This window comes from Stenella coeruleoalba (assembly GCF_951394435.1).
Source record: "Stenella coeruleoalba genome assembly, chromosome: 1".
Taxonomy (NCBI): domain Eukaryota; kingdom Metazoa; phylum Chordata; class Mammalia; order Artiodactyla; family Delphinidae; genus Stenella; species Stenella coeruleoalba.
In genome coordinates this window covers 112,857,993-112,909,121 of record NC_137169.1, presented here as the reverse complement: position 1 = coordinate 112,909,121, position 51,129 = coordinate 112,857,993, and the positions used below count along the sequence as shown (strand labels likewise).

At 52.8% G+C, this 51,129-nt stretch overlaps 5 protein-coding genes across 8 annotated transcripts in view; 4 read left to right on the top strand and 1 right to left on the bottom strand.

Moving 5' to 3' along the window:
• The first annotated feature begins 6,089 nt into the window (after window positions 1-6,089).
• Window positions 6,090-16,136, top strand: HDGF (heparin binding growth factor). Its single transcript, XM_079922969.1, has 6 exons — window positions 6,090-6,466; window positions 12,733-12,809; window positions 12,953-13,091; window positions 13,769-13,948; window positions 14,224-14,447; window positions 14,643-16,136. The coding sequence occupies exons 1-6, from the start codon at window positions 6,380-6,382 to the stop codon at window positions 14,647-14,649; spliced, it is 714 nt and encodes a 237-aa protein (XP_079779095.1). The 5' UTR covers window positions 6,090-6,379; the 3' UTR covers window positions 14,650-16,136.
• Window positions 16,137-17,065: 929 nt separating this feature from the next.
• MRPL24 (mitochondrial ribosomal protein L24) lies at window positions 17,066-20,756 on the top strand. The gene is made up of 6 exons (XM_079938049.1): window positions 17,066-17,239; window positions 19,313-19,556; window positions 19,637-19,732; window positions 19,940-20,043; window positions 20,305-20,435; window positions 20,537-20,756. The coding sequence occupies exons 2-6, from the start codon at window positions 19,374-19,376 to the stop codon at window positions 20,671-20,673; spliced, it is 651 nt and encodes a 216-aa protein (XP_079794175.1). The 5' UTR covers window positions 17,066-17,239; window positions 19,313-19,373; the 3' UTR covers window positions 20,674-20,756.
• Window positions 20,757-21,168: 412 nt separating this feature from the next.
• Window positions 21,169-27,436, bottom strand: METTL25B (methyltransferase like 25B). 2 transcript variants are annotated; one of them, XM_079936811.1, is made up of 8 exons: window positions 27,037-27,436; window positions 24,491-24,615; window positions 24,145-24,337; window positions 23,619-23,681; window positions 23,241-23,384; window positions 22,308-22,789; window positions 21,704-21,888; window positions 21,169-21,442 (listed from the first exon to the last, which is right to left on the bottom strand). In XM_079936811.1, the coding sequence occupies exons 1-8, from the start codon at window positions 27,145-27,147 to the stop codon at window positions 21,321-21,323; spliced, it is 1,425 nt and encodes a 474-aa protein (XP_079792937.1). In that variant the 5' UTR covers window positions 27,148-27,436; the 3' UTR covers window positions 21,169-21,320. The 2 variants fall into 2 exon arrangements, with proteins under 2 accessions (XP_079792937.1, XP_079792938.1); XM_079936812.1 differs by having other exon boundaries at window positions 24,145-24,252; window positions 27,037-27,168.
• A 133-nt stretch (window positions 27,437-27,569) lies between these two features.
• ISG20L2 (interferon stimulated exonuclease gene 20 like 2) lies at window positions 27,570-34,799 on the top strand. Of its 2 annotated transcripts, XM_079931640.1 has the most exons (4): window positions 27,570-27,875; window positions 28,497-29,342; window positions 31,438-31,638; window positions 32,350-34,799. In XM_079931640.1, the coding sequence occupies exons 2-4, from the start codon at window positions 28,611-28,613 to the stop codon at window positions 32,461-32,463; spliced, it is 1,047 nt and encodes a 348-aa protein (XP_079787766.1). In that variant the 5' UTR covers window positions 27,570-27,875; window positions 28,497-28,610; the 3' UTR covers window positions 32,464-34,799. The 2 variants fall into 2 exon arrangements, with proteins under 2 accessions (XP_079787766.1, XP_079787765.1); XM_079931639.1 differs by having other exon boundaries at window positions 27,570-29,342.
• A 12,856-nt stretch (window positions 34,800-47,655) lies between these two features.
• Window positions 47,656-51,129, top strand: part of CRABP2 (cellular retinoic acid binding protein 2) — a gene marked incomplete at both ends in the record, with an annotated part of 4,546 nt that continues 1,072 nt past the window's right edge. For both annotated transcript variants that reach the window (XM_079936787.1, XM_079936786.1), the window contains one exon: window positions 47,656-47,725. In XM_079936787.1, coding sequence (XP_079792913.1) covers window positions 47,656-47,725 — 70 coding nt within the window. The remainder of the gene's footprint in view (window positions 47,726-51,129) is intronic.

Sequence of the window (51,129 nt, the reverse complement as noted above, 5' to 3'; positions counted from 1 at the left end):
TGCCATCTGTGCCCACAGAAGCCATAATCAGCTTCCTCCAGCAGAGCCAAAACTGCTGCTCTCTCTCCCTCGGTGGTGGGGAGGTGGGGAGAGGGGCAGAGAACCCACTAGGGCTCAATCTTATCATTCCAGAAAAGGGCCCTCGGCCCCTCCTCACCCAGGCACCTCCCAGGCTCCTCTCCTCCCTAGGCCTCTGTCCCTGGTGTCTCAGAGCAGTGCCCTTGGTGGGAGAGGGCTGAAAAGTGTGGTCAGACACGATCAGAGCCACAGCAATTCTGTCAGCCTGACTCTGGTCCCAGACCTCATTCCTTTAAGTCTCAGGGACCAAGGGGAAAGCAGACAGACCTGGGGTTTGTGGCTGTACACAATGGAGGCTTCTCATTCAACCTTAGATGCCCCTGTCTATAATTAGCAAGGTTACTTCCAGCACTACTTGTCAGCAAACTCCTGCAAATAATGTTGCTGTGAATGACCTTTTTCATCTTGCAAATGGGAGAGAAAAATGGTGAGGATCCTCACCCGTGAAAGAGATGAAATGGCACAGTTTTATTCACTACAGCATTATTGGTATTATCAAAAGAAAGGACAAAACCTGAACATCCATCTACAGGGGGCTGATTATATCATTTATGACACAGAAATGTTGTGAACTATTATGCAATCATTAAAATGAATGGGGCCAATCCTTGTGTACTGAAATGGAAGGAGTCCCAAGATATATTGTTAAGTAAAAGGTAGTAAAGTACAGAACGGTGAAAATGAGATGCTACAATTTGTGTAAAGGAAATAGATAGCTCTGCATTTGCTTGAAAATTATATAGAGAGAATATTACTAGAAAAATACATACAAATTGGTAAATTTTTGCCTCTAAGAAGAAAATTGGGGTGGCAAGGGATAGGGAGGGGTAACATGAGATGACTTTACGCTAAATTATCTTCTTGACTTTCTAAATTTTGCATCATATACACATATTCATTACATATACAAAAATTAAGCTGAATTTTTTTTTTTTTTTTTTGCGGTACGCAGTCCCCTCAGTGTTGTGGCCTCTCCCGTTGCGGAGCACAGGCTCCAGACGCGCAGGCTCAGCGGCCATGGCTCACGGGCCCAGCCGCTCCGCAGCATGTGGGATCTTCCCGGATCGGGGCACGAACCCATGTGCCCTGCATCGGCAGGCGGACTCTCAACCACTGCGCCACCAGGGAAGCCCTAAGCTGAAGTTTTTTAAATGGCATCTACAACTCATGGGGATCTTGAGATGCTCCTGACTCTTTCCTGGTCTACGAAGGCTGAAGTTCTCTCCCCTGAGGGCTGAGGAGCCAAGGAGCCATTGCCACCATAATTCTTGGAAGAGCGGAGAAGAGAACCCAGAAATACAGCTCCCCGGGAGCGTTCATAGCCCCTTCCACATGTGAGGTCACACGTCCCTCAGCAGAGACCACCGCTGTACCCTCTCCATGACCTGGCAACTCCAAGCCACTCCACACCCGTGCTGCCTCCAAATGAATCTTCTAGAAGTTCACGTCTGCTCTTGCCTAAACACTTTAACAGCTTCCACTGTCAACCAATTAAATCTAAACTCTGGGGAGTCTGGCCCAGGCAGTAGTATTTTACAATTCTTCAAGTGACTCTAATGTACAGCTCAAATGGAAAGCCATGGCCTTGGAACACTGCTGTCCAATAGAACTTTCTGAGCTAATGGAAATGTTCTGTATCTGCTCTGTCCAATACAGTAGCCAATAGCCACATGAGACCACTGAATACTTAAAGAGTGGCTCATGTGACTGAAGAAGGGAATATTTAGTTTTAATTAACTTACATTTAAATAGATATGTTAAAAGAATAGCTTTAGAGAATGAATCCAATGATTCTCACTTTTTAAAAAACAGAATCCAGGAGTTCCCTGGTGTCCTAGTGGTTAGGATTCCGGGCTTTCACTGCTGTGGCCCAGGTTCAGTCCCTGGTTGGGGAACTGAGATCCTGCAAGCTGCATGGTGGCCAAAAAAATATATAAATAAAATAAATAAATAATAAATAAAATAAAATAAATAATAAATAAAAATAGAATCCTCTTCAAAAAAATATATTTTTCTTATACAGGATATTATACATACAGAAGAGTTATAAAACATAAGCGTTTTTAAGAAAACTAGCTAAGGGAATTCCCTGGTGGTCCACTGGTTAGGACACCTCATTCTCACCGCCAACGGCCTGGGTTCAATCCCTGGTCCAGGAACTAAGATCCCACAAGTCTGTTCTAAGCCTGTTCTCAACATCCCCCTTTACAGATGGAAAACTGAGGCACAGAAAGGTTGAGTAACTTGTGGCTGGTCACACAGTTGGTAAGTGGTGGAGTGGGACTCAAACGCAGGTAAATAGGTTCCCAAGCCCATGTGAACACCCACATTCATTGTAGTAGTGCCAGCTTTACCAGCGCATAAGGCTAGTACCTAGAAGCTCACTGCAAGGTAACCCATTTTCTTGAACTATTACTCAATCGAATCTGATAAATACAGTGATCACTGATTTTATCAAGCATTTACCATGTTCCTGGCTCTATTCAAAGCACTTTAAAATACATTAAATTCATTCAATCCTCATCACAACCCTTTTTACAGACATGGAAACTGAAACTCACCCATTTCACAGACATGCAAACTGAGACTGGGAGCAGTGAAGTAGGTTTCCTAAAGCAATACAGTGTGTCACAGTGGTGGAGCAGGTACTTAGACCCTGTTATCTCTGACTCCTTGTAAAATGCATAAAACCATGAATGCTTTTTTTTTTTTTTTTTTTTGCGGTACGCGGGCCTCTCACTGTTGTGGCCTCTGCCGTTGCGGAGCACAGGCTCCAGACGCGCAGGCTCAGTGGCCATGGCTCACGGGCCCAGCCGCTCCGCGGCATGTGGGATCTTCCCAGACCGGGGCACGAACCCGTGTCCCCTGCATCGGCAGGCGGACTCTCAACCACTGGGCCACCAGGGAAGCCCATGAATGCTTTTTTATTTGGGGAGGCACCAGTGGGAGGGGCCAATGGAGGCGGTTTTGAAAACCACTGTTCTAAACTTCCCATCCTTCTCTCCTCCATTTTCCAGAAGGGGTAACCGGGCCCAAGAAGTAGTAATGGGAGCAGGTCACACAGCGTTGAGGGCTGGGACCGGAGCCAAACCCCTCGACTCTCTCTTAGGAGTTAAAGGGAAGGAACCTCCTTTGAAACTAATGAGCAGGTAAGTTTTTCACTCAGATGATCTCCTTTTCACTTTACAACCACACCATAAGGGTGGCTATTTGTATTAGTACTTTTGCAGTGGAAGAAAATTTTGTTTAGAAATTCTAGTTAAGTCATTTGCTAAAAGCAAGTTTCAAACAAACACAGATTGTTTCCACTAGACTACATTGCCCCTTCCTCTAGTACTCTAAATTCCACAACCCTACTGCTGTGCCAGTTCCTCCTTCCTGACATGGAAAGAAGAAGTCCGCCACCATCTTCCCTGACCTAGCTCCTCCAGACTCGCTTCAGAACCCTAGAGCCAGATCTGCACCCTCAAGCCTTCTCTGCTCTAGGACCCCAAGTCCACTGTCTGTCTTGACCTCCCCCCCACACAAATGTAGACTCAGGCACCAGCATCAAAGGAATCATCTCACTGAGACATCTGTGAATTGGTTCCAAGCTGGACTAGCAGCCGGGGGCCTGTGGCCGAGTGTTTTAGACGTTACTAATCAACAGAGGTCCAAAGCAGCAGCACCTTGGGTGATGAAATAGAAATGTGGGCACCCCACACCTACTGAGTTAGAATCTGCTTTTTAAGAGGATCCCCAGGTGATTCATTTGCACATTAAAGTCTGCAAAGCGCTCAATTAGACCTGAATCCCAGGGGAAGCAGGTTTATGCCCGCCCCTGTAACTGACCCTCTGTGGCTCTTGGCTTGGTTGGTAGGGGCAGCTGTGAATTGGTTGATGATGTTATTGTAAGGAGAACTTGGATATTAAATTGCAACCAAGGCCTGGGAGATTATTGCAACAAAGGGAACCCTGGTTGTTTTATTGCAACCAGCATCTGCATGGCAGACTGAATGACAGGCCCAAGAGATTTGTTGCAAAAAGAATTGAAGAAGCCTTATTGCCATCTCCATACAACAAAGTGGAGAAATGGATAGGAGTCTTTGGTTTAAACTAAATTGGGGTGTGCTAAATTGGAAAATAGTTTAAAAAACATGTTTGTTGCACTGAAATGGCATATTTATAATACTGGCCTGAACACTAAATAAAAGGAAACCAATTGTGACACTGGATTTACTGAAACATTTCTAAGAACTTGTGACAAGATTCTCTCCTAACAACAATAAGAACAACAAAGAAGGGTATTAGCCTGACAGAATCTGGACTATCACACTGACTGCATTTCAAACTGGAATGCATGGTAGAGTAAACACCAACTGGATCTAGCTGCTCTGTTGCAACAAGTTTGGATTTGCTATTGAAACAAATCGACAGGTCTGTGGCTGAGGGCATGCATGAGGACCTTGCAGAGTGCCCCGCTGTGCCAGCAGCCTGGGGCCTGGAGTGCCTGTGGACAGGGCCAGCCACCTCCTATCACAAGGTGGGATTATGCTGAGAGGCCACATTTGACAAAGGCAACAATTGTGAAATGCATTGCCATGGACATAAGGACAACCAACTGATACGAAGGCCTGCAGGGAGCAAGGTCAGGCCTCAGCTAATGATAAGCAGCCCTTCCATGTCTGTGATGTTGGCAGGAAAGTAATGTGATCCCATCTCACAGTTGAAGAAACTGAGGCTCAGGGAGAAGTTCAGGGGGTAGCCCAAGTTCTCATGACTAGTGAACAGCAGGGTAGGATGTGGATCTGGGCCTTTTGGCTTCATCCTGCGCTTCTTTTTCAGGGAGACTTTGCACATGCTTTGAAGTAGGATCAGGAAACTTGTGGGAAGAAAAACACACATATTTTCTCTCTTCAAACCTAGAATATTTTGTTGCAAAATTTTAAGGATCTGGACATACTATAACATAAGATCCAAATAGCTTATTTCTAAGTTACCATAGGTGTCTGGAATTTCGGCAAATCCAAGATCAACAGAGTGACAGCAAATCAAAGATGTAATTACGGCAAAGTCTTGTTTGGCTTAATGGTAAGCGACGTGAATTCAAGTTTTGGCTCTATCAGTTCTTAACATATAACCTAGTCTAAAATGTTGTCTCTGGAATCCGGCAAGCTCACATTCGTCCTTTAAGGCCCAACTCAAAAGTCACCACTTTGTGAAGCCTTCCCAGATTTTTCCCCACTCTCACCGCCCCGAGAAAGCTAGTGACTTCACGTTTTATCGATGGTTTGGGATTTACTGGCATTCTACTGTCTCTTCCCACTAGAACAGAGCTCATCTTTGAGGGCTTAACTGGTGGTAAAGCCCAGATCTCTTTTGCCAGGAAGTAGCAGAGAACCGAGACCTGTCTAATGCACATGGAACGTGGCCACTTTGTGCCACAACCCCTCCGAAGCTTCCTCGATACCGAATTCCACAAAGGCCGTCGTAGGGCGCAATCCCCGACGTTTCAGGAGCCGCCCCACAGACTGTAAGCACGTCGAGGTCCAGGCCAAACCTCTGTGCGCTCAGGGGCGCGGTGCCCAGCTCTCGCCCCGGCGCCCAGCACGCTGCCATGCACTGGGTGCCCAGCAAACATTCGTGGATGGGGATGGAGCCGAGGGCAGGTAGACACTGCGCCTAGACGTCGACAGTTGGCAGCGCCGAAGCCGCAGTTGGGAGCGACCCGAGGGGCCGGGGGAGGGGCGCCAGGCCGCTCCGTCCTGCCGGGCGCCAGCTCCTCCCGGGCGGGCGGGCACCCACCGACAGCGGGCACACAAAGCCTACTCGGCTTGCTCGGCAATCGGCTCCTCACGCCTGTGTCGCCGCGCACCGCCAGGCGGCTCCAGGTTGGGCGTCGGGCAGTGGCAGGCACAGGGCGTCAAGAAGCCGCACTCATCAAACCGCCGCGGGAGGGAGCGCGGAGGAGGGAGGAGGAGGAGGAGTGAGAAAGGGAGGAGGGAGGAGGAGGAGTGGGGACCGGGAGGGGGGTGGAGGAAGAGGCCTCGCGCAGCGGAGGGAGCAATTGAATTTCAAACACAAACAACTGCACGAGCGCGCACCCATCGCGCCGGAGCGTTGCCCCCGATCCGCGCCCGCCCCGTCCGTGCGGCGCGCGGGCGGAGACGCCGTGGCCGCGCAGGAGCCTGGGCCGGGGGCCACCATCGAGGCGGGGGCCGCGCGAGGGCCGGAGCGGAGCGGCGCCGCCACCGCCGCACGCGCAAACTTGGGCTCGCGCTTTCCGGCCCGGCGCGGAGCCCGGGGCGCCCGGAGCCCCGCCATGTCGCGATCCAACCGGCAGAAGGAGTACAAATGCGGGGACCTGGTGTTCGCCAAGATGAAGGGCTACCCACACTGGCCGGCCCGGGTGAGCAGGGCGGCCCGCCGCCCCCTATCCACCTCCAGACTTGGGTTGCATAACACCCGAGAGGGCAAGAGCGCTCCGCGCGGAGGGGGTGGGGGTGGGGGGCGTCTGAGTCCCCGAATCTTTCCCGAGCGACTCAAGCCCACCCGCCGGTTATATAATGGTGGAGGCGGGGTGGTGGGGGTGGTGGTGGCGGCAGCGGCGAACACCTGGCCACACGGCGTCCGCGCGTGGTGGCGTGTGCGCGGCGTGGGGATCTGAGGGCGCCGGTCACTTCCCGGCCCCCGGCTCCGCGTGCTCAGTTCCGCCCCCAGCCCCCATACTCCCAGCGGTTTCGGGCGCGCTGCCTGGGTTTGGGCCAGCAGTGTAACTCCTCCCACCACCACCCCCAGGCGCCACCGCTACCCCCTTCAGGGACCCCCTTAGAGACCCCCAGTTTCTTCACTGATTGTTACCCCCAGTTCAAACTCTCCTCTTCCTACATTAGATGGTTAAGAAGGATCTCAGCCCTGAAAGGCTAGATGGAGGCGGAGTTCGCTTCTAGAAAACTTTGGTTTGGGGCATCCGTAAGAGGTCTGAAGTTGGGAAGGTCGAGGAATCGTTGGGGGGGCGGCAGAAGAGGGGATCCGTCTAGCTTGGAAATCACCGGCTAGTACCCTTCACTCCTCAGCTCCACAAAAATATTTCTCCGTATGCTGCCGACTCAGATTGGGGGCTGAAGGTGGCAGAGCCCTTGTTGGGATTGGGAAGTCCAGTCCAGACTGCCCTGCCTCTTAGTGGAGGTGGGGGGAACCCGAGTTGCTTCTCCTCCCCATTTCTGAGCCTCTCCCGCCAGAACGGCCCAGTCTGCCATGTGGTTGATTAAGCCCGCCAATGTGAGGCGCCCACCCTCCCCCCACCCCAGCACCTGGCCAGGTGGGAGGGTGGGGCCCAAATGCCCAGCCTGGCGCATTCATCATGTTTCCCCTAAGAACTGAGACAGGTGAAGTAAGGAGTAAGGGAGGTTGCCAGAGGGTGCTGGAGGAGGTTGGGGGTGTCACAGGGCACAGTGTCTCTGGCACCTTATTTCAACGTTGGTGTAGAGAGAGGCCTTTGGTATCGGCCCTAGAGTATAGGACTCCTGTAGAGTGTAATCCAAGGGCAGAGAGGAGTAGAGGGAGGGAGTCTTCTGGGCAAGGGGACCAAGTGCAGAACTGCCTTATGGCTGTGGGTTGCTCTTTTCCACATGAGTCTGTGTCTTCATCTGGGCCAGACCCTGCTCTGAGCTTGGGAAGTTGCCCCAGGCTCCCTTGGGTCCTGTTCAGTGTCCAGACCAACTTTGGGGCCACTCCGAGAAAATCCAGGAGACCCTTCCTCACTCACTACCCTCTCCTGAGGAATATACCTAATCCCATATGCCTTGAGCTCCTTGTTCCCTGCAACTTCTAGATGTCTGGCCTCCGGAATGGGAGTGAAGTACAGAGTGAAGCAGGGCTCTCCAAGCCTCCAGGGCCTTCTAGGGGACTTGGGTTTGGGGGGTGGGGGGCAGTGTGAGGAAGCAGCCACAGACAGCCTTGTGTGTGCATGTATGTGTGTGGTGTGTGAACACTCATGTACTTTACCCTGCACCTTTGATCCATCTGGCTTCTTGGTCCAGATGCCAAGGTCCTGGTGGGCAGGGCAAGAACTGAACACAGGTCTCTACTGCTTCTACCTCCTGGGGGTGGGACAAAGTCCAGAGACTGAGGAGGGGGCTCAGCTGGAATGGGGGTTGTAGGGAACCCCTTCAGGCTGCAGGGAAGAGAGAAAGGGGGGCCCATGCAGACCCACATTGGCCCCTGTGAAGAAAGCCTTCAGGTTTCTGGTAGCCTTTGGAGTGAGGGCAGCGCCTGGGACTGGGGATGCTGTCCATTTCCTCTGTTCACCCTAGGCCTCCAGGACAGAAGGGCAGGACAGGGAGGCAGTCTCTTGCTCTGTTGAGGCCTGGGCCCTTTAGATAAAGTTCGGGTTGGGGGAGGGAGATCAGACTGGATCCCAAAGAGATAGGACCCCACCCTTTGCCTGTGCTCCAGGTCTTGATTCTGAAAATTGGAGAGAGTGGTACACCCAAGGTTGTTATCTTCCGAATACCTCACCATCCTTGGGTGCTGTCTTAGTCTTGTGAGTGGCAGAGCCTGAAGGGGGGCCTGGCTCCTCCTGAGATGGAGGAGGAGTAGGGGGGCCTCGCTGACTGCTCCATCTAATAGGCAACCAGAGTCCTCAGCCATGGTGAAGGCCACTGTGTGGGCTTTCCTTCCTCAGCCCCTGCTTCTGGGGAGGATGGCTGACTCTGGGTGAGACTGGAACAGCCCAGTGCTTGGAGAGTTCAGCCAGAGGGACCACGTGGTAGGCAAGACCTGCCTGGAAGGATGGTGTGACTCCATCTTAACCTTCTCCTTTCCTCTTCCTCCTGCCAGACTTCCTGGGGGATCTCCAAGCACTTAACAGTTAACCTCCAAGACTCAGGGATTTTCCCCCTGAGGTTCCTTCCTCCTTTCTCCACTTCCTGTTTCACAGTCCCAGGAAACCTGAGCAGCCAGAGGGCCTCGCCCATCTGTCTGCCCTCTGCCCTTCCCCCACATCCAGGCACCACCTTCTCTTTTCTGCCTCTTGGGCTTGCCACACTTTCCTGACCCCAACTGTCTCCTGCCCCACATTTTACGGTTCATGGGTCAGGTTGGGCCTGGGCCTTGGGTGTGGTGGTCAGAACCCTGGCTGGCAGTCAGGGTGGGCTTAGCCTTCTCTGCTGCCTTTCTATGTGCTCAGCTGGCGCCCCTGGGCCTGGATTTGGTATGAGGCTGGGGGAGAGGTGTTCAGTCCTCTCTCCCCACTCCTCACCTGGGTACTTCAGGCCTTAGAAGGTGCCCTGGGCTCTGGGAGGATGGGACTTGTGCTCAGGCCTGTGTGATGGAATGAGGCACGTGCAGAGGGCAGAGGGTGGGGGGTGGGGTGGGGGTGGGAGTGGATGAGCCCCAGCCGGGGTGGGGGTGGGGGAAAGTAACTTGCCAGGATTCCTGGAATGGCTGAGAAGTAGCAGAGCCCCCTCCCCTGTTGGCCAGTGGAGGAGGTGCAGTGGGGTACCCAGCACTCATCTGGCCCCACCCTGACCCACTTAGCTTTGACTCACTTGTTCTGAGTCACAACCTGGATATAAAGGCACCGCCTGGGAGACACATGTCTGTATTGGGAGTACAGGCCTCCCCTGAGACTTCATATCCTCTATGTCTTCGACGGAGAACCTCCCTTCACTTCCAAATGCAGAAGGACATTTCCTTTGTGGCTTGAAGGATGAAGGGTCCACTAGAGAAGGAATGTCTCCCCTTTTTGGGGTGAGGGGTTGGGAATTCCATTAAGTTAAAGGAGCACGCCTCTCCTGGCCCTTCCCCCACGGTTGCCTACACTCGAGGTGAGGTGGGATTGGGGTGGTTTTATGCTTTGGGGGTAGATGCCCATCTGCCCAGGCCCCTGGCCTCCCTCTTTCCTCTTTCCTCTCGACCTATCCTTTATCTGGCTAGAAGTCAGCAGGGCGGGTATATCTGGTGTGTCCCGTTCTGTCTATTTTTAATTCCCATCCATTCTTTGGTTTCTCCCCCGCCCCTGAGGCTGGGCAGCTGGTGGCCTCCTGGATCCCCTGTCACAGCGTTCAGCTACCTCTCTTTGAGTTCGCTTCCCACGGGAAAGAGACTGACGGGCAGAGCGCTGCTTTGCCTGGTCTGAGCTCCTTGAGAGGACCTCATGTCTCCTGTTTCTGACCCCTTCACTCACCATCCCCCCTTTCCTGAGCCTCAGTTTCTCCCTTTTCATCACATGTTTCCTACAAGCCTGTTAACGTCCTGGCTCAAGTGTGGCACTGAAAATGCAGAGCCCAAAGTAGTTCCCAGCTGGGACCCTTAGATATTCCACCCCCCCGCCCCCCCCCCCCCCCCCCCCCCGTCCTCTTTCCTGGTGCTCGATGATCCACCAACAAGAGGCCTAGGAAAGAGCTTTTGCTATTATTGTCCTCTGCCTGTCTCCTGGGATCTCTAAGCCCTGGAGGCCCTCATTTTATTTTTTGCTTCCCCCTCTGAGAGGAGGGTGGGGAGCTAGCAACAGGACCCAGGTATCCTAGCAGAGGACTGGCTCCTCCTTTGCCCACACCCCAGCTCTGCCTTCCTGAGAAGGGCCCGCAGCCCTCAGCCCTAGCTGTGGTTTCAGGCACAGCCAGGGACCCAGGTGCCAGACTCCAGGCTTGGGGGTGGGGTGTGTGTTAGTGTCCCCTCCTCCCCAATCTGGAGAGAGGGCCTGGGGGGGGAGGGGCAGTCACATTCCTGGTTGCTGAGTGGCCCCGGGGGCGGGGTTGGGTTGTCATGGCGATGGGGATTGAGCTGGGGTGGGGGACAGCGTGCCTTTCCACCCCCAGCTCTCACACCCCAGTGTCTTCCCGATTGTGGGGAGGGCCCAGTTTGTGCTGAGCCTTCCTGGGGGGGAGGGGCTGGACCTCTGTCCCCAGAGGCCACAGGGCAAGGGGGGAGGTGCTCAGGAGCTTGAAGACTCCATGTCTGGAGCAAGATGCCCCTCAGATTCTTGCTCAGGTTCCACCCCATCTCCTGGGTGTGTCTCAGCTTATTTCCATCCACCTAGCCTCCCTGTCTCCCCAGGCCCCCAGTCAGGCACTCTGTCCTAGTCTCTGTGTGTTTAATCACTGCCTTGGCCTGTCTGTCTCTTTCCTATCTGCACCCCGGGCCCCAGCCAACATGGCCACCTGGCCTCTGTCCGGTGGGAAGCCCGGCCGCTAGAGCTGCTGCAAGTGTTGCTGGGAGTTGTAGTCCTCTTCCCCCGTCCCCCACACCCCCTCCCCCCCCCAGCTCAGCTTGGCCTGGGCTTCTAGGGCCTGATCTGGGAGAGGCTATCTGGGCAACTGTCTCTCACCATTTCCCTGACCTCAGACCTCTGCACCTTCTCCACCACAGCATCCCTTATGCCCCCAGGACATTTGAGTTAGAGGATCAAGTCAGGAGCTCTAGTTCTGAAATCTGGCCCTCACTAACTTGTCCTGTCATCTTGGGCAAATCACTTGTCTTTTCTGGGCCTCAGTTTCCTTGTCTGTAAAATAAGAGAGTCTGACTACATGACATGACTTTCAGAGAGTTTCCCAGAAGTCTTTTGGAGCTGCTACTGATGGGGGATATTGAATAGGCAGCCCTTGGCCTCACCTCTCCACTTCAGTCAGAGCAGGCTGCTTCTGTCTGTTTCATAGAGTCATTCAGCATATCTTCACTGTGCACTCACTGGGTGCTAGGCACTGTGTTGGACTTACAAACAGACCTCTCTGTTCTCGGGGCAGGTATAGTCCACGTAGACATTAAGCAAACGGTAACGTGAAGAACTGTAAAACTAGAATTGTGAAAAGCACTGTGAAGGAGAGGTGCTGAGAGTTTTATCTGGGAAGCCAACCAGGTTGGGAGAGGTGGGGAAGCTTTCTGGAGGAAGTGATGATGGGGCTGAGGTTGGAAGGCTGATCAGGAGTGACTATAGGAGACTGAAAGGTCAGTGTGGCTGGAGCAGAGAGCAGAGGGGCAGCGTACTGGGGAGAGGATGATGATAGCGAGCACATATGCGGGCCGTACTACATTATGGTCTTTTAATCCTTACAACGCTATGGCTTAAGTACTGTGACCATCTCCATTTTACAGTTGAGAAAATTGAGGTTCTGTCAGTTGCCCAAGCTCATACAAATACTGTTGGCAGCATTGGAATTCAGACCTTGACATTAGGGACAATGGTGAACAGGTGGGCCCTAGAGTCCTGAAAAGCCACCGGAAGGTTTCTAGCAGGGGGACTGAAATGCTCAGACCCGCACTTGGAAAGGCCCCCTCTGGCTGCAGTGTGGAGAATGAGTTGTAGTGGGGCAAGAATGGAGACTGAGAGAAGAGAGGGAGGCTGTGGTTTCAGTCCAGTCAAGAGGGGACAGTGGTTGGACCAGGGTGATGGCAAAGACGTGGAGCTTATGGGCAGGATCTGTTTATGGACGCTGTTTGGTTTGTGAAAAAGAGAGGCGGGGATTCTGCTGGGCTTTTATGCCTGACTTCTTTTGAACAAAGTCACACTGCTAAAAATGGTTCAGAAACCCCTTTGGTGAACTCCTGGGTCCCTCTCAGTCTGATTTTTCACAGATGTGCCTTAGAGATCAGCCCCTTAACCCCTACCCTCCGGCCCCAAATTCGTGACCTCAAGACTCCAGCTCACGCTCACTTTACTCATCTTGCTCTCAGATTGACGAGATGCCTGAGGCTGCCGTGAAATCCACAGCCAACAAATACCAAGTCTTTTTTTTCGGGACCCACGAGACGTGAGTGAGGGGGCAGAGGTGGGGAGGGCCACGGGGGGACCACTTTGGGGAACGAGCAGTGGTGACGGCACGCCTTCCCTATGGGGCTGCGCAGCTCAGATGCGGTGAGGGACTCGAGAGCACAGTCTCCCATCTCTCACCAGGGCATTCCTGGGCCCCAAAGACCTCTTCCCTTACGAGGAGTCCAAGGAGAAGTTTGGCAAGCCCAACAAACGGAAAGGGTTCAGCGAGGGGCTGTGGGAGATCGAGAACAACCCTACCGTCAAGGCTTCTGGCTACCAGGTGAGCTGCCATCCGCCCCAGAGACCTCCTGGAAAGCGGGTGTGGCCATAGGTGCCGGGAGCCCCTGGGCCCACGTGTGCTGCTTCAGGAACAGGGGGCTCAGACACCAACACCAGGGCTTTCAGAGTAGGAGCTCGTGGGGTGGGGGGTTGGGGGAGGCTTCTTGCAGAGGGGAAGGGGTTCCGGGTGTGTGATGTAGCTGTGGTCAGGGGCCACCTGTTAGACAGCACCTGGGGGGGCAGGAACAGGATGGAGGCGGTAAGTGGGGACAGGCCTTTGGCAGGCCCAGTGTGAGTATAGGATGTGGCCTTAACTCTTTCCACAAAGGCTTCCAGGAGGAGGTGCTCGTGAGCCGGGCAGGATGAGGCGGGAGGGTGGGGGGCGGGGGTTGGCGGGGAAAGGGTCCCAGCTCCCTCTGGGAGAAGTTGACCCGAGGTTTTGCCTCCTGCTCCAGCCCTCCCCCCTCCTGCACAGAGCCCTGCCTGCCCGGCCAGTGGGTTTACCCCGGGGCTAATCCGACAGAGGTGGGTCTCAAATCACTTGTGAGACTGGGCACCTGGGTGGGGGCGGGGGAGAGGTGGGAGAAGGAAGGAGTGAGTGGCCGAGGGAGGGGTCTGGGGAGGGGGCCCAGCGTGGCAGTCGCTGGTGCCACTCAGCCTTTGCTGTCTCCGCCGCAGTCCTCCCAGAAAAAGAGCTGTGTGGAAGAGCCCGAGCCCGAAGCCACCGAGGGTGATGGCGATAAGAAGGGGAATGCCGAAGGCAGCAGTGATGAGGAAGGGAAGCTGGTCATTGATGAGCCGACCAAGGAGAAGAATGAGAAGGGGGCGCTGAAGAGGAGAGCGGGAGACCTGCTGGAGGTAACTGCCCCCTACCTGGGGCCCTGGAGCAAGGCTCCTAGTCTGAGGAGGGACGTTACGACGTTTTCAGGGAGTGCCCGTCTGAGAGACAGACTCAGCCCCTAGTTTTGGGGAGTCCCTTGCTGAGAAGATGGGACACAGGAGACCTCTCAGCTAGCAGAGGGTTGGAGGACTGTGGGTCTGCCTAGGAAGGAGAGCCTCTGGGGAAAGGAGGGGGAGGCTGGTGTCCTCCCTCTCTAGCCTCAACCCACCTCATCTCTGCTAACCCTGCCCAGGACTCCCCCAAACGTCCCAAGGAGACAGAAGACCCCGAAGGGGAGGAGAAGGAAGGGGCCACCTTGGAGGGTGAGAGGCCCGTTCCAGTGGAGGTGGAGAAGAACAGCACCCCCTCGGAGCCGGGCTCTGGCCGGGGGCCTCCTCAGGAGGAAGAAGAGGAGGAAGAAGAGGAAGAGGCTGCCAAGGAAGATGCTGAGGCCCCGGGCATCAGAGACCATGAGAGGTGAGTGAGCCCCCTGCCCCTAGGCAGCTGGGCTGGGAGGGCCCAGCCCCCTGCTGAGAGGAGGAGGAGGAGGGCCTGTAGCAGTCAGCCTCCAGGGAGACAGGGTGGGCTCTCCCAGGAGGCCGGCACTGGCTGGGGCCCGGCCAGGCCAAGGCCACACCATTAACCCTTCTCCCCTCCAACCCTCCCCCGCAGCCTGTAGCCACCAATGTTTCAAGAGGAGCCCCCGCCCCGTTCCTGCTGCTGTCTGGGTGCTACTGGGGAAACTGGCCATGGCCTGCAAACTGGGAACCCCTTCCCCACCCCAACCCACTCTCCTCTTCCACTCACTCTCCCCCTTCTGAGCTCAGACCCTGGAGATTGACCCGGATGGGGCAGGCCACCTGGCCCTCACCTCCATGTCCCCACACCCCTGTGACCTGAGTCAGGTCCATGTCTTCTGCTCTGTGGGATGAGATGAGGCCACTGTGTCCCTCCCTGCCTGGAGCTGTTTCCCAGTGTATTTGTTAGGGCCTGGACTGGCTATTTACATCTTCTGACACCCCTCTCGCCCTTCCCCGGGCATTCTAGACCTCTGGGTTGGTTGGGATCAGGGCTATGAGTGGAAGGGATGGAGTGTAAGTAGCACAGTGGGCTTCTGGGGCCTGGGAGGGGCAATCTTCAAGTTGGGGTGGGGGAGTGGGCAAGAGGATGGCATCTTGTCCCTTCCTCCCGCACCTGTTCTCCCAGCTACCTGGATTCAGGGAAAGTGGGACAGCTTGTGGGAGAGGGGCTCCCTTCAATAAATCCTTGATGGTTGACAATGCCCATTCTCTTACGCCAACCCTAGGTGTTATGGGAGTTACAGTTTATCATCAAAAGATTTGGGGTCTTCCAAGTTCTTTGGGTCAAGGACCTGAGATCTGAAGGGTTAACTTCACCCAGCTCCTATGGGAGTGTTGAGGAGTATCCATCCACCTTTAGACCTCAGGCCAGAGATGGGATGCCCTGGGGAGACCCTTAGCTGCCCTTTTCCCTCTCCCCACAGTGCTCAAGGCCAGCCTACAGTCACATACGTCACCCAGACATAAAGGAAAAGACACATTTTTTAGGAAATGTTTTTAATAAAAGAAAATTACAAAAAAAAAAATTTTAAAGACCCCCCCCATCCCTTTGTGTGCCCCCCACTCTGCTCCTTTCTTCCCCACTGTTGCCCCCGTTTCTGAGGTGCACTTGGAGGCTCCCCTTCTGTTTGGGGCTTGATGACTTTTCTTGTTGTAGTTGGGGCTTTGGTGTTCCTTCTGGTGTCATTTCCCATCCACATACCCTCACCTGGTCCCCTCAGTGTTGTCACCAGATCCAATTTGTAACCCACTGAGAGGCCAGAGGGAAATAAGCACCCTCTCCCAGCCTCTTTCTAGTGGTCTATTTGGCTCTTCCGTCTCTCGTCTCTTTCACCCTTGCCCCCCTCCCTTGGGCTCTGATGAAAAATTGCTGACTGTAGCTTTGGAAGTTTAGCTCTGAGAACCGTAGATGATTTCAGTTCTAGGAAAATAAAACCCATTGATTACTACATTGGATTTTGACTGATTCTTTGGGGGTGTATTAGTTAACTGATGGTGCAGGGGAATGGGAAAGGGAATGCAAATGATTTCCAAATCCACTTTTCAGATTGAGGTAAGGTGTGCCAGCCTTCTCCATTCTCAGTCTGTTAGAGATATCTAAAATTCTACATGAGGGCAAAGTCACAGAATATGGTGCCCAGTATTCTACTTCTGCCCAGCCACTGTTTAACACAGTTTCCCTCATAAGCACCTGGGAAAGTTTTTCTAAAAGTTTGCACAAGAAGTAGGGTGTGGGACTTCCCTGGTGGTCCAATGGGGAAGACTCCCCGCTTCCAGTGCAGGGGACCTGGGTTCGATACCTGGTCAGGGAACTGGATCCCGCATGCATGCCACAACTAAGAACTCCACATGCCGCAACGAAGATCCCACGTGCTGCAACTGAGACACGGTGCAGCCAAAATAAATAAATATTTAAAAAAAGAAGAGGTAGGTTGTGAGAGGTGACAGTATCAGTCACAGCTCACGATGGCCAGGGAAGTTAGGGTGTTGGGGCTGGTTGTAGAAAGAACTTTGACCCTCAAGGGCAAAGCCAGGGATGCCCGCTACTGATAACGTGATGAGGGTCGGGGAGGTTGATAGCATGGAATCCTCCCAATACTCCTGAATTAAGTGGAATGGCTGGATTAGATCCTCTCAGGTTTCTTTCAGTCTGACATTTTGTGACTGGATCATCGACTGGCATTGGAAGGGCCCACGTTTCATCCCTTAGTTTAGAAAGCCTACGACACTTTCTTCACTGCCTTGGCTCCTTCCAGCAGAGGGCGGGCGGGGAGAGTATTGACTGTAGCCTCACTAGAAAGCGAGGCCCTCTGCTTTGAAGAAGCCGCAATCACCTAGAAAATGGAGCCGTCGTCTCTAGTAACTACAATTCCCAGCGGCCTCCACGCAGAGCACGTGCAGGAATGTGCCAGGCGCGATAGCATATTCCGCTTTGCCTTCAATTCCCGACGTGCTTCACGGTGCTCTTAGGCTTCCTAGATTTCCTACAAGGCCAAATTTCCTGTTTCTCGCTTGCTTTGCAGCAGAGGACTACAACTCCCAGCATGCAGAGAGGCTAGATTATCGTTGCGCGTCCATTGTACCATTAGACTACTTTTCCCAGAAAGCCGGGGGACGCTGTGGGGCGGGGCTTAGGTCCCACGTGCAGAAGGGACTGGCGGAGGCTCCGGGGCTCAGCGGGAAGCGGAGGTGAGAACCGCGTGGCCCGGACGTTTTGGCAGCTTTGGGCTGGTCCGAGAGCGGGAGCGGGAAGAGCCTTCTTTTACCCTGGCATGGCTTAGTGGCTTCGTCTGAGGTCTCCCTGCTTCGGAAGCTCGGAGCGGGTGGTTGCTGAAGACTGCTGGGGGATGGACATCACCCGTACCTAAGATGGGGCCGGCGGGGCCTTTGGAGCCGGGGTCTGAGGGAGCAGACGCTCTACCTCACTACCTAGCACGGCGCCCCAGAGCGCGCCATGAAAGCCCCACTGCGGAAGGGCACCAGCCTCTCCAGGGTTTGGAGAAAAAAAAGGAAAACATCTAGGGGGCTGGCTTCTGGGATCTCCTCCCAGAACTTCAGATCTTGAATAGCTGAGGTTAAGGGACGTCTTGCAGCAATCACGCAGGAGTCTCGGGTCTTAAGATTGTCTTTTTTGGGGGGCCGCACTGCGCGGCCTGCGGAATCTTAGTTCCCCCACCAGGGTTGGAACCCGTGCCCCCTACAGTCCTTCAGTGGAAGCGCAAAGTCTTAAGCACTGGACCGCCAGAGAATTCTGCTTCTATCAAGTCATGAACTAGGGCAAGTCTCCAGCTCTCAGGGCCTTGATTTCCTCGTCCCCTGTCAACCTCCCGCGGAGAGCAGTGTGAAGATCAAATGCTGGGAATAGTGAAGTTCCTAGCATTAGACCTGTCACATAGTAGTGCTCCCTAAGCATTTTTTGATTCTGAATGGGAACACCAAGGCCCCTAACATTCATCCAGCATTAATTAAAAATAATATTAGGTCTTTTCCGTATAGAGAAGAGAAATGACCTGATATCTCACTGTTCAGATAAACCAGCTGATGTATTATTTTAAAGGTACGTGGTTAGAAAATGCAAACGTTATGGAAAGGAACAAGATGGAAAGAAATAGCCCTCCCAAACTTTCTCATCTCCAAAACAAGTACTTTATTTGTTCCCTGTTGCCTTCTTGTAAATATTTATGTCTGTGATAGAATATATATTTTTTAATTTACCCAAAAAAGGATACTATCCACATGATTCTGTACATTGCTTTGTTAAAATGTTAAAAATAACTCGAATGACAGAAACAACCCTGTAAAGTTTTATGGATGATGAAACTGAAGCTCGGAAGTCAAGTTGCCTAGGGTCACAGAATAAGTTGGTGGTGGAGCGGGGACTAGAACCCAGGTCGTCTGATTCCCAATCCAGAGCTTTTAATGTCATTAGAGTGCACTTTAATTGTACTTTTAAGTTAGGCTTTATTCTTAGCTATGAAACAAGGTTAATGGTACCTCCTTCATCAGTTGTCCTTGGGCTTAAATGAGATGATACAGGAAAGCACTTCGCATGGCAACTGGAAGGTAGCAAGTGCTCAGCAAACTGAAGCACTTACTATTTTTGCCCTCAGTTGTCTCACCGCCCCATTGGTTTAGTCCATTATCCAAAATTGGGAGGCTTAGAGTACATACTTAGTTTGGAAATGTAGGACTCTATAATCCTAGAGTCTGGTTCTGGGTCCTTTTCCTTTAGAAAAGAAACTATCTTAGGGAAAAGTGGTTATTTCCTGATTGAGATTAGGAATTGGACATTTGGTAGGGACATTTTAATCCCAGTTTTTATCTCTGCCACCTGTTTGATTGTTTTACCTTATAACTGCCTGTTTTCTGGCTTTACGCCAGTGTTTTGTCCATTACTTGTTTTCTTTCCATCTTGCTGTTGGTGCATTTATTAAATAACTTTTTATTGAGTACCTACCACATGCCAGGCCCTGCTGGGATCTGCTGGATTCAAGGGTGATCTAGATAACATGGTCCCTGGCCTCAATGAAGTTTTGGACTTTGAAGTCAGATATATGTGGCTTTGAATGCTGATTCTCCCACATAGTAGCCTTATGACCATTGACAAGTCACTTAACTTCTCTGAGTCTCTATCGTCATCTGTAAAGCGAAGATAATATCTTGTGAGGATTCAGTAAGATCAAGTCCATTGAGCCATGAAGTAAGTGCTTAAGAAAATGTTGCTTCCCTTGTTTCTTTGCCCCTTTCTTTGTCCTACCCCAGAGCCAACTAGGAAGATTTCTGGGTCTTTCACCGGCCAGGGGATTTCTCACAGTCTCCAGCCATGCGGCTCTCTGCTCTGCTGGCCTTGGCATCCAAGGTCACTCTGCCTCCCAATTACCGCTATGGGATGAGCCGCCCAGGCTCCTTGTCAGACAAGAAGAAGAACCCTCCAGGGACTAGGCGGCGCCGGGTGGCTGTGGAACCTATCTCTGATGAAGACTGGCATCTGTTCTGTGGGGACAGGGTGAGAATCTCAGATGGGGTAGGGTGGCGGGGTGCTCCTGGGCAAGGATCTCCTTCCCTGACGGTCATCTCTTCCCACAGGTCGAGATCCTAGAAGGCAAGGACGCTGGGAAGCAAGGCAAAGTGGTTCAAGTTATCCGGCAGCGAAACTGGGTGGTCGTGGAGGGGCTGAATACAGTAAGTGAAGAGTGAGGATGGCGATGCTCAGGAAGCCTGTGCCATCCGTCCCTGTCCACTAAGAGCAGCACAGGGAGGCCAGAGACTGGCTGAGGGGATGGTGAGACAACTGAACCTTCTGCTTTTCCACTTGAATGCTCTGAGTTGTGGTAGACAAGCCCCCTTCTCACCTCCTGGGTTCTGATAGCCCCCTCCTCTTTTGGACAGCATTATCGCTATGTTGGCAAGACCGTGGATTACCGGGGAACCATGATCCCCAGCGAAGCACCCTTGCTCCACAACCAGGTCAAACTTGTGGATCCTGTGGACAGGCAAGCACATGGGGCTCTGGTCAGAGGGTTTCTTGCCCTCTGAGTCCACACAGCTGTTGACCATGTTTATCCAAAGGGAATGGTGGGTTGGATGTGCTGAAAATTGAGAGGGGCCATCCATGACCCCCCGTAGGAAACCCCAGTGCAGGGGTAGCAGAGAAACGAGATGGTGACCTTAGTGTTCTTAGTCATTGACTTTCGGGTTGGAACATAGGAGGGAGACCTAACTCCCTGGCTGGCCTCACTTCTTCTATCCCCTAGGAAACCCACTGAGGTGGAGTGGAGATTCACTGAGGCAGGAGAGCGGGTACGAGTCTCCAGAAGATCAGGAAGAATTATCCCTAAACCTGAATTTCCCAGAGCTGATGGCATCGTCCCTGAAACATGGATTGGTGAGGCTGGGTGAGGCGGCAAGAAGTGGGGGGGTGGGAGGAGTGGGAGTAAGGGATGTTAAGAAGCCCTCCCACCCATCTTCTTTTCTCTGGCTCAATAGGTGGCCCCAAAGACACATCAGTGGAAGATGCTCTAGAAAAAACCTATGTGCCCAGTCTAAAGACACTGGAGGAGGAGGTGATGGAGGCGATGGGGATCCAGGAGACTCGGAGACATAAGAAAGTCTATTGGTATTGAGTCTGGGGAGAGCTGCTTCTCCCCTCCTTGCCTTAACCTTGAAGATTGGGGCCACCTCTTCTTCAGACTCTAATAAAGAGCCTTGGGTCTGTGTGTGCAGCTGCTGTCTTTTGGTAGACTGGCACCCCTAACGCCTGTTTCAAGGACTGAGGGAGGGAGCATCTGTCTTGATGTTATGACAAAACCTGGATAGAAGTTAGCCAGCCTTAAGGTGGTCCTCCCAAAGGGCAGGGCCTGCAGATTCTGGGATGGAGATCTAAGGGAGAGACAGCTTGCCTCCATGGAGACCTCTGAGTAACAAGGTGCTACCTGTTAGGGAAGACAGTGGGGACTGGGGATGTGAGACCTAATTTAGCACCTCTGCAGGATTCGGTAGGGAGGGTGCATGTCTGTCCTTTCCTATATTTAATACAAAAGACAGAGAAGTAAAGATTTCAATTTTTTAATAAATTAAAAATAACTTTTTGCATAATGTTACATAACACACAGAGGGAGAGAAAGGGTATGAAGCTGAAGGTTTGTAGGGAACCAGGATTCCACGGAGGATGCTGGTTCTCTGGCTGAGGAGGTGGGTGAAGACTCCGCCACCCAGTGTGGTACCTGGCAGTTTCAGATGGGGTCTGAGATATGCCCTTCCTCAGGCTGTGTCAGCTGTCTTCAGTCTCCAGAACAGAGAAGGTCTCACCCAGAGGCCTTTTGGTGGCCACCAGAACCAGGTTTCTCGGAGAGAGTTCGGGGCTGAAGATGGGCAGGAGCTCAGCATGGAAGCCTATGAGAAAGGCAGGGCTACTCAGAAGGGGAGAAATGGAACAGACTCTTAGCCACTTCCTCAGGGAGGTACCACCACAGGCAGATTCAGTAGGAATTTGCATTAACAAGTTCCCCTCCCCCCATCTGACTCTGAAGCAGCTGGTCTGAGAATCACCACAGCAAGGAACCTAGTCCTGGCAGGTGCAGGGGCCAGGACCTGAAGGAGAGCCCTAGAACTCCAGCCCCTCTGGCCCTGGGTCCCTGCTTTGGCCACCCTCACCCTGCTCCTGAAGGTAGAGCAGCCGGTCCAGTAGAATCAGTGTCTCCACCAGCGGGGCCAGCAGCAGGGCCAGGCTGAAGAAGGCCACCACACGGTTCTCCTGGGCCTGGTGGGCCCGAAGGGCAGCCAGATTCAGCGGCAGGTGGGGGTCAAGCCCCACCCGCTGGAGCCCCCGCTGCACGTATCTGTGGGGTCAGCCACAGACAGCACTCAGTTTGGTTTTAGAACCCTCCTCCCCCATTCAAACTGTCCATTCCTTATTCAATTCCAGCTGTAATAGATTTGCCACCCTAAGGCATTTTTAAATGTTTTTCTGGCTGTGAGCTGTCTGTCCAATAGCAAATCAATCCAAAAATTTATTTTCATCCTAATCTGTCCAATTATTTAGCCATATTTTTAGCATTTCAAAAACTTGATAAAAGAGTGACAACTGCCTTTTAAAGAAAGTTTGAAGCTGCTTCAGAACTCAAAATCACTCCCCTCCTCCCAGCACGTTTAGATTTTCTTCAGGACATGCTAAACAGTTGAGGGTGGGAGGGGAGTCATACCTCCAGTAGGTGATACCCCCCTCCTCACGCCCCCCCCCCCAACTCCCCAGCCTCACTCTTCAATCTTGAGCTCGTGGACCCTGGGGATCCCCTGAACGCCTGGCCGACGGAGCTCGGGCCGGGCACGCCGGATGACTGTCTCCAGTGCTGCCCGGTAGCAGTGGGTTCGGAGGCCAGGGCCTGCTTTCTGCAGCCGCTCAGCGTATTCCTCCAGGGCGTGGCAGGCCCCCTCCCGTAGCCTGTAGGGCAGTTCACGGCCGGGCAGCCCAGCCACCCACTGACTCAGTGGGTAGCCACCGGGGTCACTCAGCTTCATGTAACAGCAGCCCACTGAGGCCAGGGCCGCCACCTCAGGGCGGCAGAAGTGCCTCAGCAAGGCAACACTCAGATCCCCACAGGCGTGGAGGCCTGTCAGCAGCAAGCGGGCCTCACTCTGAGGTGAGTTCTCCAGTGGAAGCAGGAGCTCCTCACACAGGGCCGTGGGGTCTACCCACCTAACCACATGGTGGGGGCGGTGGCGAGGGCCAGTGTGGACCACCTGTGGAGGCAGGACAGAACAGAGGCAGATGGGAAGCCGGCTTCCCGTCCCCGTGCCACCTCAAGCCACGGGAATGGATCTGTCCTCCGAGTTCCTTCCCAAGGAGGAAGGTGGGGGAGAAACTGGGGCAGAGGAGAAAGTGGAACTTTAAATCAGGAGATGGGATAGATTCTGGGTCTGTTATTAGTAACTGCAGGTCTTTTCGTCTGAGCTTCCTCATTTGATTGGCCACTTTTTACAGGTGGCTGTGAGAAGGACGTATCGGTGTGGAAAGCACTTTTTAACTAGAAGGTGCCTTTAAGATATGAGGAGGCTTTGGGAAAGGGGTAGCAGAAATAGAGACACGCCATGTCAAGCTGAGAAACTTAAAAGAGGGAATTAGCCTTGGTGCCCAATTCCAGCCAAGCAGACCCTGCTCTCACGGTCCTGGCTGCAGGAAGGGCTGGTCTACCTGTGGGTTCCTCTTCTCCTCTTTCTGCAGAGCCTGCAGGAGCTCCTGGTCTAGGCGCTGGGCTCTCTCCACCAGTCTCTGATCCCCTTCAATGCTCTTCACCATCAGCCCCAGCCCCAGGGACATGAAGCGGGAGAGATGGCCCTGGAGTCCCGAGAGGGAGGGTGGAGACAGCCCCGTTCAGTGTCCTCTCCACTGTCCCCCTCCCTATCTGTGGTTTGGACGCCTGGGTCCTAGGCCCCCAGAAGGCTTAAATTCTGCCCAGCTTGCTTCTACCACTCCTTAGCACCTGCCTCCCTGGGCCTGTGGCCCGATAACCTGTCTTCCAGCTGTTCTATCCCCACAACAAAAAACCAGAACATTAGGGGTCTGGCTCACCTGGCCTGAGCCTACATCCACAACTTGGGTGCAGCCTGTGAGGTCACTCAGCTTCTTCACCAACTGAAAGAGGAGGGAACAAAGGTCTCCTGCCATTGGTGTTGGCTCCCAGGGCAAACACCCATAATGAGGGTGGAGGAGCTGAAGATGGCAGAGGAAGATGGGTAGAGGGAAGAGACAAGAGACATGGAAACCAAAATGGGGTGTGCTGACCCCAGGCTCAGGCTACTGTCTTTGCTCCTCTCAGGCTAGTGATTCAGTCTCCTCCACAGAACAAGAGCCCTGCTGTGAAGCCGTGAGCAGATTGTGAAGGTTATCAGAACAAGATTAAGCCAGTGATTCAAATACAGCCACCAAACAACCCAGCAAAAGGATGAAGATATGATTATAGTGTATCTGACAAGGAAGGGACCTTCTGGGGCCTCTGGTCCTGCAGGTAATATAAGGTGCCCACACCTTTGTAACCCATAGGCTTAAGGAGTCCCCAGGCTCCCAGATACCACCTATACCCCAGCCATCTCCTCACCTCTCCCAGCCTCCGAATCTCATGCTGCTTCTTGGGCCTGACATGTTTCCGGAATGGAGCTGTCAGTCGGGAACTCTGGCTGGGGTTCTCCAGGAACTCTGAGGGGGTCTGAAACCCAGGCGTCCGGGTAAAAGCCAGGGCATAGGCTGTGGACTTCAGGGCCAGCAGGGTGAGTGGCCACACCGACCTGTACCTGAGATAGCCCACCCAGGCCCCCAGTGAATAGTCCCATTGCATCCTGAGTGTGCAAGTTTACAACCCAGGAAGCCCTTGTGAGACTCTGAGCAATGGCTCCCTGCAGGGCTCAGCACCAAGCCCCCCAACACAGGTGCCCTCTTGCCCATACCTGGCCACTTCCCCTTCCCCAGGCTTCCCCAGCAGCAGTGTGGCCAGCTGTGGCGGGTTCAGTCCATCCAGGGCTTCCTGCCATGAGCAAGGGAGTGTGCCCCATAGGTTGTCTGTGAAAAATTCCTGTAGGGGAAAGGGAGAAGCAATCAACAGGCTACTACTCTTCCCATCCTTCCCTGCCCCACTCAACACATGGCCACTGGCTGCAACTAACAGGCACCTCTACTCATTGGCTGTCATCTCTTCTCTGAAGCCTGCTCTAGCCTCCCCCTCCTTCCTCTGAGCCCAAACTGCATTTTGGACACATCTCTCCTTTTAGCAGTGTCCCCACTTATTTATGTGTCTGTTTCCTCCACTCAACTAAAGGGCAGGGATGGTGGCTTCACATCTGCATCCTCAACACCACAGTGACTGACGCCCAGTATTAGTGTTACCATCTAGTAACCTACCATTAGATGTGCCAGACATTATATATGTCAGAATGTTGGGTGTTTTTTTTTTTTTTTTGCCCGAACTGCGTGGTTTGTGGGATCTTAGTTCCCCAACCAGGGATTGAACCCAGGCCCTCCGCAGTGAAAGCGCCGAGTCCTAACCACTGGACCACCAGGGAATTCCCTGCCAGAATGTATTTTTATTCATTCATTTATTCAACACAAATTCTGGAGCTTTGGTTAGGCACCAAGTTCTATCCTAGGCTCAGGGGATACAAACAATGAAGCAGACAGACAAGATCCTTGCTCTTACAGAGCTTACATTTTAAAAAATTATTTCAGATAACATCAAATGCCACATAGACAATAAAACACTAATGAAACAGTAACAATGGAGAGTTTGAGACAGTACTATTTTAGAGCAATGAGGGAAGACTTGTCTGAGAAGGTGACACTTGAGCTGAGACTTGAATGATGAACAGGAAACAACACATGTAAAAAAATTCAGGCAGTGGTTGCCAGAGTCAGGGGGTGGGGGTGGGTAAAATGGGTGAGGAGGGTCAAAAGGTACAAACTTCCAGTTACAAAATAAATGTCATGGAGATGTAATGTACACCATAGTGACTATAGTAAATAATACTGTATTGTATACTTGAAAGTACTGTGCACTTGAAAGTTGCTGAGAGAAGATCTTAAAAGTTCTCATCACAAGAAAAAAATGTAGCTATGTACGGTGATGGATATTAACTAGACTTACTGTAATCATTTCATAATATATACAAATCACTATATTATACACCTGAAACTAAAATGTCAATTCTATCTCAATTTTTAAAAATTCAGGTAATAGCAAACACAGAATACTATAATATGCCAGGCACTGTCTGAAACATTTTACTTATGTTAATGCATTTAATCCTCACAATTACCCTATGAGATAGTACTATTTTTATCCCCCATTTTACCGATAAGGAAACCAAAGTACAGCAATTAAGTATTCTGTCTAAGTCAAAAAGCTAGTAAGTGGCACAGCTGGGATTTGAAACCAATTTGACTCTAGAGTTCTTGCTCTTAACCACCCTACTCAATTGCCTTTCTGTGGAGGAAAAACATTCCAGGCAGATCAGTAGTGTACAGATCAGTGTAGTACAGTGAATGTGGGAGAGACTGAAATGTGATGGGGTTTAAAAGAGAGCAGGGGACAGATCATGTAGGGTTTTATAGGTAATGGTAAAGAATTACAATTTCATCAAAATACCTAAGAAGCAAGAAGTGTCCTGGTGAGATTTACATTTTTAAAAGATTAATCTGGCTGTTTTGTGAAGAACTGGGTATGGAGGAGAGGAAGCAAACAGAGAGATCAGTTAGGAAGTAGTCCAGGAGAGAGATGATGTTGGCTTGTCCTAGGGTGGTAGCAATGGCAATGGAGACAAATGGGTGAATTTGGATCTATTCTGGAAGTTGAGCCAATAGGACTTGTTGAAGGGCTGGATCGTAGATCAATGAAGAAAAGAGCTGAATCGAGCATGGCTTCTGGGTTTGGGAGCTGAACAATTCGGTGGATGTTGGTGCCATTTATACATCATCTCATTTATTCTTCACAATGATCCTTCAAAAAGAGATCCATTTTACCGCTCAGGAACTGAGGCTAGGAGGAATGTTTTTTTTTATGCCTAAGGTTAACACAGTAGGGGAGACAGGATTCTAGTCCAAGTCTGTCAACTCCAAAGTTGGAATTGTCCATTACACTGCAAAGCCAGGAATTTATTCAAAGCTTGAATGAATGAACATGTGTGTTCTCGAAACACCTCACATGTTTCTGGGAGAGTTTAACGTAGCTGCAGCAGCATGGCTCAAATGTCCATGCGTTTTATTACTTTGGACTTGAGAGGGTTAGAAAAACAACCTAGATGCTAAAACTATTAATATTTAGGTCATCTGAAAGAAAAAGAAGGGGGGGGGCTGCCCCAGCTTTAACCCTTTCTTGTACAGACAGAAGACTGAATAAACATTAGAAAAGAGATCAGAAGCTAACTCTACATTCTTCCCCTGCCGTGGCTAGGGAGCCACCCACATAACCAGGAGCACCCCACCCACAACCCTGTGGCCTCACAATGATGTAGGCGTCCAGGATGGAACGGTAGAGCGTCACGACCCGGGTGAGGTTCACAGCTAGCTGCCTCCTCGCTTCGTGAGAGAGGCCCCGGGCGGAGACCCCCGGCATTCCGGGTCCCAGCCGGTGGCGCGGGGAGAGAGAATGCAGTGAGGCGGTAACCTGGGTCAGGACTACGCGGGTCCGGGACCCGGGCTTGGCTCAGCTCTGCAGAACCGGAAGAAAGCGCTCAGAACCCGGTCCCAGACGCCGCCTTTCCGGGATTCGAGCTTGGGGTTGAAGACTTGAGGCGCCCTCCTGACGTCACAGGCCGCGACGTCCCATAGACCGAAGCTGTCAGCATTGGACGCAAACCGGGAGGCGGTGCCAGCGCAGTGACGCCACAGAGGCGTGCCGCGGCGCCCACCTCAAGGAGTGGGGCGGGCCAAGTTCCAGGTCCCGCCTCCAGATCCCGCCCCTTCCCATACACTTCCCTCTTCTAACGGAAGTGAGGCCCGGGGCCTCCGGCACGCTGCAGTGCCAGTTTGTAGCGGTCTCCTCACACCTTCGAATTGTACCTCCACTGGGCTAGAGGGGCCGGGGAGAGCATCCCGCCTCCGCCCCCACCCACGCCGCCCCGCCGCCGCCGCCGCCGCCGCCGCCGCCGCCGCTGCCGCTGCCGCATCTCACACACTAGGAATCCCTGGCCTCGCTCCCGGAGGCAGGTGCGCTGTGGGTACGCGGGCCCGGCCTCCGGCGCATTCCAATCTGCTAGCCTGCCGGCTCGGGCCTCGCCTACGCGCGCCAATTTCCGCATCCGGCTCCTGGCGCTTCCGGTCTTAGCTGGGCCCATCTGGGAGGTAGGTGTGTGAGGGTGGGAAGCTGGCTCCGTGGCTTGGACGACCAGAGTGTGCTGTCCCCAGCCTCGGTTTTCCCCTCCGCTAATATGTGTTGTCAAAGGTCCTTTCTTGGGAGAAGGACTTGAGTGAGCTGCATGTGGAGATTTCCTTCACGTGGAGATGAGGGAAATGGGTGCCTGAATTTCTATCTCTGTCCTTGGGACCCGCGCTGGGGATGCCTGGGTAATTCAGAGGTCAACTATGTCAAACCTGTGACTGCCTTCGAGCATACTTAGACGTTCCTTCCCTGGGCAAATGATAGAGCTCACCTATTCTGGCGTTCCAGATCACAAGAGTTTCAGATGGTTGGACCTGCAACCCCCTCAGTTTACAAATGAGACTGAGATCTAGAGAGGGGAAATGGCCTTCCTAATACCATACTGCTGGAGAATTGTGGGGCTTCCCCGGAACCCAGGCTTCCTGGTTCAGAAGGAAGTCCTCCTTCCATCATTTCACATTTCACGTTATCTGAGAGGTTACTCTGATGTCTTTCCTCTCTCCTTTAAGTCCTACGGAGATGGGTCTTATCTTACTGGTTCCCAGGCCTATGGACTCCGTTATCAGGATCATTTTCTTCCCCAGGGTATACTACAAACCTCCAGATGTTGGCCTATGGGATTCAGCAGAGGATGAGTTGTCCATCCTCTCATTGGTAAGCTGTTTTTCCCAACTGTTCTCCCACCATCCACCGTCATCATGTCTACCTTACTCCTCAATCTGGATTTTGGCGAACCTCCCCCCAGAAGGGCATTAGAAGGCAATGCCAAGCACCAAAAATTTGTCAAGAAGCGGAGGCTCTTGGAAAGGAAAGGCTTTCTGAATAAGAAGCAGCAGCCCCCTAGCAAGGTCCCTAAGTTGCGCTCAGAACCTTCAAAGAAAGGGGACACTCCCAAGGTGGATGGCACTTGGAAGGCCCTTCCCCTTCCAAAAAAGAAGACTGCTGCTTCCAGCAGTGGGTCAGAGCAGTCCCTGGACAAGAAAGCTGCAGTGCCTTGGCTGACCCCTGCTCCTTCACAGAAAGCTGGTTCTGTTGTGGCTAAAGTAGATTTGCTGGGGGAGTTCCAGAGTGCCCTACCAAAGATCAAGAGCCTCCCAATTCGCCCCCAGAAGAAGGGCTCCCAGAAGAACCCTCCTCAGAAGACTGCCCCACAGATCTCCACCCAAGCTCACTCAGAGAATAAATACCCTGGAGCATCCCAGAAGATGCCAACGAAGATGGTGGCAATTGACTGTGAGATGGTGGGCACAGGACCCAAGGGGCATGTCAGTTCCTTGGCTCGATGTAGCATTGTCAGCTACAGCGGAGATGTGCTTTATGATGAGTACATCCTTCCCCCCTGCCACATTGTGGACTACCGGACCAGATGGAGCGGTATCCGGAAGCAGCACATGGTGAATGCTACACCCTTCAAGATTGCTCGGAGCCAGGTGAGAGGCATGGGAGATGGTGGTAGCAGCGGGGTGGGTGGGGAGAGGTCCAAATCATTTTTCTGCAAAGAATATCACCCTGGGGAGGCGCCGAAGGATTGTGGAGGGAGGGATGGAGTGGGTGGAGTAGCAGATGAAGAAGGCTTTCTGTTGGGATAAGGAGTGGTGAGAGTCTGGAAAGTTACAATTAGCGGGTGTAACGAACTTTATTAAGATCTTTTAGGTCCCAAGTGGAATCCTCATCTGGAGAACCGGGAATCTGCTAGAGAAATATCAGCCAGTGATGGACAGAGCAACAGGCATGAGTGCCAGGGGGAAAGGGCTCAATTTGAGAATGCCTTGTAGAGGTGGGGTCTAGGGTTGAGAATAGAGAGGTGGAGAGGGCTTCCCAAGCAAGAAGTAGCCTGTGGCAATGTGGAAAGTTGGTGGTAGGAGAAGGCAGAATATTGACCGAAGGAGCTGGGGCATATTTGTATAACTGGAACAGGTAGCCTGCAGTGGAGGGGATAAGAGACACCGGGCTGGTATGTTGGGGTTCTCATCTCACTCACTGAGCAAACCTAGCCACTGTAAGTCCTATGCTGAATACTGGAGGCCCAACAAATGAACAGGAGAGGAGGGTGAGGCGGTAAATGTGAAGGGGAAGGGAGCCTGCTGGTCTTGGAAGGCCTCCAGAGGGCGCCTTTGGTCCACTTCTTTGTAATTTCAGCTCCACATTCTTTGCCTTCTCTAGACACACACTGTTCCAATAATTCCTCATATGCCAGAGCAGTCAGTTGGAGGAATTTCATCAGAGGTGGAACAGCTGGATTTTAGAAGGAACTTGAAGAGTTGAAGAACATCCTGTGCACCAGGGGCATAGCTGAGCAAAGGCTTGGGAGAGGCAGAAGATGGGGTGGGCCTGAAAGAGCAAATCCACTTAGCTTTAAGGCAGGCTATATGTTGAAATTAATGCGAAGTAAAGGTGTTAGTGGTCAGTAAACTGCAGGTGCAGTTAGGAGCAACTAAATACCAAGTTGATTGGACTATATCTGGCTTTCATCATAAAAACCAGTGCCCAAGCTGGGGTATGAGACTAAGGTACATTCAGATGAGTCTTTTCCCTTCCAAGGGGTCCCATTGGGAGGCCAGGCATTGATTCCAGGCCTGTTGCTCTTGTTCACAATCTGTTTGGAACCCCATTTTGGTAATGGCCTTCAGAGCTCATGACATATTCTTTAGTTATCCTCATTGGCAGTATGTTCTTATGCTTTAAGATTCTGAAATGGTGAGAAATTATTTGGTTCCAAGAATGGTGTGAATAAGGTTCCTGACCAGCTGGTAAATACCCTCTGGTTATGAGCAGGAGGAGCTATGAAGCGCCGGGACTGATTTGTTAAAGCAGCATAAGTGTGGGCACTTGATCACTTCCCTCTGCAGCCTTAGTCTATAAATGATTCTTAATCTTTTTCTTTTTTGAGGTGGGGCGCTGTACCTCACAGCTTGCAGGACCTTAGTTCCCTAACCAGGGATCGAACCCCGGCCCCAGGCAGTGAGAGTGCCGAGTCCTAACCACTAGACTGCCAAGGAACTCCCAATTCTTAACCTTTTATGGCTTGTAGGCTCTTTGAGAATCTGATGAAAGCCATGGATTCCCCCCCCCAAAAAAAGGCAAACATATGCATATCTATTTGCATATAATTTGGGGCTTCCAGTACCTTCCTGGAGCCCATCTTTAACAACATTTATCCCAGCCTATGTCAAAGGCCAACATAATGATCATGGTTAAAGAACTTCAGGTATCAAGCCAGGACTGAACTAGGTAGTTACATGAACATCACATTGGGGTAGAAATTAATGTGAAGATAAGGTGCCACTGGTGATGTAAATCCAAACAGGGTTACACCATAGAAAATACCTACTTTTACCTTGGGGAGAGGAGACAGATTTCAGGTGAAAGAAAACTTGTGGAAGAGGGCATTTCAAGGATGAGGCAGGTGGGCAATTGGTTAAAAGAACCTAGAAGGACTTAAGCAGCCATGTTGGGCTTTGAAGATGCAGGGGCTACATCTTTGAATGCTGTTCCTCACCACCTCTTCTCCCATGCCTGTTTCAGATCTTGAAGATTCTCACAGGGAAGATAGTGGTGGGGCATGCCATCCACAATGACTTCAAAGCCCTTCAGTATTTTCACCCTAAGTCCCTCACCCGAGACACCTCCCATATCCCCCTCCTCAACCGTAAGGCCGACTGCCCAGAGAATGCAACCGTGTCTCTGAAGCATCTCACCAAGAAGCTGCTGAGCCGGGACATCCAGGTAGCGTCTTCCCAAATGCTGCCAGACCTCTGGCCTGGACACTGAAGGCTCTCCTGCTGCCTTTCTCCAGGCTCTGACCCTCAAATTCCTCTGGTTGTAGAGAGATCTGGATGGGATGCTCTGATGGGAAGAGCATTGGGCAAAGGGGTCCATCTCTACATAGGGATAACTATTCCTGTTCTCTACCTCCCAGAGTGTTCCAAAGGATACTTGGAAAAGGAAAAAAGCCTGAAAGTGGGGATAAAACCCTAACTAAGAAAAGTAGAAAGCAGGTAGTTGTGGTGGTCTAAAAGACCACGTAGTGGATGCAAGAGGCTCTTATGTATTTCATATGTTTGGCAGTCAAAGAGGGGATGGCCTGCCTGGCATGAGGCTGTAGACACATGTCATATACAGATCAGTTAAGGAACTGGGGAAGGTGGAAGACTCAGAAGGCCTGTCTATGGTCTGGTTTGTTGTGCCTCTACAGAAGAATGTAGAACAATATGGTATGTCCATGTTGCTACAGAAAGGATTGAGGCAGACAGTAGCATAGGAGTTGAACCCCTGAAATGAGGTAAGGAGTAGGCTCTCACCACAGGTCTACCTTTGTAGCCCGCTACCTGCAGAAGCAGCAGCATCAGTGGGTTGGAGGGAGCCAGTTGGGAAGGGAAGAAACAGTCTCTTGTAGCTTCATGTTCTTTTCTTCCTCCCTTTTCTTCCTTCTCTCAGGTTGGGAAAAGCGGACATTCCTCTGTGGAAGATGCTCAGGCCACCATGGAGCTGTACAAGTTGGTCGAAGTTGAGTGGGAACAGCACCTGGCCCAGAATCCCCCAAAAGACTAGTGCCAGTGGGGACACTGGTGGTGTGGGGAGGCAGAGGCAGCATGACACCCAGGAGAACAGGGCAGTGGGCCAGTGGGCAGCTCTACCAGCTCTACACCTTTGGAAACTAGAGTTGTTGGGGAGAGTGAGGCTCCACCCCAGACTTAAAATCCATTAAAATTTCACCTCAGGTGTTGTTAAGTGTTCCATGGAAGGAGGAAGGCTCCATGTCAGAACCCAGCCCTGAAGGCTGTTTACCTCTTAAATGGTGCTAACCATGGGTCCCAGGGTGCTTTGCTCCTGGGAAAGCCTTTTGACTTTCAAGGGGCAGGGCATACTGGGAAGTGTAGTTTCCCAAACTGCCTTATCACTAGGGTGACCATATGTCTCATTTTATGCCTTTTGTTCTCAAGTAATTAGCAGCACCATGTTGAACTTTCCAAAAGTATCCTGCTGGATGATAACTTGTATGATCACAGTTTCTCTCAGACTTTTTTTGGCTCAGAGTCTACATCCAGTCTGTGTTGGGATATCACCTGTTCTTTCCACCTTGACTTCCAGAGGAGCCATCCCTGGTGAGGTTTAGTTCTTAGGGTTACAAGGAAGTAGAGGTAAGAGAGTGTGACTTGGAAATCAATTTTTCGGATTTAGGAAAGCATCCTCTTTCCTAAAGTGATAGAGGATTTATTTAATTTAGACCCCACTTGGAAGGTTAAAGAAGAATTCAAAGTGTTTTAATGGTTTTTAGTCTTTTACTTTGCTAAACCAAGCCTTTTAAAACTCAAATTATTCCCTTGATAAATTTTTATAAAGGAAAAACAATTGTGTGATGTTTTCTTTACAACTTCACGTTAAATAGCTTTGTCACAGGATCCTGTAGAGCTGTAATTCTGATAGGGGGTCCAGGGTCTGTGTGAATGACACTAACTGGGCCCTGGTTTGCTGGACGTCATCAAGAAGCGCTGACCAAGCCTTTGTGTGTAGCCCATGTGCTCTGCTGCCTTGTCCTCGTCCCTACCACAAGTCAACGAGCACACCTAAAGTGACACCCCAAGCCATGCGAACACCCTCACACAGAGGGTATGTGACCAAGAGAGTGACTCAGAGAGTGGGTGTGCGGGAGGGATGGAGCCGGGGAAGAAGGGTGCTTCATGACGCCAGCCTGGTCGCTCCTGCCAGCTCTTCCTCGGTGGTATACACCCTCATGTTGGGAAGGTGAATCACAGGTCTGACTTTGTGTCTGGGATCGCTGCACTCTGTCTTGAGAGAACGCAGACTCCATGTATACACCAAGGCTTGTGCCCTCTTGAGTGGCTAGTTTGGCTCCAGGGGCCAGAGTCACAGTCATGGCTGCCCATAGAAGGGAATTTCCTGCAGCCAAACCGGACCCCACATGTGGTCTTGCTGTTGTGTCCTGCGCTACAGGATCTGCTTGCACAGGCAGCTGTTGAGCTCTGAGCAAGTTGGTTCCTGTTGAACCCAAAATATGTAGTGTCCATGACACTTCACAAAGAGGTGCTAGGCGTCCTTACACACCTGTAAGTGGGATTAATCAAGGAAGGCTACACCAAAAAGCGGGGATACAAGTCTTATTTGAAATGAAGGCAAGTCTTACTTACATTGTGATCAGTAAACTAGAATATATGTGGAAAATTCTCATTTGAGTTCAAGTTTTAGGGTACCTGGCTTTGTAATTTATTCCACTGAAGTATAGTTGATTTACAATGTTGTGTTAATTTCTGATGTACAGCAAAGTGATTCAGTTATACATGTATATATACATTCTTTTCCAATGTAATTTATCGCAGGATATTGAATATAGTTCCCTGTGCTATACAGTAGGACCTTGTTGTTTATCCATACTATATATAACAGTTTGCATTTGCTAATCCAAACTCCCAATCCATCCCTTCCCCACCCCACTTCCCCTTGGCAACCACAAGTCTGTTCTCTATTCTGAGTCTGTTTCTTTTTCATAGATAAGTTCATTTGTGTCATAGTTTAGATTCCACATGTAAGTGATAGCATATGGTATTCGTCTTTCTCTTTCTGGCTTACTTCACTTAGTGTGATAATCTCTAGGTCCATCCATGTGAGTAGCAACTGGCTTTTATGCTCCACTTCACCCCCCACTCAGGTGCCCTCAGTCCAGCACTGGGAACAGCTCAGTCTCACTTTAGCTCACCAGGAAGAACCTGGAGACCAGAGGACCTTGCAGACATTTTCTTACTCTTCTCTTATCACACTTCCTGGTCAGAGCCCAGCTCACCCTGCAAGGTGCCTGGGGATCCCTGTACTTTATTATTATATTTTTAATAAATTTATTTATTTATTTATTTATTTTTGGCTGCGTTGGTTCTTTGTTGCGAGCAGGGGCTACTCTTCATTGTGGTGCACGGGCTTCTCATTGGGGTGGCTTCTCGTTGCGGAGCACGGGCTCTAGGCGCGCAGGCTTCAGTGGTTGTGGCCCGTGGGCTCTAGAGCACAGACTTAGTTGCTCCGCGGCATGTGGGATCTTCTTCCTGGACCAGGGCTCGAACCCATGTCCCCTGCATTCGCAGGTAGATTCTTAACCACTGCACCACCAGGGAAGCCCTGGGGATCCCTGTATTTTAATCCCCTGTTTCTCTGCCCCTCTGTTCCCAGGCTTCATCCAACTGATGACAGATAAGCCCCATTGCAGATTACTATGGAAATAGCAATCAGCAAGTCCTGTTTTGTCTTGGGTATTAAGGCTCTTCAGAGTGGAGCATACGTAAAACAAAACACATGCTCTTCCAATAGCATTCTTTTCATAGCATAATAATGTTTTCTAATGCCAAGACCCCCTTCTGCAGGTGAGAAGGATAAAGGGAAAAGAGTGTGAGAAGTGTTATCATGCCAAACACATTACTGATCTTAAAATTTCATGTAACAAAGTGATTCTCAGAAGGGTCAGGGGGGATGTATTTTGAAATTTCAGGTGATAGCACTGCCATTCTCTCTACCCTTAAGAACCACTGATTGAGGGAATTCCCTGGCCGTCCCGTTAACCACTGGACTCTGCACTCTCACTGTCAAGGTCGTGGGTTCAATCCCTGGTTGGGGAACTAAGATCCCACAAGTCACACGGTGTGGCCAAAAGAAAAAAAAAAAACACTGATCGAGTTAAGGCTCTAAAGGAATCATTTGATTCCTAGTTTAACAGATGGTTACAGCTGACGATGGGAAGGATGAACAGCACTGTAATTATGAACTTACCCCAAGACACATTAGCACAAGTGCAAGTTTAGAGACGCAAATTCCCATGTATGCAATATGCCAAGTGCATTTATGAATATCCTACGTCTACAGTCTACGTATCATTGTTCACAGTGCTCTTTCATTTACCCTATGATTAAGGGCAAGTCCACAAAACAGCCCATAACAGCATTTTATTGTTGTATTGATACTAGGTTTTAAGTTTGATCTTGCCACTTACTAATTTCGTGATGGTCAGTCAGTTTGTTTCTTGGAGCCCCAGTGGTTCTAGCATTAAAATTCTGGGGTTCTTTTCTAACCTTGAAGTTTAACTGATGGTTGCTGTCATTAATAATAATAATGGCAACCATTTATAGAGTGCTTCTCTGTGTCAGGCACTGTGCTGAGTCCTCTAGGAGCATTGTCCCATTCTCTGTAAGGTAGGTGGAGGTATTCCCATTTAACAGTTGAGGAAACTGAGGCTGACAAAAAGGAAGAAATACTCCCCAGGCCAAATAGCTGGAGGTTGGTGGTGCTGGCATTCAGACTGCCAAGTCTGCCTGTCTGAAGCCTCTGCTCTTAACCGCTGCCCTGCTTGGCTGTTAACACATTCAGGCAGCACCTGATGAGGCTTGGAATCCTTCCACTCAAATGTTTATTAAGTACCTGCTATGTGCCAGGCATTGTGCTAGGCACAGAGAAATGGCCTGTGACCCCGAGTTGCTTACGGCAACCTGAAGAAGAGAAACCAGTAAACTAATTTCAATTTAAATTTAAATCCTGCAAGGATTTAAAGCAGGGGAGTGATGTGGTCAGATCTGGGTTTTAGGAAGACGACGCTGGCAGCCCAATGGAAGCAGGATTGGGAAAGGGCCAGGAGCTGAGTTCTTCTGTTTGACTAATTTGATGAGCAGTGATGGAGTCCTGAATTAATGAAGTGGGAAGATGTATATGATCATCACTGAGGAGGTAGGGTCAGTAAGACTTAGAGATCAGGGCAAGAGGATTAAAGGTTGCCTTGATATTTCTGAATTACAGTGAATAGACAGCAGTGGTACCATTCACCAAGACAGAGAATATGGTGGGCAGAAGAGCAGGTTTTTGAGGAGGATGACTTGGGTATTGACTGACTTGACTTTGAGCTGCCTGAAGATACCCAAATGGAGATGTCCAGCCAGCAGCTGGATGTACCAGACTGGAGTTTAGCAGAGTAAAAGAGATCTGGGGCTGGAAACTAAGGCTTAGAGACAAGAGTGTAGCAGTGGGATGGAAGCCTTGGATTGGAACGAAGCCTTTATACATAAAGGTATAAAGAGCAGCAGAAGGTCAAAGTCTCAGGAAGTACCCATCCTTATAAGCTGCTGGAAGAAGAGAGGTCTGAGAGAGGGCTATCGGGTAAGAGGACAGCTAAGGAGAATCCCCAGGAGGGAGGAGATAGCATTAACAGCACGGAGAGCCAGTAAGCTGAGAGCAAAGAAAAGGGTCTGTTTTGTAGCGATTTGGTGCCCTTGATCTCAGCAATGTCTGTGGTGGTGGTGGGGAAGGCGGCAGAAGCTCAGCTGACGTGGGCTGGAGAATAAATTGGAGGTGAGGAAGGAGAGGAGTGGGTGTGGACTGCTCTTTCTTGGCTCTGAAGAAAAGCAGGTGAAGGTTGCTGTAGGAGTGAGAAGTCTTAGGATGCCAATGGACAAAGCCAGTAGAGCATAAGGTGGCTCACGAGGGGGCAGGTGAAGTAAGCTACAGGGGATCCTGAAAGAGTAGGGGGAAGGGATGCCAAGCTTAGCCTTGGCCAGCAATAGGGATCCCTTTTCTTCTGGGACAGAAAGGAAAAAGGAACGGGTAGGGCAGATGGAGATGGTTTGGGATGATGGTGGAATAAAGTGATTAGCACCTGGTGACCTCGATTGCTCATTAAATGGGAGGCAGAGTGGTCTGCTGCGTATGAGGGGGAAGTCAGGGGACAGGAGCTTGGGAAGAATAAAGACGGTTTGCAGCAGCCACTGAGAAGACGGGAGAGCGCGCCGACCGAGAACACAAGGAAAGGCCTCTGAGCAACGGCAGAGTTCCTGATTGAGGTCAGAACCTGAATTTGCAGGAGCACTGCAAGCTGCAAGCTGCTTGTCACAGTTTTTTTCTAGCATCACTCGGCAGCCCAAACAGAGAAGTGGAGAGTTTAAATGCTTGCGGCTGCATAGGCCACAATGGGAGGACAGTGTGTGGTCCTGGAGGTGAGTGTCTGAACTGAGATGGAGATGAGATTGTTGGAGTCCATGGAGTCAAGGACCTGAGAGGCTGACCTGTTGAGTAAGCGCTGGAAGCCCCCAGGTGGCTGGCTGTAGGATTACATATCTATATATCTATATATCTGTACCTATATCTATAGATAGATAGATAGATAGATTTCTTTTTGGTTGCACTGCACGGCACGTGGGATCTTAGTTCCCTAACTAGGGATCAAACCCGTGCCCCCTACGGTGGAAGCATGGAGTCCTAACCACAGGACATCCAGGGAACTCCCCAGCAGCAGGATTAGAAACAGGAGGATGGGGAGCCTGAGCTAGATCCTTAGGGACCTGAGATAGATAGATGCAGCAAACAAGGAGTTGAAGATGCAATAAACATATGGCGTGAGCCTCAAAGAGTTGGGTCAGGGATTTCTAAGAGGGCGGCTGAGGCATCGTGGAGAGTTCTGAGGCCTCCCAGGCAGCGGTCATGGCCTCCGCCAGGGCTATATCACTCTCGTTTTCAGACCTGATTTTTGTCAGAGTACCTCTTTCATGCATCTATCAAGGACAGTTAAATGATTAAGCCAGGAACAAGAGTACTAATGAAAGACAGGTATTTCTTTCAGCCTTAGTAGTCATTGATTTTGGTTGATGTCATTCACTTTTCAGTCACTTGTTCAAGAAATATTTATTGAGTACAAACCATGTGCCAGGTACCGTTGTAGGCTAGCGAAGTCTGCACGAACTTCCCTTGTAGTGGGGTGATGAGTGACATGAGGAAAAGTAAGGGGATAAGGCAGATATGTGTACATAAGATTTTAGATGGGCTGTTTAGAGAAGACCTCGCTGAGGAAGTGACACTTGAGCAGACCTGAAAGAAGTGAAGGAGCAAGTCATGTAGATATCTAGGGGAAGAACATTCCAGAGAAAGAGGGAGGTGCAAAGGCAGGAGGAATGTTTGGTGTATTTAGGGAGCAGCAAGGAGGCCGGCATGGCTGGAACAGGGGAAGCCAAGGGGAAGGGGGTAGGAGTTGGGGTTAGTGAGCAGGGCGAGATACAGGCAGATAATATAGAGCCTTGTAGGCCATCGTAAGGAGTTGGGCTTACTATCTGCACAAAATGGGGAACAAATGCAGGGTTTTGAGCAGACTGGTGTGAACTGGCTCAGGATTTAAAGGACTCCCCCCGACTGCTGTGAAGGGAGGAGAGTGGGAACAGAGAACCAAAGAGGAGGCTCTTGCTGTAATCTAGGCAAGAGATGATAGGAGTTGAGGCAGTGGATGTGGTAAGTGGCCTCATTTGAGACTGATTTTACATACACATGGATGATCTTTGGCGTGGTTGATGCTGAACAAATGTTTAAGCCAAGACCGACACCTTTGGCTTTTCAACTCCCACCCAAGCTCCTGTATACGCTAGCCCACCAAAGAGAGCTCAGGACGTACACGCACCCTCAGAAGTTGGGGACCCAAGGATGGTCAGGGGTGGAGATTCGCTGCAGACTCTGAGCAGACAGTCAGGGTTGCACTATCTCTTTCGCGCAGTGACTAAATGGGTAATTAACATCTAGTGGCACTGCTAGGGGAGGGGTCCTGGTGAGTCCCTTCCACCCCAGCCCCTGGCCTGTGGGAACTGCTGCACAGGTCTTTGCTCCAATCTCCTCTCTGCCCTCCCACCGCTTAACTGTGCTGACTTGCTGGTTTAGTTTGTTTCTTTCTTCAATATGTAAGGCTTCTAGCCTTATTTAGGGATACCATCAACTCTGTGCTTTCTTTGAAAGAGTATATATAATGCATAGGATTTTGAGAGAGATGGGGGTGGAGGGAAGAGGCAGAGAGAGAAGGTATTTTTAAGAATTTGCCATGGAAAGACAAGTACATCTTAATCTTCCTCCAGGCTCAACTGAATTCCACTCTGAAGTGTTTTAGAGCAAAGCTTTGGAATCAAACAGACCCAAGACAGTACATGGAAAGCTGTTGCACAGTGGTGGGTTCAGAGTCAGAGCCACTCCTTTCCCAGACCTGGGCACTGAGGATCGGGCCCTGTGCCTGTGACCCTGACCCCCCTGTCCCAATGCAGCACCAGGAACCTAAATTGTCTGGCATCGCTAGACCAGAGGCAGCTTCCCCAAGGGGCAGGTTCTTCACTCCCTTCTACCTTGTGGAATCCTGCTCAGTTCCTTCTTGGAAAGATTCCATGAGACGGATCCAAACCATAACCAAAGGAGGAAGAAGGCAGACTGCCCCCACCCTGGGAGCTGGGGAGGGAGATGGTGCCCACACCCAGGACCAACAGGGAGGCAGAGGCAGATAATATAGCCCGATAGCTGGACACCTAAGGCTGGGGCTTGGACGCCGGGCTGAGCTGGCAGAGTGGGTAGGTCTGGGAAGCTTTCCTGAAGGGTGGGAGGGTGGATCTGGGGTCAGATCAAAGGGGCCCCCGGGCTGGGGAAAGGGCAGAGCGATCTGTTGCCTTTCTGCTAGGTTAGAACCCACCCCCATGCCCACTCTCCACTCCAAGGCAAGAACTGCCTCCTCCCAGCTTTGGAATCAATTCCCTGGGGCTCCTAGGAACCTAGCACCCGTGGGTCAGGGAGCTCATCAGAGGAGACTTGGCCCAATGAGACCACACTGCCCCCAAGCAGGGAGAAAGGCCCAAGCAGGGAGAAAGGCACACACTGTGTGTCCTTGACTCAGGATGGCTCCCTCTCTAGGCCAGCCACTGCAAGCTCAGTGGGAAGACTAACCAAAACTCCGGATCATCCGGAAACCTGGAAATGTGTGGCTAACAGTCCTAGAGCACTGGGATTTAGGAGGCGTGAGACCGTGGCGAGAGGTTGGCAGCTGTGAAATCCAGGAGCTGCTGGCTCCTTTGATCCCCCAGGGACGTGTCCCTGAGTATCCCAAGTGCCAAAGCTCCCGCTTGGATGTCTTTCCCAGATTGGTGGAGAAGACGCAAGCGGGGCGGGGTGGGGTGGGGGGTTGTCACAACAGTGTGTCCTCAGCCTGGCGAGCTGAAATTCACAGACACTAGCCCAGTGCCCTTTAGGAATCCAGACAGGCTGGGGGGCCCTGGTGGATGGGATGAGGTAAGGGGTACTGGGTTGGGGGAGGCAGGGAGACTGTACAGTCTCTCTTTGACAGCTAACATTTTCCAGAGCTGGAGCCTACAGGGGAAAGGAAATCAGAGCTTCCCACTTCACACATCTTTTTCCCATTTTGTTCATGCTGCCCAGGGAAAGCCATTAGGGCTAGGTCAGTCTGGGGCCTCCCCCACACTCCCATGTCTCCAGCCCTGCTATAAGGAGGGGTGGGATGGCAGGGTCACTGGAAGGACAAGGCCCTAGCCTGGCAAAGGGGCCAGACTCTGAACTCTTGTATCCCTTCTTAATTCCCTGCCTGCTCAAGATGGGAGGATGGGGGCAGGGACCAGGAATCTGGGCTCCTGGGGCCCTCCCTTACTCTGCTCTAATCCCCCTGCACCTCTGATTCTGTCTCCAGGGAGTCTGGCCCCCTGGCCTGGGCCTGGTCTGCAGCAGGAAGGGCCCTGGTGTTGGGGAAGCTGGCCCTTATTACCCGACTCTTGGGGCTTCAGCCCCCTTCCTGGAGCCATTAGCACAGCTGGTTTCCATAGGCCCCTAGGAGCCAGGCTGGGGGCCAAGCTACTAGGTCTTTTTTTTTTTTTTTTAATTTATTTTTGGCTGTGTTGGGTCTTCATTGCTGCACGCCGGCTTTCTCTAGGTGCGACGAGCTGGGGATACGCTTCGTCGCGGTGCACGGGCTTCTCATTGCGGTGGCTTCTCTTGTTGCAGAGCACTGGCTCTAGGCGCGCGGGCTCAGTAGTTGTGGTGCACAGGCTTAGTTGCTCCGCAGCATGTGGGATCTTCCCGGACCAGGGCTCGAACCCGTGTCCCCTGCTCGAACCTGTGTCCCCAGATTCTTAACCACTGCGCCACCAGGGAAGTCCCAAGCTACTAGGTCTTACCTGGAGACAGTAGCTGCATTTGGGGGCTAGAGACAGGAGGGGAATGTGAGGGCTAAGGAGCTTTGAAGTGGTGTTCTCCCCAAGCTGGCCGACGTTCCTGAGTCTGACCCATCAGCCCCCTTACCCTGCCCACAGCCCCCCCCCACCAGGGACAGTGAGTCCAACACCCTCTTTCTGTCTCCATCCAGAACCTCAAAGCTCAGACCTGCGGCCCCCTCAGTTTCTCCTCTGGGACCTCGCCCTTCTCGCCTCCCTCCTGCCTCTTTCCTCTTCAATCCCAGAGTCTGATTATCTGGCCCAGTGCCCACCTTCTGCAGTTCAGGCCAGAAGAGGGATAGAGCACCCATCCAATCTGCAGCCTTGCCGATTTCTTTGTTCCTCCAGAAACTCCAGACCATCTCAATGGAGAGAGGGGTTCTTTACACCCCTGGCTCTTCTTCCATTTGCCATCCTCAGAGAGTGGGAGAGGAGGCATCTGGGAGATGGTTCGGGCTCCCCAGAACCAGTTTTGGGCTAGACTGCAGGCTGTTCATCTTTTCCAGGGTTAGCCACTGTCCCCAGGTGCCATGCAAACCCAGGTGTCCAGCCTGCCAAACCTGTCATAGCTACAGCCTTCTCCCTCCTGCCTTGGGCTGCCAGGGTTAAGGGGCCAGTGCAGGGCAGGGAGTGGAAATGGCAGAGGGGTCTGGCCCTAGTCACTGCATCATAAAAGCTAAAAGGAGTTTAACTGCAGGTCTCGGTGCTGACTGACTTCTTCATCCAGCAGTGCTGCCCTGGGGGGATTCCTTCGGGAGGGGAGGGGCCACAGCTGGCCAGAGTCAGGTCCAGGCCCATCCAGCTTCAGATGCTGGCAACTGCCACCAACAGTCCCAGCCACACTGAATCCCCACCTCAGCCGGGAGGTTCTCTGAGAAGCGTGGAGGCTCCAGAGGAAGGGGAGTTGGATTTGGTGCCTTTCACTGCAGTAGGAGAGAAAACTGAGCAGGGGCCTACGTGGAGAAAGGGATGACCTCCCATGCCAGACTGGCAAGAAGCAAAGTCTAGGTGGTGGAGCCACGGTAGAGGGACAGAGAAACAAAGAGCCCAGGGTCAAGGAATAGAATCAGTGCAGTGGTGGCCAGGCCTTGTGCAGGGGGTCTCCAGGCTCTTCGGTGACTGCCCACACCTCTGCGCCTGCCCCCTGAAAAGGCGAGCAGAGCCAGGGGCCTCTCTCAGGCGAAAGAGATTCAATCTGAACACTGTCTTCAGCCAGTGCATCCCCACCTCCTCCTTCTCCCCTCCCTTGCTCAGCCCCCCCGCGGCTCAGTGTGCCCGGCCCAGCCCTGAGGAAAGCGTTGGCGGAAGGAGCTGGGAACCAGGTAGCAGAGCCAAAAACAACAGAGGAGCCGCCTGGCTGCCTGGGTGCGGTGCAGATCCTCCCCTTGTCTAACTGTAATCCCTCCTATCACAGTCAGTCCCCTCCTCACACCCCGTGGCTCTGACCCTACTGGGCCATACTTACCTCCCTCTTTGCAGGGCCCTGGGGCTGGCCCCAGAGGCCACTTGTCATCCCCTACCTTTGAGTCCAGCTGCCCCTTCCCCCGGTCACTCGGATTCTCTGCTCATGTCTTCCTTAGTTCTCAGGGTCTCTCCCATGTGCCCAGATGTTCCTGGGAAATGAGTTGCCTCCTTTCTAGTTCTCTGCCTCCCAGCTTGCACTTTAGCTTGCTGGAAGCTCTTTTTTGGTCTAACTGCCATCCATCCTGTTGCAATGGCAATTTCATTTGCGGAGAATCAGAGCCGGCCTTACCAGATTTGAAAAGGGCTGGTCCCTAAACCCAGGGAGACACACGAATGGAACATCCCCTTCGGTACCGAGGATCAGAGCAGACTAGGAGGCAGGATGCTTAAGTCTACGCTCGGTGCTGAGTGGAATCCTGAGGGCTCAGGGAGGCCAGGAGACACAGCTGTCCTGCCCCAGGCACTCCCAACTCCCCTCTTCTACTTTCCGACTTCCCCACCCTCTATAGAAGTCCTGCTTTATTTGCTGCCCCTACCCTGAGTGGCAGAGACCCAGGTGTCCAGCCCCACCTGGGTTTAATTTCTACATGACTCCCAGCCAACAAACTCTGTGATCCAGCAGATGCAATAACACTGGTCAGGGTGAGGCCCTTCTACAAGTGCTGGCTTTGGCCAGAGAATCTCCTTGGTCCCAGTTGGGGGTGAGGGTGAGGGGTTCATGACACTCCCACTCTTCCCATCACTCCTCCCCCACTCAGCTTCAAGGGAATGATGGAGAGGAGTGGGGGAGCCTCCTCTTCCCAAGCCCCCAGACCCCTCAATCGTGCACGCATCTACATCTACTCACACCCACACTCTTGCAACCATTCAGAGCCTGCCCATCTCCATTCCTTGTGCAAAACCAGCCACTTTCCTCATAGCCACACTGCAACGGGAACAAATCCCCGGAGTGTTTCTTTCCTAACTCTCTCAAGCCGGTTGGTTTCCTCCCCACCCCACCCCCATCCTGCCTCTGCTCCCCCAGCTTTTCTCACCAATTAAGCACCCTCCCCCACCTGAGTCTCCAAATTCCTAGGGGGAACCCCAAGAGGAGTATGACCAAGGCTCCTAGAAAGGGGAACGCGTTGCCCCAGGAGATCTGCAGCAGATTTGGTCATAATTAAAAGGCCAGCGACACTAGGAAATTCCTTCTCCTTATGGATCCCAGCGGGAAATTAAAGCCAGTTGTGACTGAATGACTGATGCTGGCTAAACTCCTCCCCATCGCCTTGTTCCAGGGCCCTAGTCCCCGCCCCTTGCCCCTAGGCTCCCCCAGCCTCCTCTGTTAGCCCCCTTTCCCGGTACCCCTAGCCCTCTCATCCCACTGCTCCCAACCCCAGTCCCCCAACCCCCTTCCCCTGAATCTCCCCTAAGCACCCCTTACACATGAGCCTCCATGCTTCTGTGGGGTAACAGGGCTGCTGGAGGCTGAGGCATCCAGCCTAGCTGCCCGGCACCATGCTCTGGACCCACCTCCCTCAGCCAGGGTTGGGGTGCGGGGGCTGAAACTCAGGCCCAGAGCTGCCAAACCACAAGCACATCTGGAAAAAATTCCCCTCCCAGCCCGACTTTCCTTTGTCTTACTTCTGTCTTTTTGGAAATTCTGGCTGCCTGGCCAGTGGGGGGAGTGAGGAAGTGAAGGGAGGGGAGTGGGCCCAGGCCTCCTTCCTCCACCCCAGGGAGCCCCCACCTCCAGCCTCTCCAGTTTCCTCAGCCAGACCACATGCCTCCTCTGTGCTCCTGCAGGTCTAGGCTCCCTCGTTCTGGTTGACCATCTTTTGAGCGAGGTTTCTACATCCTTCTCACAAGGCTTGTGGGGGAGAGGGCCACCACTGGCCCTTCTCTTTTGCAGCAGGAGGGATGCATATTGAGGAGGAGACTGGACTATTCTGGCTGGGGTCTCAAGAGGGCTGGAGTGGAGATGGACATGGGACCTGGGTGGAAGAGGTAGGGGGCAGTGAGGGGGAAGGAGAGGCAGCAGGAGTCTGCTTTCCGCCATGTTCCCTCCCCCAGCCTCTCCTCAACCCTTTGGCTGGGAGCCTGATTTCACTGTCAGAACCTAATCCCCCTCCCTTTACCTACAGCGTTGCTGGAGCCGGGTGGATGGGGGAGGAGCACAGGCTGTGCCTTAACCCCAGGCCCTAAGCACCCCCCAGGGACCACCACCACCTCCGCTTTTGTCTGTCCATCCTCCGAGAGCCCTTCGACCTGCTGCCCCCTCACTTCCAGAAGACCAGGCCACCCGCACCCCCAAATAAACTCTCCCGCACCAAACCTGGAACCCTAAAACCAGGCTGGAGCATCCAGCTCCCTTCTTCAGAACTGACATTTTATTGGTTATTGCAGGGTGGGACTCTGTCAAGAAGTCCTTTCTACAGTCTAATCTCCATCCCTCCTGCTCCAGAGTCACCCTAGTTGCCTTATTTTTTTTCCCTACACATCCGTAATTCAGAGATTTTCCTCTTTACAGCACAGAGACTCGACCTCCAGTGTGACTTTGGTAAATCCTCCAGCCCCTCTCCCTTGGCTCTCCTCCTCCGGGCTCCTCCCCAACTAAAGGCCCCTACCTCCTTAGACCGTTCCCGGGCTCTAAGGGAAAGGACTTAGAATCTCGGAGAGCCTGTCTTCTGCTCCACCCATGGCCACGCTGGCAGGGAGGGGCCAGGGCAGGAACCCAGGGCTGGGACCAGATGAGGGGATTTTCTTCACCGTCTCGGAAGAAACTGGGAGGACAGCTCCGGCAGGGTGGCGGGGGTGGGGTGCGGTACGGGCATCGGGGCCACGTGCACGGATTCGCCGAGGGCAGCTGGGCTGCAGTGTCCCTCAGCGCTAGACAGGCCCCCGGGTTCCGCCCGCTCAGGATACCGCATCCTCTGCGGTCGGCGGTCTTGAGTCTCCCGGCCTGTCTCCGAGGTTCCCTGCCTGACTTCCATTTGTTTCTCTGTCTCCTGGCCCTCTCCCCCGGGGTCTCGCTCACTCCCACTTGGGTCTCCGCGGGGAGCCGTTCCCTACCCCCTTCCTTTGATCTCCCACTTCAAAGCTGCTCGCGGCGGGGCGGCCTCTCCTTCCGCCAGTTTTACGGCTCAGAATGGTGACACCTGAGACCCCGCTCCGCCCCTTCCCCGGGGCACCCAGACTCCCCCCAACCTAGGTGGCAGCGCGGCGCGCCGAGGGCTCCGCGCCTCAGTCCCCGCCTCCCCTCCCTGCCGCCTGCTGCGATTCCCTCGGGGGTCTGGGGAGCCGAGTGACAGAGAAAGCGCCGTAATAAAGAGCTCGTGTCAAGTGATTGGCTGTGACCTCTGCCCTCCCCAGCCTGGCGCTCCAGGCTCCTGTTTAACCCTTCGATGCCCGCCCAACGCTTTAAGAAGAATGAGTCTCTTTGCTTCAACTTCCAGCGTCCGCAGGCGCTACTTGAGCCCGATACCGGGTGGGGAGTCGAGGGTGGTGGGTAGGGGGTGAAGCCCCCTCCCAGCCTCTTCGAGTTGTTCCAGTAGGGGGAGCCGTTGCCTCACTTAGGTGCCTGGCCCCTAAACCCCAGGGCTCCCCAGCCGGTCTCGAGTTCGGAGCGGTCACACTGGATCCAACTCAAGCTTCAGTGGAGCCGGAGCTCGGCCGCGCATTCTCTTCCCCAGCTCTGGCTTGCAAGCAGGGGTTCACCCGCCGGTGGTGTCGCCGGGTGTCCGGCGCCAAGGAGTCGAGCGCACCGTGTCAGGTTGGGCAGGGATGGGGAACAAGCGAGGTGCGACCCTGTGCCTCGGACTGCAGGACGTGAGAGCCCAGCATCTGTGCCCCGGGCCTAGCGCCCTCTCCTCTCGGTTGAGAGCCCAGTCCGAGGGCTATAGCCCTCCGTCCGCCTCCTCATCCACCCACTGGCGCGGGAGCCAGCAATCTCGGGCCCCCTCAGCGAATTCTGGACCCGCCCACTGGGCTAGATCCAGAGGACGGGGTGGGGGTGGGGGTGGGGTGGTAATGCAGGGCCGGGGCTCAAGGCCCCCCAGGTGGGGTGGAGGGGGGGGCGGAGCGGGAGGCGGGACCACCTCATTCTTGGGCAAGGGCGGGTCCACAAAGGGTATAAAAGCTGCCCGCGCGAGAGCCCAGGCCGGCTTTAGGGTTATCCTCGGACGAGTCCTGGATCTTGAGTCTTACCATCCGGCGAAGGCGGCGGAGACATCTCTTTCGACTAAAGGACTCAGCGTCCAGTGCTCCAGCCGAAGGATCTAAGGGGACCGCCACTAGCACCGCCACCATGCCCAACTTCTCTGGCAACTGGAAGATCATCCGATCGGAGAACTTTGAGGATCTGCTCAAAGTTCTGGGTAAGGAGATTTTTGAGCGCCCGGGAGAGGAGAGGGGGTTCCGCCGAGGCCTCGGAGGTGGGTACGAGAAAGAAAGGGAAGTTGGAATCAGGGCGTGGGAAGCTGGGCGCCTGCATTCCCAAGAATAGGGGTCAGACGCCTGGGTCCCAGGGCGCTGAGCCCGAACACCTAAATCCTTCTTCCTCTGGCGGGGCGCCCACAGACGCCAACTCCTGCGGCGACTCAGCCTCTGAATCAAGTAGAAACCAGAAGCATGAGGTCGGTATTCCCTGGGGTGAGGCAGTGGGGTTCTCCGCAGTTCGGAAGCTGCAAACCCTGCATCCAGGCTGGGAGCCTGGGTCCCTACCCAGCCGAGCCTCCCACCCCCACCCCAGGCATTCCTGCCTCCTTCCCCTTGCCCCCCGCAGGTAACCCAATCCCCGGGCAGATTCCAGATCTCTCTGTGCGGGGCTCCACCCACCAGGTGATCCGTCACCGCAGGGCCCCCAGATCCCCCTTTCAGAACTTTTCCACTCTGCTCCCCCCACCCTCCATCTGTGAGACAAATATTTTCCTACAGCGAGCAGCTCCAGAATCCTAAACTCGCTCTGGATAATTATCACTTTCTTAGATTTCAACAAATGGCTTCGTGTGAAACCCCAGCCATCCCCTCCCTTTGAGAAAATCCGAATTCTCTTCTCCCTGCCTCCCTGGAGACGGGCTGCAGCCCAGCTAGGTCTGTTGGTTAAAGGTGGAGGAAGTTGAATCTACCCAGACTGCCCTTCCCAACTCCTGTGTGCCCTCTGGTGTCTGGGGAGGAGGGGTGGGGAAAGCCTGGGCCGGCTGGGGAGAGGGCTCTGCAAAGAGATGGAGGTTAGTCAAGGACCCAGCCACTGGGAAGCCACCTGGAAACCCTGGAGCCATCCATTTCTGAACTGAACAGAGAGACCCCAGCTGGAATGAGCAGAGGGCACCCTGTGTGGGGCCGGGGGCTGTAGAAATGAGTCAGGAACTAGGAAGGGGCTGGAATGCAGTGAGGAAAGCAGGAATTTCCATCCTTCCTTACCATTAGTTCTGCTTGCAGTCTGACCACAGTATTTCTTGTAATCATGTCAGCCTTTCTTGCCCTACCCTTGTTGAAAAGAAAGATCCAGGACTCCCCTGGTGGTCCAATGGGGACCCCGCACTCCCAGTGCAGGGGGCCTGGGTTTGATCCCTGGTCGGAGAACTAGATCCCGCATGCATGCCTCATGCTGCAGCCAGGATCCCGCGTGCCACCAAGATCCTGCCGAAGGATAACAATTTTCCCTTCAGAAAGCCTAGATGCCATTCCATCCCCCAACTTCTCTGGATTCTGGCCCCTCTCCCCAGTGGAGGAGGCAGTGGCCTGGCACACCCCCAGGCCCCAGCTGGAGGATAAGATCCCAAACCCAACCCTGTTGTCTGTCTGTCTTCAGTCTGTTTGTCCTCCCTGCGGGGTCTCTCAGAGCCACGTGCCCTCCTCGGGGCTTGCTGTGGGGCAGATTGAAAACAGACCCGTTAGACAAACACAGTCCTGAGTCAGCCAACGTTGGCTGAGCCTGGCCCCAGCACCACAGGTACCAGAAGCGGGCTGGAGGGGTGTCTCCTCTGGACCTAGCCTTGCTTCCGCAGGAATCTCAGTCCCTTCTCACCCCTCTTTGTCCTATGCAAGAGTCTCTCTCCCGGGGAGGGATGCTCAGGTATTTGGGGGATACCCGTCCCATCCAGTATGATGGTTACGACACACAGCTAGCAGCTCCTGTTCCTATAACGGGAAAGATGGATAACAGGATGGACTTCCCGGGTAGCACCAGAGAGTGAAGTAGTCTTTTTGTCCAAGGAGGTGGAGTGGGATATGTCTCTTTTACCAAGTCAATTAGTCCTGGGAACCTCAGTCATTTCTCCCTGGACCCAAGAGATTGGCAGCCAAGAAGTGGGCTCCTGGGGCTCCTGAGGGACAGGGCTTCCTCCCACTCCCTTCTGTCTGGAATAGAGTGGGTCTGCTCTGGTGCCGAGGGGAAAGGGGATTTGTTTCTTCTCTAGGGACCCAGGTCTGGAGGAGGGGCAGGGGGTCTGGACCACATTGGGAGGTAGGGAATCCCACTTGCCTGGCCCAGCCCAGCTTGGCCCCCATCCCACCCATTGCTTCCCTGAAGCGTTCTGCTCCAGTTCAGGGCAGGAGGCCAGGCCAGGTGAAGGGTGTAGAGCTTGGACCTGGGCCCTGACTAGAGGTGCCTCCCTGCCTGCTTGACTTCCTGCCAGAGGGCTGCTCTCTCTGGCTCCTCCACTCCTTTGAAATAACTAGGGAATAGAGAGAAGGGGTCCAATCTGGGAAAGGATAGGGGGACAGGCACAGCGACTCTGAATCCACAGAGGCTGAATGAGAAGACCTGACCCCTGAAGTTGGGTGGGTGTTCCTGGAGTCGGGCCCACATCAGGGGAGGGGAGGGGAGTGACCCTTTCTGTTCCAGGAGGGCAGGTGGGCAGGAGTCCGATGCAGGGAACTTTGTCTGAGCCCCAACTCTGGCTTTTTCTTTGCCTTCCTTTTATCAGTGAAAATAACAACAACAATAAAAGTAGCTATTGTTTCCTGAAAACATATAGATGTGCCTGGCACTGCGTGTGTTAGGGCCTAAACACACATCATCCCATGTGACAGGCTCTTGAAGAAGTTACTGTCTCCATTTTACAGTTGTGGAATCTAAGGCTCAGAGAGGTTAAGCCATTTGCCCAGGGTCACCCAGCCTGCAAGGGAGGGTGAGCCAGGTGGAAATCATGGCCTAATAGATCTTATTTCACAGCCGGTGGTGTCCCCAGGCTTCTGACCATTCTGTAGGGGGAAACAGCTGTCCCACTTCTTCCCCTGCTGAGAATCCCTGCTCCTTCTCATCCTGGGGAGGGACAGAGGCTCAGCAAATAAAGGCCACAAGACAGGGGAGGGGAGTGGGCAGAGAGGGAAGTGGCCCCTACTCCAGGACGTGAGTAGTGAGGCCTGGCTGGGGAAGGCCTGCCCTGCACGTGGGCGGGGGTGCAGACGCAGTGACTCTGATGAGCCCACCCCAGCAGATGGTCTCCAGCGGGATGGACAAAGGACCAAAAGTGAGGTGAATTGAGCCAAGGTGAGCTGTCGCAGGATGAGAGGAATAGGGGGAAGCTGCCCCCAAGAACCGAGTGAAGAGCTGAGACTTGGGGATCCCGATCCAGGGCTGCTGACTCATCCAGGTGGGGCCGTAGCTAGAAGCAGAACTCCCAAGGGCGGGGCACTGCCTCTCTGTCCCTCCTCCCTGAACCCACCAGCCATCAGGGCTGTACCACCTGCCCTCCCTTCAAGGTGCTTTCTTGGACACCCAGGCAGCTTGCCCCTCTTCCCAGCCGCTCACAGTTCAGCCTGCTCCTGCTGTCCC

Bases quoted from the DNA above. Each gene is read 5' to 3' on its own strand.
- HDGF (XM_079922969.1), top strand. From the start codon at position 6,380: ATGTCGCGATCCAACCGGCAGAAGGAGTACAAATGCGGGGACCTGGTG. The intron at 6,467-12,732 runs GTGAGCAGGGCG...TCTTGCTCTCAG, and splicing joins ACCCACACTGGCCGGCCCGG to ATTGACGAGATGCCTGAGGC. The intron at 13,949-14,223 runs GTAACTGCCCCC...AACCCTGCCCAG, and splicing joins GAGCGGGAGACCTGCTGGAG to GACTCCCCCAAACGTCCCAA.
- MRPL24 (XM_079938049.1), top strand. From the start codon at position 19,374: ATGCGGCTCTCTGCTCTGCTGGCCTTGGCATCCAAGGTCACTCTGCCT. The intron at 19,557-19,636 runs GTGAGAATCTCA...CTCTTCCCACAG, and splicing joins ATCTGTTCTGTGGGGACAGG to GTCGAGATCCTAGAAGGCAA. The intron at 20,044-20,304 runs GCAAGCACATGG...TCTATCCCCTAG, and splicing joins CTTGTGGATCCTGTGGACAG to GAAACCCACTGAGGTGGAGT.
- METTL25B (XM_079936811.1), bottom strand. From the start codon at position 27,147: ATGCCGGGGGTCTCCGCCCGGGGCCTCTCTCACGAAGCGAGGAGGCAG. The intron at 24,338-24,490 runs GTATGGGCAAGA...GGGCTATCTCAG, and splicing joins GGGGAAGGGGAAGTGGCCAG to GTACAGGTCGGTGTGGCCAC. The intron at 21,889-22,307 runs GTGAGGCTGGGG...CTGACCCCACAG, and splicing joins CACGAGCTCAAGATTGAAGA to ATACGTGCAGCGGGGGCTCC.
- ISG20L2 (XM_079931640.1), top strand. From the start codon at position 28,611: ATGTCTACCTTACTCCTCAATCTGGATTTTGGCGAACCTCCCCCCAGA. The intron at 29,343-31,437 runs GTGAGAGGCATG...TGCCTGTTTCAG, and splicing joins TCAAGATTGCTCGGAGCCAG to ATCTTGAAGATTCTCACAGG. The intron at 31,639-32,349 runs GTAGCGTCTTCC...TCCTTCTCTCAG, and splicing joins TGCTGAGCCGGGACATCCAG to GTTGGGAAAAGCGGACATTC.